Here is a 72,089-nt window from a genome sequence, read left to right on the forward strand (position 1 = left end):
AAAACTAAGTCCATTTATAAGTAAAATACGGAAAAAATGGAATTTTTTTTTACAAAATTTACTTCTGGATACTATCTTATGATCATAAACAAGCTTCTGTCCTAGTAAATATTTGTGGACGCCGCCGCCGCCGACGACGACGACGACGCCGACGCCGACGGAATGAAGGATCGCTATGTCTCGCTTTTTCGACAAAAGTCGAAGGCTCGACAAAAATGATACAAGACTAACAAAGGCCAGAGGCTGCTGACTTGGGACAGGCGCAAAAATGCGGCGGGGTTAAACATGTTTTTTGAGATCTCAACCCTCCCCCTATACCTATAGCCAATGTAGATCAATGTAGAAAAAACAAACGGACAACAGTACGCACAGTAAAACTCAGTTTAAGAGAAGTCCGAGTCCAATGTCAGAAAAAGAAAAAACAGAAAATAAACAAAATGACAATAATACATAAATAACAACAGACTACTAGCAGTTACTGACATGCCAGCTCCAGACCTCAATTAAACTGATTGAAAGATTATGTCTTCATCATATGAATATCAGGCATGTATTATCAAAAAACGGATGATTTTGTGCATTTTTCAAACGAAAAAGCTTGAGGAAACCCTTGCCGCAAATTAGGATCCAAAATGTTCTGTGGCTAAAAGTTGCCAATGATGAAATTGAATCCCTAGACACAAAAAATTTCTGGATCATGGATGGAGGCCAAAGTAAATTATGTTGGTAAACTGTTGACTTTATGTCTTGTTTTTTTATTTTTTTTTATAGTATTATGCAAATGTTGAAATCAAAATGGCAATATTTAAACATGTTAACTTTGCAAAATATTCAAGTCAATGAACCTTGACTGCTAAGGAGCAGGGCAAATTAAGCTCCATGGAAATAATATGTGACAATGCTCAAACAACTGCATACCAAATATCATCGACCTACCACTAGCTGTTCCCCATAAACTGACCTAATCGCAAACTAATACATGTTTACAAAGCAAAAATTTCAAAGTCAATAGACCATGACTGAGGGGGCGGGTCAAATAATCTCCATGGAAATAATATGTGACAATGCTTATACAACTGCATACCAAATATCATTGACCTAAACTGGACCTAATCACAAACTAGTATATTGTTGACACCACAACTTATACCACAGTCAGGAACAGTACACCCAAGTCTGTTTTTTTATACTTTGTCAAGGTGAGAAAAAAGCTTTCAAGAATTATTGAAAATTTGACCAAGACTGACATTACAACACAAATAATGCATATTTGAGGGGTCAATCCTTTCTTTTTTAATGTGATGTGCCAAAAAGAAGTTATTTTGTATTAATAGTTATATCCTAACTATTTCTATGTGAAATTTGTAGTATTTTGGCCTGATTAAAAAAAAACATAATTCTGGCCTTATAGTAGTTTCACCAGAGATTTTTTTAAAAAGTTTACAACAAGGGTAGCCACGTGACAATAAAAGCTAATTTTCAGCAGAAAATGCACTTCACAATCTATACCTCCAAATTAGCACATGTGAAACCACATAATTATACAAACTGACCACTAAAAACACAGCAAAAAATCTCATTTGTGTACAGAGCGCAGTGTAGCATGAAGGAACATTAACAGACCAAAAAAGAGTTAAAAAAAATATTTTAAACCAAATGTACTCATTGTGTGCTTTGAAAAAATTGTACAATGGTTCACAATTTTGTAAAACTTGTCTGATCCTATTTATATCCTGGACCTGAAATAAAATAATCATACACTTATCGTAACCAAGTGATTGAAATAAAATCCTGTGAAACACCCTTCAGAAACCTCTTTCCTGTGACCTGCATTTGCCATCCAGATTTGGCAAACTAGATCTAAGATATCTAGTGATCAGATACACCTAGCTGCTTGCAGAAAACCATCAAAATGAACCTTGAACTGTATTTGATGATCCATGATATTGTGTACAATTTCAAAGCATCAATTTGGCCAAATTATCCAGAAATTAAAGAAATACCATTTTTTAAGGTAATCTAAGGGCATTACTATTGAATGGGAAATGTGAAAAACATCAAAATCTAACTTGACCTGACTTCATGGTCTATATGGCATTGTTTTTTTTTCAAGTGTTTGTTCTCAAGCAGTATAGTCAGTACCAGAAAACCAAATTTTTAAGGTATCTTGGGGCACATTTCTCTTGAATGGTAAATTCCAAAACCATATTAAAAGCAAACTAGACCTGTGTTCATTTCAACAGATTTGGTAAAGCAGTATTGTCATCGAAACCCAGATTTTAGCGGTAAATAAGGCATTTCTTGTTCAATGTAAATGTCAAAACCATCAAAATCAAACTTTTCCTGCATTTTATGGTCCATGACATTGCCTTGATATATTTTAATATATATATATACATGTATATATATATAAAGTGCCTAGAAAATCAACCTAACAATGTTAGAGTAGATCTGATTCTTTACATCCTCCCGGACTGGGTCTGGAACCTGTACTTTTCAGTTCATACTTCTACGACAACACCCAACACCGACAACACCGCCTAGCATTGCGCAGACGCCTTATCTCCTCATCTAACTATAGCTGATTATATACTATATATAGTATCATAACTTCTTTCCCTCAAATAAATAGGCTCAACAAAACAAATGTTTGAATTGTTTTACAATTGTCATTTCGGGGGCTTTTATAGCTGACTATGCGGTATGGGTTTTGCTCATTGTTGAAGGCCGTACAGTGACCTATAGTTGTTAATTTCAATGTCATTTGGTCTCTTGTGGAGTGTTGTCTAATTGGCAATCACACCAGATCTTATTTTTATATATTCATACTGCCAATAACCAAGACAGCTTGAAGGACATTGGATTCTTTCCACTAAATACATTTAACCTAACTACTTAAAGAAAAACACAACACAAACTTATGTTTTTTGACTAGCTCGAGTACTGCATATTGTGAGCTGCCGATTTAATAAGACAAATTACACACTATACATTATACAATATGAATTCAATAACTTATACTAGAAAAATAATCTCATGTCAACCTTTTGCATTTGAAAAACTGAATAATCTCATGTCAACCTTTTGCATTTGAAAAACTGAATAATCTCATGTCAACCTTTTGCATTTGAAAAACTGAATAATCTCATGTCAACCTTTTGCATTTGAAAAACTGAATAACTACATTTCAATGTTCCGTGGCCAACCAGGAAAAACCCATTTTAGGAAACCTGTGTCCTTTTGTCAATGCCAGCGAAACTCTAAGTGTAGGACCTCACTCCAGGAAATGAGTAAAAGAAAACATAATTTTGTTTGAATATATGTAAGTAAAAAGAAATTTTGTTTGAATATATGTAAGTAAAAAGAAATCTTGTCATTAGGACTACGGCTATAAAAAATTTGGTACAAAAGTCGAAATACGATTACGTTTGTATAGCCATTCCACCTACATGAAAATTAATTTAAAAAATACAAAATTATGCAAATCTTTGTTCTCTTAAAGATCCTTAAAAAAAATACAATGTTCACAGTACAAATTTCAGTTCACTTTACAACCTAATTTTTGGTGCTAAAATTCCTACGCCTACATGTATTACATGTGTGCAAGAAGACAATCAATTCCTGTTATACTTATATGCCTTGGGAATTTTTTATTATTAAAAACAACATACATGAATATAACTCATAAAGCATAAAAATATATGATAGACAACCTAAATAAAATCATTATAACTGCAGGCGACTTAGCCTTAAAAAAGAAGAAAACTATGAAAAAATATCAAAAGAAAGTTAATAACAGAAAGCAAAAGTTATGGTATGATTACAGTCTTAAGAAAATAAAACAAGAACTAGATCATAAATGCAATCGATTGCAAAAGTATAGCAATGACCAATACATTAGAGGGTCATATTTTAAATGCCTAAAACATTACAGAAAAACCAGAAAAGATAAATGTAAGTTAAAGAGTTATTTCGTTAATAAGCTAGATAATCTTAAAAATGAAAATCCTAAAGCCTATTGGAAATTAGTTGAAAAATTAAAAGGAGATAATGATAAAAAGGAAACATATATCAGTTTGGAAGATTGGGAGAATCATTTTAAATCCCTAAATAAAAATACAATTGCTGAAAATGAATCAATTCTACAGGAGCTTAATAATTTAGAAAAAACTAATATTTTTAATGAATTAAGACTTTCAAGATTACAGAGTCTGAACTTAAATAAAAGCTATTAAATCTTTAAAGAATGGCAAATCCTGTGGATTAAATATGATACTAAATGAAATAATTAAGTACTGCCAATCAATTTTTAACCCACTATTTTTAAAAGCTTTTAATAGATTTTTTTCTGCAGGAATCTAACCTAAAATATGGCCAAAGAGAATATTTCAACTATACATAAAAAGGGGTCAATATATGATCCTTCAAACTATAGAGGTATAACAATAAGTGACACTATTGGTCAACTTTTTAACAGAATATTAAATAATAGACTGACAGCCTTTTTTGAGAAGAAAAAACTCATTTGTAAAGAGCAAATTGGATTTAAAAGAGGATGTAGTACATCTGATCATATGTTTGTAATAAATACTCTTATACAAAAAATACATCAGAAATAAATCCCAACAATTATATGCATGTTTTGTAGACATTAAACGTGCATTTGACTCTGTATGGCACCTAGGACTTTTCTATAAGCTTAAAAAAACTGGTGTCGGTTCAAAATTTTATAATATACTTAACAAAACAAAATACATTATCATATTCAAATATATAAATTTGAAACTCTGACTACATGTTTCGGTTCCTAGTGCACCTTCATCAGGATAAAAACCATAGGCTAGTAAAAAAATGGTGAAGTGATAATTTGCATGTCGCAATGTCAACAAGGTGAGTAATTATAAATAGAAAATAAAAGATGATATGAAAGTAAACTTTAAAAAGAATGTTAAATAAAATTTGTGTATTAATAATGTGTTAAATCAACTTTCCAGAGGTTACTGCTTCCAAGTTGGCTTCACCCAGAGTTACATGCTTCTAATTGGCTTTGGTCTGCCAGAGGTACTACTTCCAATCAGGTTCACCCGACAGAGATGCTCCCAAATGGCCTCGCAACGACAGACGGTACGTGCTTCCAATTAGCTTCACAAATTGTGAAATGCAAATTATCACTTGCGGATTTTGTACTCTTCTGTAGTTTTAGTTCTGATTTAGAATTTATCAAATACATTCTTTAACTGGTTTTAACAAGAGTTATATGAACCATTCCTATTGGAAACCTTTCCTTCAAGTTAGAAAGACCCCAAAGGGTGACTGGGGAATAGAAATATGGTCACGCTTGGTCTTCTTCAGACTGGCAGTGGGGCTTCTGTTTGGAAGTGCAGGATGTATGAATTCGCAGCCATGTCCGGTCAGAATGGGGACGTTAAATCCAATGCCTTGTGTAGAGTGCCAAGCTGTATACATGTTAATAACCTTTGCAACAACTCTGAGGGATACGGAGAATTAATCAAACAATTATATCCTTCAGCCACAGTAATAGTTATCTGAAAAAGAAATAGACACTTTTCAATTTTCTGTCATATTTTAAGAAACTGAAATAGGCAACAAATAGCAAACTGGGAATTACAATTAAAGGAGAGAAACTTTCCAAAATAATCATTTTTCCCTTCCTTAAACTTGACATGTCTTTCCAGAAAACATTAAATTGTAATAAGATTATAAAAACCATGGGAATTTACAAGATCTTAAATAAAAAAGTTTATAAATCTATATAATAGTTCTTTCTTACCTTTAAAATTCAACTCCAATGGCCATTTCCAACATCAATCTGTAAGGACAAGCTGTAATGCTAACCTGAAATATATAATGCTTAGTCATTCAAAATAGTTAGAAAAGAATCTTTGTTGCTATACTTATGTTCATTATATAGAAGTAGGTGATATATAACATATCAAGGTAAAAGAATATGCAGAGAACACATCAATGTGACGAAACCCAACAACACAAACAAATATGACTTCTATGTAATCAATTCAAATCTTTTAAACATTTATATGAGGACTTTGTCCCCAATAACAGAGGGAAAATCAATAAAACAAAAAATAAATATAAAAATAAATATACAAATGTAATCAAAATAATTAACTTTTTTAGTTTCCCGCATTTGTGCAGAAATCTTTTCTCTTCTTGTTAACAACTCACAATGGCAAACAGTCCTACCAAGTTTGAGAGCTTTCTGTCAAATGGTCTTAGGAGTTGCATTCATAAGGTGACACTTACAATACTCAAAATAAATAGTCAAAGTCCCATAGAAATGGCCAGGTCTAAATAATGGTATATGGCCTTTTTTAGGCGACCATACCGTATGGGATTTTTCTTATTGTTGAAGGCCGTACCGTTGCCTATAATTGCTTTCATCCACTTCATTTGAACTTTGGTGGACAGTTGTCTCATTGGCAATCATACCACATCTCCATATTTTTATAACTATACATGACGGGAAACAAGCCCATTACGTATGGGAGCTTTCTGTAAGAGTCTCAAGAGTTGTGGTGTTCAGAAGGTGTTTTATGGTCATAATACTTAAAATTGCAATCAACATCCCATCACTTCTTTAATAATAGTCGAATCAAAATAGTGGTATATTATGGTCAACTACACGATGGAAAACAATTTAACCAAGTATGAAGGCTTTCCGTCTAATCCCATATCCCGCTTATCATTGTAATAATAACCCTTGTAATTTCATGTCTACTCCCAAACTTTTTCCCGCACAATACTTTCCCTTTCCCATGTCACGGTTATAAAAAATCGGCCAATCCAACTTCACACTTGGACCCCCATGAGACCACATGCCAGGCTTCTGTCATAAAAACTCACAGGCGTAACAAAATTCAAGGGCATTTACATAATCTGTAATCAACAAGTTCATAAATCTATGCAATGGTTCTTTCTTACCTTAAAAGTCAGCTCCAATGATCATTCTAAACCTCAACCCATACTGAAAAGCAGTAATTATTGCTAGCCTGAAAAAGTAAAATGCTTAGTCAATAAAAATTCTTAAAAAATAAATAGAATCGGTGTTGGAATATTGCTTGCATATTATTGTGGATTTCTTTATTTTCTTGGGCACCAATTTATTTTATATTAAGGAACAATTGTATTTTTGTGGGTACTTCTTTTCGTGGTTTTGCCAAAGTCTGCATACAAAAATTAAGTCTTTACAATGACATCTATGTAACCAATTCAAATCTTTAGAACATTTAGTCAAGAAAAAAACAACATTTTACCTCTTACAACTTTAAGCCTTGAGCACATTTTATTTCCTTTAAACTTATTTTACAATAATAAAAGGAGTAGGCCTGGTAAGACCCCTTTTTGGCCCCAAAATATAGCATTTTTACAAATTTGTTAAAATGTAAACTTTTAGCTATTTATTGCAAAGAAGAATACTTCTGTTCCATTAATATGGGCTGATTTTGTCAATACAATGCACATGCATCAGGTAATAACATCAGAAATTCATGCAATATTACTGAAATCTTCACAATTTTAGCATTTGTGCTAATTTTACGGTGGTTTTTGTCTAAAATGGAAGTGGCCGCATTTGTGTTCCGTCTTAATATTTAAATATATGTTGTATTTGATGATAATACATAACATATATAAAGGTTGAGACTGAACACAAATGCGGCCACTTTCATTTTAGACAAAAACCATCTGAAAAGTGACATTTTATGGATTATTTGATAGATTTTTCGTATTTAAGCCTCTATTTGAGTGTCTTTAATGACCAAATCAGTCCAAATCTTTTACATACACTAATTGAATCGACTGAAGTAGACACTTGCGTGTTTAAAAAATGTCAAAAATCTTTCATTAGATGTACTTCGAATATTAGGCCAAAACGAGCCCTTACCAGACCCTCTCCTTTGTTTAAATAGAGGAATTATATACCTACTTGTATATTAGAAATATTATACCACCAAGTCTTACTCCCCATTCATGAAAACATTGGCACTAATATAACCTAAAAAGGAATTAGAATTGACACAAATTATATATTTTACAAATCTGTTAAATTGCCAACCTAAATTTTTTTTTAAATTCTGTATTCTAATTGCATAATAGTGAGTTATCTCCCACTGAAAGAAACATTCTTGCTGTTTATTGTACTAGTCTCCCCTTGAAGGATAAAATTCTATCTCAGGATTTACTTTTCACGTTATAAAATTTTATTTGTGTACCTGGAAAACATTTGTCAAACTGATAAATTATCTATTTCTGTGTTGTAAATGTGCAAAATAAGAAAAATGTGTGTTGCCTTATGTACTTTATCACATTTTTCTAGATAATGTGCAGAAATTGGTTGGCTTAAATATACTTACGTTATTTCTTTCATGTCATGGCCTCAGACTTGGGTGAAGATTAATGTAATAATTAATCTTCCTTGGAGCTTCAATATAGAAAGAAAAAACTGGCATTAATGGCAGCGAACATCATTGGTCAATTGCCCTTTTAGACTATATATCATTCATTATTTTCATTTTAAATAGTAATGAAGACAGTTAAATGATATAATAATTATTTCCAAAATTAATGTGTGCTTCGAATTATCAGAAAATGGTGGCTAAGTTAACCAAAACAATCTGATGTGTACATTTTGAACAGAAAACAATCTAAATCAAGCCATATTTTCCCAATTACTTAAAAAAAAAAATGCAGATAAATATGTATATATCCAAATTGTCAATGTTAAGCGACTATTTGTTGTAATAATTATTTCAGAAATTAATGTGATGCATGTTTTATGTCAAATCCTAAATTGGGGTATAAGTATATTTAATATTACAATACATTCTTATTAAAATATATTTCATAAGAGTATAAATTTGACAAAGAAATTTTGGACCCTTTTGTAATGAAATTTCAAGCAGTTTTTCCAGGAGAAAACTGATTTTAAATACCTAACAAATATTATCATAGTTTAAAGTACAATTGTAATAACCAAATACTTACATGTTATTTATCTCCAATTTTCAATGAAATAATCTTCATCTTCTGCGACTGAAACTTGGTAAGGCCTGCTACTTTAAGCATCTTGTCCTGGTCTTCGCCAATGGCTCTATTTTCAGGGTCTTTGCTGTAAACATCTTCTTCATAGTATCTGAAACAAAAACAAAATTATTTTAGACAGCTGCTGGTAAACTCAAATAAAATATACATATATTCAACAGTGAGCCAAAAAAAAAACCAAAACAGTTCAAAAATATCAAACCAAATATAAAACTTTTAATAAAGTTTGCTTATTTAAAAAATAAAACTTTTTTCAAAATATTTAGAAAGAAAAAACTGGCATTAATGGCAGCCAACATCATTGGTCAATTGCTCTTTTTGACTATATATCATTAACTATTTTCGTTTTAAATCTTTATTTTAATCAGTAATGAAGACGGTTTAATGATATAATCATTATTTTCGAAATTAATGTGTGCGTCAAATGATCACAAGTTGGTGGCTATTCAAAACAATCTGATGTTTACACTTGAACAGAAATGATTAAAATTCAACTGAATTTCAAACAATCTAAATCAGGTCATATTTTCCCCAATTACTAAATGAAAAATGCAGATGAATATGTAAATTTCCAGGGAAAAACTGATTTTAATGACCTAACAAATATGAACATAGTTTTAAGTACAGTATTATTGCTTGCATATTATTGTGGATTTATTTATTTTCTTGGGCACCAATTTATTTTATATTAAGGAACAATTGTATTTTTGTGGGTACTTCATTTCGTGGTTTTGCCAAAGTCTGCATACAAAAATTAAGTCTTTACAATGACATCCATGTAACCAATTCAAATCTTTAGAACATTTAGTCAAGAAAAAAACAACATTTTACCTCTTACAACTTTAAGCCTTGAGCACATTTTATTTCCTTTAAACTTATTTTTTAATAATAAAAGGAGTAGGCTTGGTAAGACCCCTTTTTGGCCCCAAAATATAGCATTTTTACAAATTTGTTAAAGTGTAAACTTTTAGCTATTTATTGCAAAGAAGAAAACTTCTGTTCCATTAATATGGGCCGATTTTGACAAAACAATGCACATGCATTGGGTAATAACATCAGAAATTCATGCAATATTACTGAAATCTTCACAATTTTAGCATTTGTGCTAATTTTATGGTGGTTTTTGTCTAAAATGGAAGTGGCCGCATTTGTGTTCCGTCTTAATATTTAAATATATGTTGTATTTGATGATAATACATAACATATATAAAGGTTGAGACTGAACACGAATGCGGCCACTTTCATTTTAGACAAAAACCTTCTGAAAAGTGACATTTTATGGATTATTTGATAGATTTTTCGTATTTAAGCCTCTATTTGAGCATCTTTAATGACCAAATCAGTCCAAATCTTTTACATACACTAATTGATTGACTGAAGTAGACACTTGCGTGTTTAAAAAATGTCAAAAATCTTTCATTAGATGTACTTCGAATATTAGGCCAAAACGAGCCCTTACCAGACCTTCTCCTTTGTTTAAATAGAGGAATTATATACCTACTTGTATATTAGAAATATTATACCACCAAGTCTTACTCCCCATTCATGAAAACATTGGCACTAATATAACCTAAAAAGGAATTAGAATTGACACAAATTATATATTTTACAAATCTGTTAAATTGCCAACCTAAATTTTTTTTTAAATTCTGTATTCTAATTGCATAATAGTGAGTTATCTCCCACTGAAAGAAACATTCTTGCTGTTTATTGTACTAGTCTCCCCTTGAAGGATAAAATTCTATCTCAGGATTTACTTTTCACGTTATAAAATTTTATTTGTGTACCTGGAAAACATTTGTCAAACTGATAAATTATCTATTTCTGTGTTGTAAATGTGCAAAATAAGAAAAATGTGTGTTGCCTTATGTACTTTATCACATTTTTCTAGATAATGTGCAGAAATTGGTTGGCTTAAATAAACTTACTTATTTCTTTCATGTCATGGCCTCAGACTTGGGTGAAGATTAATGTAATAATTAATCTTCCTTGGAGCTTCAATATAGAAAGAAAAAAATGGCATTAATGGCAGCAAACATCATTGGTCAATTGCCCTTTTAGACTATATATCATTCATTATTTTCATTTTAAATAGTAATGAAGACAGTTAAATGATATAATAATTATTCCCAAAATTAATGTGCTTCGAATTATCAGAAAATGGTAGATAAGTTAACCAAAACAATCTGATGTGTACATTTTGAACAGAAATGATTAAAAATTAACTGAATTTCAAACAATCTAAATCAGGTCATATTTTCCCCAAATACTTAAAAAAAAATGCAGATAAATATGTATATATCCAAATTGTCAATGTTAAGCGACTATTTTTTGTAATAATTATTTCAGAAATTAGTGTGATGCATGTTTTATGTCAAATCCTAAATTGGGGTATAAGTATATTTAATATTACAATACATTCTTATTAAAATATATTTCATAAGAGTATAAATTTGACAAAGAAATTTTGGACCATTTTGTAATGAAATTTCAAGCAGTTTTTCCAGGAGAAAACTGATTTTAAATACCTAACAAATATTATCATAGTTTAAAGTACAATTGTAATAACCAAATACTTACATGTTATTTATCTCCAATTTTCAATGAAATAATGAAATCTTCTGCAACTGAAACTTGGTAAGGCCTGCTACTTTAAGCATCTTGTCCTGGTCTTCGTCAATGGCTCCATTTTCGGGTCTTTGCTGTAAACATCTTCTTCATAGTATCTGAAACAAAAACAAAATTATTTATAGACAGATGCTAATAAACTCAAATAAAATTTACATATATTCAACAGTGAGCCAAAAAAAAGACCGTTCAAAAATTTCAAACCAAATATAAAACTTTTAATGATGTTTGCTTATTTAAAAAATAAAACTTTTTTCAAAATATTCAGAAAGAAAAATTTTGCATTAATGGCAGCCAACTCTTTTTGACTATATATCATTAACTATTTTCATTTTAAATCTTTATTTTAATCAGTAATGATGGTTTAACGATATAATCATTATTTTCGAAATTAATGTGTGCGTCAAATTATCACAAGTTGGTGGCTATTCAAAACAATTTGAAGTATACACTTGAACAGAAATGATTAAAATTCAACTGAATTTCAAACAATCTAAATCAGGTCATATTTTCCCAAAATCAGGTCATATTTTCCCAATCACTTGTAGAAAAATGCAGATGAATATGTAAATTTCCAGGGAAAAACTGATTTTAATGACCTAACAAATATGAACATAGTTTTAAGTACAATTGTATAGCCAAATACTTACATGCTACTCATTTCCTATCTTCAATGAAACAATCTTCATGTTCTGTGACTGACTGGAACTTGGTAAGGCCTACTACTGTAATAGAACTAAAATTATAATTAGACTAAAATTAAATATACTTTCCTTTAATTTTCTTTCCTGGTCTTCGTCAATGGCTCCATTTTCAGGGTCTTTGCTGTAAACATCTTCTTCATAGCATCTTAAACAAAAACAAAATTATTTATAGACAGATGCTGATAAACTCAAATAAAATTTACATAAATTCAACAGTGAGCAAAAAAAAAAAGACAGTTCAAAAATATCAAACCAAATATAAAACTTTTAATAAAGTTTGCTTATTTAAAAAATAAAACTTTTTTCAAAATATTTAGAAAGAAAAAACTGGCATTAATGGCAGCCAACATCATTGGTCAATTGCTCTTTTTGACTATATATCATTAACTATTTTCATTTTAAATCTTTATTTTAATCAGTAATGAAGACGGTTTAATGATATAATCATTATTTTCGAAATTAATGTGTGCGTCAAATTATCACAAGTTGGTGGCTATTCAAAACAATCTGATGTATACACTTGAACAGAAATGATTAAATTTCAACCGAATTTCAAACAATCTAAATCAGGTCATATTTTCCAAATTACTTGTAGAAAAATGCAGATGAATATGTAAATTTCCAGGGAAAAACTGATTTTAATGACCTAACAAATATGAACATAGTTTTAAGTACAATTGTATAGCCAAATACTTACATGCTACTCATTTCCTATCTTCAATGAAACAATCTTCATGTTCTGTGACTGACTGGAACTTGGTAAGGCCTGCTACTGTAATAGAACTAAAATTATAATTAGACTAAAATTAAATATACTTTCCTTTAATTTTCTTTTCCTGGTCTTCGTCAATGGCTCCATTTTCGGGGTCTTTGCTGTAAACATCTTCTTCATAGCATCTTAAACAAAAACAAAATTATTTATAGACAGATGCTGATAAACTCAAATAAAATTTACATATATTCAACAGTGAGCAAAAAAAAAAGACAGTTCAAAAATATCAAACCAAATATAAAACTTTTAATAAAGTTTGCTTATTTAAAAAATTAACTTTTTTCAAAATATTTAGAAAGAAAAAACTGGCATTAATGGCAGCCAACATCATTGGTCAATTGCTCTTTTTGACTATATATCATTAACTATTTTCATTTTAAATCTTTATTTTAATCAGTAATGAAGACGGTTTAATGATATAATCATTATTTTCGAAATTAATGTGTGCGTCAAATTATCACAAGTTGGTGGCTATTCAAAACAATCTGATGTATACACTTGAACAGAAATGATTAAATTTCAACCGAATTTCAAACAATCTAAATCAGGTCATATTTTCCAAATTACTTGTAGAAAAATGCAGATGAATATGTAAATTTCCAGGGAAAAACTGATTTTAATGACCTAACAAATATGAACATAGTTTTAAGTACAATTGTATAGCCAAATACTTACATGCTACTCATTTCCTATCTTCAATGAAACAATCTTCATGTTCTGTGACTGACTGGAACTTGGTAAGGCCTGCTACTGTAATAGAACTAAAATTATAATTAGACTAAAATTAAATATACTTTCCTTTAATTTTCTTTTCCTGGTCTTCGTCAATGGCTCCATTTTCGGGGTCTTTGCTGTAAACATCTTCTTCATAGCATCTTAAACAAAAACAAAATTATTTATAGACAGATGCTGATAAACTCAAATAAAATTTACATATATTCAACAGTGAGCAAAAAAAAAAGACAGTTCAAAAATATCAAACCAAATATAAAACTTTTAATAAAGTTTGCTTATTTAAAAAATTAACTTTTTTCAAAATATTTAGAAAGAAAAAACTGGCATTAATGGCAGCCAACATCATTGGTCAATTGCTCTTTTTGACTATATATCATTAACTATTTTCATTTTAAATCTTTATTTTAATCAGTAATGAAGACGGTTTAATGATATAATCATTATTTTCGAAATTAATGTGTGCGTCAAATTATCACAAGTTGGTGGCTATTCAAAACAATCTGATGTATACACTTGAACAGAAATGATTAAATTTCAACCGAATTTCAAACAATCTAAATCAGGTCATATTTTCCCAATTACTTGTAGAAAAATGCAGATGAATATGTAAATTTCCAGGGAAAAACTGATTTTAATGACCTAACAAATATGAACATAGTTTTAAGTACAATTGTATAGCCAAATACTTACATGCTACTCATTTCCTATCTTCAATGAAACAATCTTCATGTTCTGTGACTGACTGGAACTTGGTAAGGCCTGCTACTGTAATAGAACTAAAATTATAATTAGACTAAAATTAAATATGCTTTCCTTTAATTTTCTTTTCCTGGTCTTCATCAATGGCTCCATTTTCGGGGTCTTTGCTGTAAACATCTTCTTCATAGCATCTTAAACAAAAACAAAATTATTTATAGACAGATGCTGATAAACTCAAATAAAATTTACATATATTCAACAGTGAGCAAAAAAAAAAGACAGTTCAAAAATATCAAACCAAATATAAAACTTTTAATAAAGTTTGCTTATTTAAAAAATAAAACTTTTTTCAAAATATTTAGAAAGAAAAAACTGGCATTAATGGCAGCCAACATCATTGGTCAATTGCTCTTTTTGACTATATATCATTAACTATTTTCATTTTAAATCTTTATTTTAATCAGTAATGAAGACGGTTTAATGATATAATCATTATTTTCGAAATTAATGTGTGCGTCAAATTATCACAAGTTGGTGGCTATTCAAAACAATCTGATGTATACACTTGAACAGAAATGATTAAATTTCAACCGAATTTCAAACAATCTAAATCAGGTCATATTTTCCCAATTACTTGTAGAAAAATGCAGATGAATATGTAAATTTCCAGGGAAAAACTGATTTTAATGACCTAACAAATATGAACATAGTTTTAAGTACAATTGTATAGCCAAATACTTACATGCTACTCATTTCCTATCTTCAATGAAACAATCTTCATGTTCTGTGACTGACTGGAACTTGGTAAGGCCTGCTACTGTAATAGAACTAAAATTATAATTAGACTAAAATTAAATATACTTTCCTTTAATTTTCTTTTCCTGGTCTTCGTCAATGGCTCCATTTTCGGGGTCTTTGCTGTAAACATCTTCTTCATAGCATCTTAAACAAAAACAAAATTATTTATAGACAGATGCTGATAAACTCAAATAAAATTTACATATATTCAACAGTGAGCAAAAAAAAAAAGACAGTTCAAAAATATCAAACCAAATATAAAACTTTTAATAAAGTTTGCTTATTTAAAAAATTAACCTTTTTTCAAAATATTTAGAAAGAAAAAACTGGCATTAATGGCAGCCAACATCATTGGTCAATTGCTCTTTTTGACTATATATCATTAACTATTTTCATTTTAAATCTTTATTTTAATCAGTAATGAAGACGGTTTAATGATATAATCATTATTTTCGAAACTAATGTGTGCGTCAAATTATCACAAGTTGGTGGCTATTCAAAACAATCTGATGTATACACTTGAACAGAAATGATTAAATTTCAACCGAATTTCAAACAATCTATTTCAGGTCATATTTTCCCAATTACTTGTAGAAAAATGCAGATGAATATGTAAATTTCCAGGGAAAAACTGATTTTAATGACCTAACAAATATGAACATAGTTTTAAGTACAATTGTATAGCCAAATACTTACATGCTACTCATTTCCTATCTTCAATGAAACAATCTTCATGTTCTGTGACTGACTGGAACTTGGTAAGGCCTGCTACTGTAATAGAACTAAAATTATAATTAGACTAAAATTAAATATACTTTCCTTTAATTTTCTTTTCCTGGTCTTCGTCAATGGCTCCATTTTCGGGGTCTTTGCTGTAAACATCTTCTTCATAGCATCTTAAACAAAAACAAAATTATTTATAGACAGATGCTGATAAACTCAAATAAAATTTACATATATTCAACAGTGAGCAAAAAAAAAAAGACAGTTCAAAAATATCAAACCAAATATAAAACTTTTAATAAAGTTTGCTTATTTAAAAAATAAAACTTTTTTCAAAATATTTAGAAAGAAAAAACTGGCATTAATGGCAGCCAACATCATTGGTCAATTGCTCTTTTTGACTATATATCATTAACTATTTTCATTTTAAATCTTTATTTTAATCAGTAATGAAGACGGTTTAATGATATAATCATTATTTTCGAAATTAATGTGTGCGTCAAATTATCACAAGTTGGTGGCTATTCAAAACAATCTGATGTATACACTTGAACAGAAATGATTAAATTTCAACCGAATTTCAAACAATCTAAATCAGGTCATATTTTCCCAATTACTTGTAGAAAAATGCAGATGAATATGTAAATTTCCAGGGAAAAACTGATTTTAATGACCTAACAAATATGAACATAGTTTTAAGTACAATTGTATAGCCAAATACTTACATGCTACTCATTTCCTATCTTCAATGAAACAATCTTCATGTTCTGTGACTGACTGGAACTTGGTAAGGCCTGCTACTGTAATAGAACTAAAATTATAATTAGACTAAAATTAAATATACTTTCCTTTAATTTTCTTTTCCTGGTCTTCGTCAATGGCTCCATTTTCGGGGTCTTTGCTGTAAACATCTTCTTCATAGCATCTTAAACAAAAACAAAATTATTTATAGACAGATGCTGATAAACTCAAATAAAATTTACATATATTCAACAGTGAGCAAAAAAAAAAAGACAGTTCAAAAATATCAAACCAAATACAAAACTTTTAATAAAGTTTGCTTATTTAAAAAATTAACCTTTTTTCAAAATATTTAGAAAGAAAAAACTGGCATTAATGGCAGCCAACATCATTGGTCAATTGCTCTTTTTGACTATATATCATTAACTATTTTCATTTTAAATCTTTATTTTAATCAGTAATGAAGACGGTTTAATGATATAATCATTATTTTCGAAATTAATGTGTGCGTCAAATTATCACAAGTTGGTGGCTATTCAAAACAATCTGATGTATACACTTGAACAGAAATGATTAAATTTCAACCGAATTTCAAACAATCTAAATCAGGTCATATTTTCCCAATTACTTGTAGAAAAATGCAGATGAATATGTAAATTTCCAGGGAAAAACTGATTTTAATGACCTAACAAATATGAACATAGTTTTAAGTACAATTGTATAGCCAAATACTTACATGCTACTCATTTCCTATCTTCAATGAAACAATCTTCATGTTCTGTGACTGACTGGAACTTGGTAAGGCCTGCTACTGTAATAGAACTAAAATTATAATTAGACTAAAATTAAATATACTTTCCTTTAATTTTCTTTTCCTGGTCTTCGTCAATGGCTCCATTTTCGGGGTCTTTGCTGTAAACATCTTCTTCATAGCATCTTAAACAAAAACAAAATTATTTATAGACAGATGCTGATAAACTCAAATAAAATTTACATATATTCAACAGTGAGCAAAAAAAAAAGACAGTTCAAAAATATCAAACCAAATATAAAACTTTTAATAAAGTTTGCTTATTTAAAAAATAAAACTTTTTTCAAAATATTTAGAAAGAAAAAACTGGCATTAATGGCAGCCAACATCATTGGTCAATTGCTCTTTTTGACTATATATCATTAACTATTTTCATTTTAAATCTTTATTTTAATCAGTAATGAAGACGGTTTAATGATATAATCATTATTTTCGAAATTAATGTGTGCGTCAAATTATCACAAGTTGGTGGCTATTCAAAACAATATGATGTATACACTTGAACAGAAATGATTAAATTTCAACCGAATTTCAAACAATCTAAATCAGGTCATATTTTCCCAATTACTTGTAGAAAAATGCAGATGAATATGTAAATTTCCAGGGAAAAACTGATTTTAATGACCTAACAAATATGAACATAGTTTTAAGTACAATTGTATAGCCAAATACTTACATGCTACTCATTTCCTATCTTCAATGAAACAATCTTCATGTTCTGTGACTGACTGGAACTTGGTAAGGCCTGCTACTGTAATAGAACTAAAATTATAATTAGACTAAAATTAAATATACTTTCCTTTAATTTCCTTTCCCTGGTCTTCATCAATGGCTCCATTTTCGGGGTCTTTGCTGTAAACATCTTCTTCATAGCATCTTAAACAAAAACAAAATTATTTATAGACAGATGCTGATAAACTCAAATAAAATTTACATATATTCAACAGTGAGCAAAAAAAAAAGACAGTTCAAAAATATCAAACCAAATATAAAACTTTTAATAAAGTTTGCTTATTTAAAAAATAAAACTTTTTTCAAAATATTTAGAAAGAAAAAACTGGCATTAATGGCAGCCAACATCATTGGTCAATTGCTCTTTTTGACTATATATCATTAACTATTTTCATTTTAAATCTTTATTTTAATCAGTAATGAAGACGGTTTAATTGTATAATCATTATTTTCGAAATTAATGTGTGCGTCAAATTATCACAAGTTGGTGGCTATTCAAAACAATCTGATGTATACACTTGAACAGAAATGATTAAATTTCAACCGAATTTCAAACAATCTAAATCAGGTCATATTTTCCCAATTACTTGTAGAAAAATGCAGATGAATATGTAAATTTCCAGGGAAAAACTGATTTTAATGACCTAACAAATATGAACATAGTTTTAAGTACAATTGTATAGCCAAATACTTACATGCTACTCATTTCCTATCTTCAATGAAACAATCTTCATGTTCTGTGACTGACTGGAACTTGGTAAGGCCTGCTACTGTAATAGAACTAAAATTATAATTAGACTAAAATTAAATATACTTTCCTTTAATTTCCTTTCCCTGGTCTTCGTCAATGGCTCCATTTTCGGGGTCTTTGCTGTAAACATCTTCTTCATAGCATCTTAAACAAAAACAAAATTATTTATAGACAGATGCTGATAAACTCAAATAAAATTTACATATATTCAACAGTGAGCAAAAAAAAAAGACAGTTCAAAAATATCAAACCAAATATAAAACTTTTAATAAAGTTTGCTTATTTAAAAAATAAAACTTTTTTCAAAATATTTAGAAAGAAAAAACTGGCATTAATGGCAGCCAACATCATTGGTCAATTGCTCTTTTTGACTATATATCATTAACTATTTTCATTTTAAATCTTTATTTTAATCAGTAATGAAGACGGTTTAATGATATAATCATTATTTTCGAAATTAATGTGTGCGTCAAATTATCACAAGTTGGTGGCTATTCAAAACAATCTGATGTATACACTTGAACAGAAATGATTAAATTTCAACCGAATTTCAAACAATCTAAATCAGGTCATATTTTCCCAATTACTTGTAGAAAAATGCAGATGAATATGTAAATTTCCAGGGAAAAACTGATTTTAATGACCTAACAAATATGAACATAGTTTTAAGTACAATTGTATAGCCAAATACTTACATGCTACTCATTTCCTATCTTCAATGAAACAATCTTCATGTTCTGTGACTGACTGGAACTTGGTAAGGCCTGCTACTGTAATAGAACTAAAATTATAATTAGACTAAAATTAAATATACTTTCCTTTAATTTTCTTTTCCTGGTCTTCGTCAATGGCTCCATTTTCGGGGTCTTTGCTGTAAACATCTTCTTCATAGCATCTTAAACAAAAACAAAATTATTTATAGACAGATGCTGATAAACTCAAATAAAATTTACATATATTCAACAGTGAGCAAAAAAAAAAGACAGTTCAAAAATATCAAACCAAATATAAAACTTTTAATAAAGTTTGCTTATTTAAAAAATAAAACTTTTTTCAAAATATTTAGAAAGAAAAAACTGGCATTAATGGCAGCCAACATCATTGGTCAATTGCTCTTTTTGACTATATATCATTAACTATTTTCATTTTAAATCTTTATTTTAATCAGTAATGAAGACGGTTTAATGATATAATCATTATTTTCGAAATTAATGTGTGCGTCAAATTATCACAAGTTGGTGGCTATTCAAAACAATATGATGTATACACTTGAACAGAAATGATTAAATTTCAACCGAATTTCAAACAATCTAAATCAGGTCATATTTTCCCAATTACTTGTAGAAAAATGCAGATGAATATGTAAATTTCCAGGGAAAAACTGATTTTAATGACCTAACAAATATGAACATAGTTTTAAGTACAATTGTATAGCCAAATACTTACATGCTACTCATTTCCTATCTTCAATGAAACAATCTTCATGTTCTGTGACTGACTGGAACTTGGTAAGGCCTGCTACTGTAATAGAACTAAAATTATAATTAGACTAAAATTAAATATACTTTCCTTTAATTTCCTTTCCCTGGTCTTCATCAATGGCTCCATTTTCGGGGTCTTTGCTGTAAACATCTTCTTCATAGCATCTTAAACAAAAACAAAATTATTTATAGACAGATGCTGATAAACTCAAATAAAATTTACATATATTCAACAGTGAGCAAAAAAAAAAGACAGTTCAAAAATATCAAACCAAATATAAAACTTTTAATAAAGTTTGCTTATTTAAAAAATAAAACTTTTTTCAAAATATTTAGAAAGAAAAAACTGGCATTAATGGCAGCCAACATCATTGGTCAATTGCTCTTTTTGACTATATATCATTAACTATTTTCATTTTAAATCTTTATTTTAATCAGTAATGAAGACGGTTTAATTGTATAATCATTATTTTCGAAATTAATGTGTGCGTCAAATTATCACAAGTTGGTGGCTATTCAAAACAATCTGATGTATACACTTGAACAGAAATGATTAAATTTCAACCGAATTTCAAACAATCTAAATCAGGTCATATTTTCCCAATTACTTGTAGAAAAATGCAGATGAATATGTAAATTTCCAGGGAAAAACTGATTTTAATGACCTAACAAATATGAACATAGTTTTAAGTACAATTGTATAGCCAAATACTTACATGCTACTCATTTCCTATCTTCAATGAAACAATCTTCATGTTCTGTGACTGACTGGAACTTGGTAAGGCCTGCTACTGTAATAGAACTAAAATTATAATTAGACTAAAATTAAATATACTTTCCTTTAATTTCCTTTCCCTGGTCTTCGTCAATGGCTCCATTTTCGGGGTCTTTGCTGTAAACATCTTCTTCATAGCATCTTAAACAAAAACAAAATTATTTATAGACAGATGCTGATAAACTCAAATAAAATTTACATATATTCAACAGTGAGCAAAAAAAAAAGACAGTTCAAAAATATCAAACCAAATATAAAACTTTTAATAAAGTTTGCTTATTTAAAAAATAAAACTTTTTTCAAAATATTTAGAAAGAAAAAACTGGCATTAATGGCAGCCAACATCATTGGTCAATTGCTCTTTTTGACTATATATCATTAACTATTTTCATTTTAAATCTTTATTTTAATCAGTAATGAAGACGGTTTAATGATATAATCATTATTTTCGAAATTAATGTGTGCGTCAAATTATCACAAGTTGGTGGCTATTCAAAACAATCTGATGTATACACTTGAACAGAAATGATTAAATTTCAACCGAATTTCAAACAATCTAAATCAGGTCATATTTTCCCAATTACTTGTAGAAAAATGCAGATGAATATGTAAATTTCCAGGGAAAAACTGATTTTAATGACCTAACAAATATGAACATAGTTTTAAGTACAATTGTATAGCCAAATACTTACATGCTACTCATTTCCTATCTTCAATGAAACAATCTTCATGTTCTGTGACTGACTGGAACTTGGTAAGGCCTGCTACTGTAATAGAACTAAAATTATAATTAGACTAAAATTAAATATACTTTCCTTTAATTTTCTTTTCCTGGTCTTCGTCAATGGCTCCATTTTCGGGGTCTTTGCTGTAAACATCTTCTTCATAGCATCTTAAACAAAAACAAAATTATTTATAGACAGATGCTGATAAACTCAAATAAAATTTACATATATTCAACAGTGAGCAAAAAAAAAAGACAGTTCAAAAATATCAAACCAAATATAAAACTTTTAATAAAGTTTGCTTATTTAAAAAATAAAACTTTTTTCAAAATATTTAGAAAGAAAAAACTGGCATTAATGGCAGCCAACATCATTGGTCAATTGCTCTTTTTGACTATATATCATTAACTATTTTCATTTTAAATCTTTATTTTAATCAGTAATGAAGACGGTTTAATGATATAATCATTATTTTCGAAATTAATGTGTGCGTCAAATTATCACAAGTTGGTGGCTATTCAAAACAATCTGATGTATACACTTGAACAGAAATGATTAAATTTCAACCGAATTTCAAACAATCTAAATCAAGTCATATTTTCCCAATTACTTGTAGAAAAATGCAGATGAATATGTAAATTTCCAGGGAAAAACTGATTTTAATGACCTAACAAATATGAACATAGTTTTAAGTACAATTGTATAGCCAAATACTTACATGCTACTCATTTCCTATCTTCAATGAAACAATCTTCATGTTCTGTGACTGACTGGAACTTGGTAAGGCCTGCTACTGTAATAGAACTAAAATTATAATTAGACTAAAATTAAATATACTTTCCTTTAATTTTCTTTTCCTGGTCTTCGTCAATGGCTCCATTTTCGGGGTCTTTGCTGTAAACATCTTCTTCATAGCATCTTAAACAAAAACAAAATTATTTATAGACAGATGCTGATAAACTCAAATAAAATTTACATATATTCAACAGTGAGCAAAAAAAAAAGACAGTTCAAAAATATCAAACCAAATATAAAACTTTTAATAAAGTTTGCTTATTTAAAAAATAAAACTTTTTTCAAAATATTTAGAAAGAAAAAACTGGCATTAATGGCAGCCAACATCATTGGTCAATTGCTCTTTTTGACTATATATCATTAACTATTTTCATTTTAAATCTTTATTTTAATCAGTAATGAAGACGGTTTAATGATATAATCATTATTTTCGAAATTAATGTGTGCGTCAAATTATCACAAGTTGGTGGCTATTCAAAACAATCTGATGTATACACTTGAACAGAAATGATTAAATTTCAACCGAATTTCAAACAATCTAAATCAGGTCATATTTTCCAAATTACTTGTAGAAAAATGCAGATGAATATGTAAATTTCCAGGGAAAAACTGATTTTAATGACCTAACAAATATGAACATAGTTTTAAGTACAATTGTATAGCCAAATACTTACATGCTACTCATTTCCTATCTTCAATGAAACAATCTTCATGTTCTGTGACTGACTGGAACTTGGTAAGGCCTGCTACTGTAATAGAACTAAAATTATAATTAGACTAAAATTAAATATACTTTCCTTTAATTTTCTTTTCCTGGTCTTCGTCAATGGCTCCATTTTCGGGGTCTTTGCTGTAAACATCTTCTTCATAGCATCTTAAACAAAAACAAAATTATTTATAGACAGATGCTGATAAACTCAAATAAAATTTACATATATTCAACAGTGAGCAAAAAAAAAAGACAGTTCAAAAATATCAAACCAAATATAAAACTTTTAATAAAGTTTGCTTATTTAAAAAATAAAACTTTTTTCAAAATATTTAGAAAGAAAAAACTGGCATTAATGGCAGCCAACATCATTGGTCAATTGCTCTTTTTGACTATATATCATTAACTATTTTCATTTTAAATCTTTATTTTAATCAGTAATGAAGACGGTTTAATGATATAATCATTATTTTCGAAATTAATGTGTGCGTCAAATTATCACAAGTTGGTGGCTATTCAAAACAATCTGATGTATACACTTGAACAGAAATGATTAAATTTCAACCGAATTTCAAACAATCTAAATCAGGTCATATTTTCCCAATTACTTGTAGAAAAATGCAGATGAATATGTAAATTTCCAGGGAAAAACTGATTTTAATGACCTAACAAATATGAACATAGTTTTAAGTACAATTGTATAGCCAAATACTTACATGCTACTCATTTCCTATCTTCAATGAAACAATCTTCATGTTCTGTGACTGACTGGAACTTGGTAAGGCCTGCTACTGTAATAGAACTAAAATTATAATTAGACTAAAATTAAATATACTTTCCTTTAATTTTCTTTTCCTGGTCTTCGTCAATGGCTCCATTTTCGGGGTCTTTGCTGTAAACATCTTCTTCATAGCATCTTAAACAAAAACAAAATTATTTATAGACAGATGCTGATAAACTCAAATAAAATTTACATATATTCAACAGTGAGCAAAAAAAAAAGACAGTTCAAAAATATCAAACCAAATATAAAACTTTTAATAAAGTTTGCTTATTTAAAAAATAAAACTTTTTTCAAAATATTTAGAAAGAAAAAACTGGCATTAATGGCAGCCAACATCATTGGTCAATTGCTCTTTTTGACTATATATCATTAACTATTTTCATTTTAAATCTTTATTTTAATCAGTAATGAAGACGGTTTAATGATATAATCATTATTTTCGAAATTAATGTGTGCGTCAAATTATCACAAGTTGGTGGCTATTCAAAACAATCTGATGTATACACTTGAACAGAAATGATTAAATTTCAACCGAATTTCAAACAATCTAAATCAGGTCATATTTTCCCAATTACTTGTAGAAAAATGCAGATGAATATGTAAATTTCCAGGGAAAAACTGATTTTAATGACCTAACAAATATGAACATAGTTTTAAGTACAATTGTATAGCCAAATACTTACATGCTACTCATTTCCTATCTTCAATGAAACAATCTTCATGTTCTGTGACTGACTGGAACTTGGTAAGGCCTGCTACTGTAATAGAACTAAAATTATAATTAGACTAAAATTAAATATACTTTCCTTTAATTTTCTTTTCCTGGTCTTCGTCAATGGCTCCATTTTCGGGGTCTTTGCTGTAAACATCTTCTTCATAGCATCTTAAACAAAAACAAAATTATTTATAGACAGATGCTGATAAACTCAAATAAAATTTACATATATTCAACAGTGAGCAAAAAAAAAAAGACAGTTCAAAAATATCAAACCAAATATAAAACTTTTAATAAAGTTTGCTTATTTAAAAAATAAAAATATTTTTCAAAATATTTAGAAAGAAAAAACTGGCATTAATGGCAGCCAACATCATTGGTCAATTGCTCTTTTTGACTATATATCATTAACTATTTTCATTTTAAATCTTTATTTTAATCAGTAATGAAGACGGTTTAATGATATAATCATTATTTTCGAAATTAATGTGTGCGTCAAATTATCACAAGTTGGTGGCTATTCAAAACAATCTGATGTATACACTTGAACAGAAATGATTAAATTTCAACCGAATTTCAAACAATCTAAATCAGGTCATATTTTCCCAATTACTTGTAGAAAAATGCAGATGAATATGTAAATTTCCAGGGAAAAACTGATTTTAATGACCTAACAAATATGAACATAGTTTTAAGTACAATTGTATAGCCAAATACTTACATGCTACTCATTTCCTATCTTCAATGAAACAATCTTCATGTTCTGTGACTGACTGGAACTTGGTAAGGTCTGCTACTGTAATAGAACTAAAATTATAATTAGACTAAAATTAAATATACTTTCCTTTAATTTCCTTTCCCTGGTCTTCATCAATGGCTCCATTTTCGGGGTCTTTGCTGTAAACATCTTCTTCATAGCATCTTAAACAAAAACAAAATTATTTATAGACAGATGCTGATAAACTCAAATAAAATTTACATATATTCAACAGTGAGCAAAAAAAAAAGACAGTTCAAAAATATCAAACCAAATATAAAACTTTTAATAAAGTTTGCTTATTTAAAAAATAAAACTTTTTTCAAAATATTTAGAAAGAAAAAACTGGCATTAATGGCAGCCAACATCATTGGTCAATTGCTCTTTTTGACTATATATCATTAACTATTTTCATTTTAAATCTTTATTTTAATCAGTAATGAAGACGGTTTAATGATATAATCATTATTTTCGAAATTAATGTGTGCGTCAAATTATCACAAGTTGGTGGCTATTCAAAACAATCTGATGTATACACTTGAACAGAAATGATTAAATTTCAACCGAATTTCAAACAATCTAAATCAGGTCATATTTTCCCAATTACTTGTAGAAAAATGCAGATGAATATGTAAATTTCCAGGGAAAAACTGATTTTAATGACCTAACAAATATGAACATAGTTTTAAGTACAATTGTATAGCCAAATACTTACATGCTACTCATTTCCTATCTTCAATGAAACAATCTTCATGTTCTGTGACTGACTGGAACTTGGTAAGGCCTGCTACTGTAATAGAACTAAAATTATAATTAGACTAAAATTAAATATACTTTCCTTTAATTTTCTTTTCCTGGTCTTCGTCAATGGCTCCATTTTCGGGGTCTTTGCTGTAAACATCTTCTTCATAGCATCTTAAACAAAAACAAAATTATTTATAGACAGATGCTGATAAACTCAAATAAAATTTACATATATTCAACAGTGAGCAAAAAAAAAAGACAGTTCAAAAATATCAAACCAAATATAAAACTTTTAATAAAGTTTGCTTATTTAAAAAATAAAATTTTTTTTCAAAATATTTAGAAAGAAAAAACTGGCATTAATGGCAGCCAACATCATTGGTCAATTGCTCTTTTTGACTATATATCATTAACTATTTTCATTTTAAATCTTTATTTTAATCAGTAATGAAGACGGTTTAATGATATAATCATTATTTTCGAAATTAATGTGTGCGTCAAATTATCACAAGTTGGTGGCTATTCAAAACAATCTGATGTATACACTTGAACAGAAATGATTAAATTTCAACCGAATTTCAAACAATCTAAATCAGGTCATATTTTCCCAATTACTTGTAGAAAAATGCAGATGAATATGTAAATTTCCAGGGAAAAACTGATTTTAATGACCTAACAAATATGAACATAGTTTTAAGTACAATTGTATAGCCAAATACTTACATGCTACTCATTTCCTATCTTCAATGAAACAATCTTCATGTTCTGTGACTGACTGGAACTTGGTAAGGTCTGCTACTGTAATAGAACTAAAATTATAATTAGACTAAAATTAAATATACTTTCCTTTAATTTTCTTTTCCTGGTCTTCGTCAATGGCTCCATTTTCGGGGTCTTTGCTGTAAACATCTTCTTCATAGCATCTTAAACAAAAACAAAATTATTTATAGACAGATGCTGATAAACTCAAATAAAATTTACATATATTCAACAGTGAGCAAAATAAAAAGACAGTTCAAAAATATCAAACCAAATATAAAACTTTTAATAAAGTTTGCTTATTTAAAAAATAAAACTTTTTTCAAAATATTTAGAAAGAAAAAACTGGCATTAATGGCAGCCAACATCATTGGTCAATTGCTCTTTTTGACTATATATCATTAACTATTTTCATTTTAAATCTTTATTTTAATCAGTAATGAAGACGGTTTAATGATATAATCATTATTTTCGAAATTAATGTGTGCGTCAAATTATCACAAGTTGGTGGCTATTCAAAACAATCTGATGTATACACTTGAACAGAAATGATTAAATTTCAACCGAATTTCAAATAATCTAAATCAGGTCATATTTTCCCAATTACTTGTAGAAAAATGCAGATGAATATGTAAATTTCCAGGGAAAAACTGATTTTAATGACCTAACAAATATGAACATAGTTTTAAGTACAATTGTATAGCCAAATACTTACATGCTACTCATTTCCTATCTTCAATGAAACAATCTTCATGTTCTGTGACTGACTGGAACTTGGTAAGGCCTGCTACTGTAATAGAACTAAAATTATAATTAGACTAAAATTAAATATACTTTCCTTTAATTTTCTTTTCCTGGTCTTCATCAATGGCTCCATTTTCGGGGTCTTTGCTGTAAGCATCTTCTTCATAGCATCTTAAACAAAAACAAAATTATTTATAGACAGATGCTGATAAACTCAAATAAAATTTACATATATTCAACAGTGAGCAAAAAAAAAGACAGTTCAAAAATATCAAACCAAATATAAAACTTTTAATAAAGTTTGCTTATTTAAAAAATTAACTTTTTTCAAAATATTTAGAAAGAAAAAACTGGCATTAATGGCAGCCAACATCATTGGTCAATTGCTCTTTTTGACTATATATCATTAACTATTTTCATTTTAAATCTTTATTTTAATCAGTAATGAAGACGGTTTAATGATATAATCATTATTTTCGAAATTAATGTGTGCGTCAAATTACCACAAGTTGGTGGCTATTCAAAACAATCTGATGTATACACTTGAACAGAAATGATTAAATTTCAACCGAATTTCAAATAATCTAAATCAGGTCATATTTTCCCAATTACTTGTAGAAAAATGCAGATGAATATGTAAATTTCCAGGGAAAAACTGATTTTAATGACCTAACAAATATGAACATAGTTTTAAGTACAATTGTATAGCCAAATACTTACATGCTACTCATTTCCTATCTTCAATGAAACAATCTTCATGTTCTGTGACTGACTGGAACTTGGTAAGGCCTGCTACTGTAATAGAACTAAAATTATGATTAGACTAAAATTAAATATACTTTCCTTTAATTTTCTTTTCCTGGTCTTCGTCAATGGCTCCATTTTCGGGGTCTTTGCTGTAAACATCTTCTTCATAGCATCTTAAACAAAAACAAAATTATTTATAGACAGATGCTGATAAACTCAAATAAAATTTACATATATTCAACAGTGAGCAAAAAAAAAAGACAGTTCAAAAATATCAAACCAAATATAAAACTTTTAATAAAGTTTGCTTATTTAAAAAATTAACTTTTTTCAAAATATTTAGAAAGAAAAAACTGGCATTAATGGCAGCCAACATCATTGGTCAATTGCTCTTTTTGACTATATATCATTAACTATTTTCATTTTAAATCTTTATTTTAATCAGTAATGAAGACGGTTTAATGATATAATCATTATTTTCGAAATTAATGTGTGCGTCAAATTATCACAAGTTGGTGGCTATTCAAAACAATCTGATGTATACACTTGAACAGAAATGATTAAATTTCAACCGAATTTCAAACAATCTAAATCAGGTCATATTTTCCCAATTACTTGTAGAAAAATGCAGATGAATATGTAAATTTCCAGGGAAAAACGGATTTTAATGACCTAACAAATATGAACATAGTTTTAAGTACAATTGTATAGCCAAATACTTACATGCTACTCATTTCCTATCTTCAATGAAACAATCTTCATGGTCTGTGACTGACTGGAACTTGGTAAGGCCTGCTACTGTAATAGAACTAAAATTATAATTAGACTAAAATTAAATATACTTTCCTTTAATTTCCTTTCCCTGGTCTTCGTCAATGGCTCCATTTTCGGGGTCTTTGCTGTAAACATCTTCTTCATAGCATCTTAAACAAAAACAAAATTATTTATAGACAGATGCTGATAAACTCAAATAAAATTTACATATATTCAACAGTGAGCAAAAAAAAAAAGACAGTTCAAAAATATCAAACCAAATATAAAACTTTTAATAAAGTTTGCTTATTTAAAAAATAAAACTTTTTTCAAAATATTTAGCAAGAAAAAACTGGCATTAATGGCAGCCAACATCATTGGTCAATTGCTCTTTTTGACTATATATCATTAACTATTTTCATTTTAAATCTTTATTTTAATCAGTAATGAAGACGGTTTAATGATATAATCATTATTTTCGAAATTAATGTGTGCGTCAAATTATCACAAGTTGATGGCTATTCAAAACAATCTGATGTATACACTTGAACAGAAATGATTAAATTTCAACCGAATTTCAAACAATCTAAATCAGGTCATATTTTCCCCAATTACTTGTAGAAAAATGCAGATGAATATGTAAATTTCCAGGGAAAAACTGATTTTAATGACCTAACAAATATGAACATAGTTTTAAGTACAATTGTATAGCCAAATACTTACATGCTACTCATTTCCTATCTTCAATGAAACAATCTTCATGTTCTGTGACTGACTGGAACTTGGTAAGGCCTGCTACTGTAATAGAACTAAAATTATAATTAGACTAAAATTAAATATACTTTCCTTTAATTTTCTTATCCTGGTCTTCGTCAATGGCTCCATTTTCGGGGTCTTTGCTGTAAACATCTTCTTCATAGCATCTTAAACAAAAACAAAATTATTTATAGACAGATGCTGATAAACTCAAATAAAATTTACATATATTCAACAGTGAGCAAAAAAAAAAGACAGTTCAAAAATATCAAACCAAATATAAAACTTTTAATAAAGTTTGCTTATTTAAAAAATAAAACTTTTTTCAAAATATTTAGAAAGAAAAAACTGGCATTAATGGCAGCCAACATCATTGGTCAATTGCTCTTTTTGACTATATATCATTAACTATTTTCATTTTAAATCTTTATTTTAATCAGTAATGAAGACGGTTTAATGATATAATCATTATTTTCGAAATTAATGTGTGCGTCAAATTATCACAAGTTGGTGGCTATTCAAAACAATCTGATGTATACACTTGAACAGAAATGATTAAATTTCAACCGAATTTCAAACAATCTAAATCAGGTCATATTTTCCCAATTACTTGTAGAAAAATGCAGATGAATATGTAAATTTCCAGGGAAAAACTGATTTTAATGACCTAACAAATATGAACATAGTTTTAAGTACAATTGTATAGCCAAATACTTACATGCTACTCATTTCCTATCTTCAATGAAACAATCTTCATGTTCTGTGACTGACTGGAACTTGGTAAGGCCTGCTACTGTAATAGAACTAAAATTATAATTAGACTAAAATTAAATATACTTTCCTTTAATTTTCTTTTCCTGGTCTTCGTCAATGGCTCCATTTTCGGGGTCTTTGCTGTAAACATCTTCTTCATAGCATCTTAAACAAAAACAAAATTATTTATAGACAGATGCTGATAAACTCAAATAAAATTTACATATATTCAACAGTGAGCAAAAAAAAAAGACAGTTCAAAAATATCAAACCAAATATAAAACTTTTAATAAAGTTTGCTTATTTAAAAAATAAAACTTTTTTCAAAATATTTAGAAAGAAAAAACTGGCATTAATGGCAGCCAACATCATTGGTCAATTGCTCTTTTTGACTATATATCATTAACTATTTTCATTTTAAATCTTTATTTTAATCAGTAATGAAGACGGTTTAATGATATAATCATTATTTTCGAAATTAATGTGTGCGTCAAATTATCACAAGTTGGTGGCTATTCAAAACAATCTGATGTATACACTTGAACAGAAATGATTAAATTTCAACCGAATTTCAAATAATCTAAATCAGGTCATATTTTCCCAATTACTTGTAGAAAAATGCAGATGAATATGTAAATTTCCAGGGAAAAACTGATTTTAATGACCTAACAAATATGAACATAGTTTTAAGTACAATTGTATAGCCAAATACTTACATGCTACTCATTTCCTATCTTCAATGAAACAATCTTCATGTTCTGTGACTGACTGGAACTTGGTAAGGCCTGCTACTGTAATAGAACTAAAATTATAATTAGACTAAAATTAAATATACTTTCCTTTAATTTTCTTTTCCTGGTCTTCGTCAATGGCTCCATTTTCGGGGTCTTTGCTGTAAACATCTTCTTCATAGCATCTTAAACAAAAACAAAATTATTTATAGACAGATGCTGATAAACTCAAATAAAATTTACATATATTCAACAGTGAGCAAAAAAAAAAGACAGTTCAAAAATATCAAACCAAATATAAAACTTTTAATAAAGTTTGCTTATTTAAAAAATAAAACTTTTTTCAAAATATTTAGAAAGAAAAAACTGGCATTAATGGCAGCCAACATCATTGGTCAATTGCTCTTTTTGACTATATATCATTAACTATTTTCATTTTAAATCTTTATTTTAATCAGTAATGAAGACGGTTTAATGATATAATCATTATTTTCGAAATTAATGTGTGCGTCAAATTATCACAAGTTGGTGGCTATTCAAAACAATCTGATGTATACACTTGAACAGAAATGATTAAATTTCAACCGAATTTCAAACAATCTAAATCAGGTCATATTTTCCCAATTACTTGTAGAAAAATGCAGATGAATATGTAAATTTCCAGGGAAAAACTGATTTTAATGACCTAACAAATATGAACATAGTTTTAAGTACAATTGTATAGCCAAATACTTACATGCTACTCATTTCCTATCTTCAATGAAACAATCTTCATGTTCTGTGACTGACTGGAACTTGGTAAGGTCTGCTACTGTAATAGAACTAAAATTATAATTAGACTAAAATTAAATATACTTTCCTTTAATTTTCTTTTCCTGGTCTTCGTCAATGGCTCCATTTTCGGGGTCTTTGCTGTAAACATCTTCTTCATAGCATCTTAAACAAAAACAAAATTATTTATAGACAGATGCTGATAAACTCAAATAAAATTTACATATATTCAACAGTGAGCAAAAAAAAAAGACAGTTCAAAAATATCAAACCAAATATAAAACTTTTAATAAAGTTTGCTTATTTAAAAAATAAAACTTTTTTCAAAATATTTAGAAAGAAAAAACTGGCATTAATGGCAGCCAACATCATTGGTCAATTGCTCTTTTTGACTATATATCATTAACTATTTTCATTTTAAATCTTTATTTTAATCAGTAATGAAGACGGTTTAATGATATAATCATTATTTTCGAAATTAATGTGTGCGTCAAATTATCACAAGTTGGTGGCTATTCAAAACAATCTGATGTATACACTTGAACAGAAATGATTAAATTTCAACCGAATTTCAAATAATCTAAATCAGGTCATATTTTCCCAATTACTTGTAGAAAAATGCAGATGAATATGTAAATTTCCAGGGAAAAACTGATTTTAATGACCTAACAAATATGAACATAGTTTTAAGTACAATTGTATAGCCAAATACTTACATGCTACTCATTTCCTATCTTCAATGAAACAATCTTCATGTTCTGTGACTGACTGGAACTTGGTAAGGCCTGCTACTGTAATAGAACTAAAATTATAATTAGACTAAAATTAAATATACTTTCCTTTAATTTTCTTTTCCTGGTCTTCGTCAATGGCTCCATTTTCGGGGTCTTTGCTTTAAACATCTTCTTCATAGCATCTTAAACAAAAACAAAATTATTTATAGACAGATGCTGATAAACTCAAATAAAATTTACATATATTCAACAGTGAGCAAAAAAAAAAGACAGTTCAAAAATATCAAACCAAATATAAAACTTTTAATAAAGTTTGCTTATTTAAAAAATAAAACTTTTTTCAAAATATTTAGAAAGAAAAAACTGGCATTAATGGCAGCCAACATCATTGGTCAATTGCTCTTTTTGACTATATATCATTAACTATTTTCATTTTAAATCTTTATTTTAATCAGTAATGAAGACGGTTTAATGATATAATCATTATTTTCGAAATTAATGTGTGCGTCAAATTATCACAAGTTGGTGGCTATTCAAAACAATCTGATGTATACACTTGAACAGAAATGATTAAATTTCAACCGAATTTCAAACAATCTAAATCAGGTCATATTTTCCCAATTACTTGTAGAAAAATGCAGATGAATATGTAAATTTCCAGGGAAAAACTGATTTTAATGACCTAACAAATATGAACATAGTTTTAAGTACAATTGTATAGCCAAATACTTACATGCTACTCATTTCCTATCTTCAATGAAACAATCTTCATGTTCTGTGACTGACTGGAACTTGGTAAGGCCTGCTACTGTAATAGAACTAAAATTATAATTAGACTAAAATTAAATATACTTTCCTTTAATTTTCTTTTCCTGGTCTTCGTCAATGGCTCCATTTTCGGGGTCTTTGCTGTAAACATCTTCTTCATAGCATCTTAAACAAAAACAAAATTATTTATAGACAGATGCTGATAAACTCAAATAAAATTTACATATATTCAACAGTGAGCAAAAAAAAAAGACAGTTCAAAAATATCAAACCAAATATAAAACTTTTAATAAAAAATAAAACTTTTTTCAAAATATTTAGAAAGAAAAAACTGGCATTAATGGCAGCCAACATCATTGGTCAATTGCTCTTTTTGACTATATATCATTAACTATTTTCATTTTAAATCTTTATTTTAATCAGTAATGAAGACGGTTTAATGATATAATCATTATTTTCGAAATTAATGTGTGCGTCAAATTATCACAAGTTGGTGGCTATTCAAAACAATCTGATGTATACACTTGAACAGAAATGATTAAATTTCAACCGAATTTCAAACAATCTAAATCAGGTCATATTTTCCCAATTACTTGTAGAAAAATGCAGATGAATATGTAAATTTCCAGGGAAAAACTGATTTTAATGACCTAACAAATATGAACATAGTTTTAAGTACAATTGTATAGCCAAATACTTACATGCTACTCATTTCCTATCTTCAATGAAACAATCTTCATGTTCTGTGACTGACTGGAACTTGGTAAGGCCTGCTACTGTAATAGAACTAAAATTATAATTAGACTAAAATTAAATATACTTTCCTTTAATTTTCTTTTCCTGGTCTTCGTCAATGGCTCCATTTTCGGGGTCTTTGCTGTAAACATCTTCTTCATAGCATCTTAAACAAAAACAAAATTATTTATAGACAGATGCTGATAAACTCAAATAAAATTTACATATATTCAACAGTGAGCAAAAAAAAAACACAGTTCAAAAATATCAAACCAAATATAAAACTTTTAATAAAGTTTGCTTATTTAAAAAATAAAACTTTTTTCAAAATATTTAGAAAGAAAAAACTGGCATTAATGGCAGCCAACATCATTGGTCAATTGCTCTTTTTGACTATATATCATTAACTATTTTCATTTTAAATCTTTATTTTAATCAGTAATGAAGACGGTTTAATGATATAATCATTATTTTCGAAATTAATGTGTGCGTCAAATTATCACAAGTTGGTGGCTATTCAAAACAATATGATGTATACACTTGAACAGAAATGATTAAATTTCAACCGAATTTCAAACAATCTAAATCAGGTCATATTTTCCCAATTACTTGTAGAAAAATGCAGATGAATATGTAAATTTCCAGGGAAAAACTGATTTTAATGACCTAACAAATATGAACATAGTTTTAAGTACAATTGTATAGCCAAATACTTACATGCTACTCATTTCCTATCTTCAATGAAACAATCTTCATGTTCTGTGACTGACTGGAACTTGGTAAGGCCTGCTACTGTAATAGAACTAAAATTATAATTAGACTAAAATTAAATATACTTTCCTTTAATTTTCTTTTCCTGGTCTTCGTCAATGGCTCCATTTTCGGGGTCTTTGCTGTAAACATCTTCTTCATAGCATCTTAAACAAAAACAAAATTATTTATAGACAGATGCTGATAAACTCAAATAAAATTTACATATATTCAACAGTGAGCAAAAAAAAAAGACAGTTCAAAAATATCAAACCAAATATAAAACTTTTAATAAAAAATAAAACTTTTTTCAAAATATTTAGAAAGAAAAAACTGGCATTAATGGCAGCCAACATCATTGGTCAATTGCTCTTTTTGACTATATATCATTAACTATTTTCATTTTAAATCTTTATTTTAATCAGTAATGAAGACGGTTTAATGATATAATCATTATTTTCGAAATTAATGTGTGCGTCAAATTATCACAAGTTGGTGGCTATTCAAAACAATCTGATGTATACACTTGAACAGAAATGATTAAATTTCAACCGAATTTCAAACAATCTAAATCAGGTCATATTTTCCCAATTACTTGTAGAAAAATGCAGATGAATATGTAAATTTCCAGGGAAAAACTGATTTTAATGACCTAACAAATATGAACATAGTTTTAAGTACAATTGTATAGCCAAATACTTACATGCTACTCATTTCCTATCTTCAATGAAACAATCTTCATGTTCTGTGACTGACTGGAACTTGGTAAGGCCTGCTACTGTAATAGAACTAAAATTATAATTAGACTAAAATTAAATATACTTTCCTTTAATTTTCTTTTCCTGGTCTTCGTCAATGGCTCCATTTTCGGGGTCTTTGCTGTAAACATCTTCTTCATAGCATCTTAAACAAAAACAAAATTATTTATAGACAGATGCTGATAAACTCAAATAAAATTTACATATATTCAACAGTGAGCAAAAAAAAAACACAGTTCAAAAATATCAAACCAAATATAAAACTTTTAATAAAGTTTGCATATTTAAAAAATAAAACTTTTTTCAAAATATTTAGAAAGAAAAAACTGGCATTAATGGCAGCCAACATCATTGGTCAATTGCTCTTTTTGACTATATATCATTAACTATTTTCATTTTAAATCTTTATTTTAATCAATAATGAAGACGGTTTAATGATATAATCATTATTTTCGAAATTAATGTGTGCGTCAAATTATCACAAGTTGGTGGCTATTCAAAACAATCTGATGTATACACTTGAACAGAAATGATTAAATTTCAACCGAATTTCAAACAATCTAAATCAGGTCATATTTTCCCAATTACTTGTAGAAAAATGCAGATGAATATGTAAATTTCCAGGGAAAAACTGATTTTAATGACCTAACAAATATGAACATAGTTTTAAGTACAATTGTATAGCCAAATACTTACATGCTACTCATTTCCTATCTTCAATGAAACAATCTTCATGTTCTGTGACTGACTGGAACTTGGTAAGGCCTGCTACTGTAATAGAACTAAAATTATAATTAGACTAAAATTAAATATACTTTCCTTTAATTTTCTTTTCCTGGTCTTCGTCAATGGCTCCATTTTCGGGGTCTTTGCTGTAAACATCTTCTTCATAGCATCTTAAACAAAAACAAAATTATTTATAGACAGATGCTGATAAACTCAAATAAAATTTACATATATTCAACAGTGAGCAAAAAAAAAACACAGTTCAAAAATATCAAACCAAATATAAAACTTTTAATAAAGTTTGCATATTTAAAAAATAAAACTTTTTTCAAAATATTTAGAAAGAAAAAACTGGCATTAATGGCAGCCAACATCATTGGTCAATTGCTCTTTTTGACTATATATCATTAACTATTTTCATTTTAAATCTTTATTTTAATCAGTAATGAAGACGGTTTAATGATATAATCATTATTTTCGAAATTAATGTGTGCGTCAAATTATCACAAGTTGGTGGCTATTCAAAACAATCTGATGTATACACTTGAACAGAAATGATTAAATTTCAACCGAATTTCAAACAATCTAAATCAGGTCATATTTTCCCAATTACTTGTAGAAAAATGCAGATGAATATGTAAATTTCCAGGGAAAAACTGATTTTAATGACCTAACAAATATGAACATAGTTTTAAGTACAATTGTATAGCCAAATACTTACATGCTACTCATTTCCTATCTTCAATGAAACAATCTTCATGTTCTGTGACTGACTGGAACTTGGTAAGGCCTGCTACTGTAATAGAACTAAAATTATAATTAGACTAAAATTAAATATACTTTCCTTTAATTTTCTTTTCCTGGTCTTCGTCAATGGCTCCATTTTCGGGGTCTTTGCTGTAAACATCTTCTTCATAGCATCTTAAACAAAAACAAAATTATTTATAGACAGATGCTGATAAACTCAAATAAAATTTACATATATTCAACAGTGAGCAAAAAAAAAAGACAGTTCAAAAATATCAAACCAAATATAAAACTTTTAATAAAGTTTGCTTATTTAAAAAATAAAACTTTTTTCAAAATATTTAGAAAGAAAAAACTGGCATTAATGGCAGCCAACATCATTGGTCAATTGCTCTTTTTGACTATATATCATTAACTATTTTCATTTTAAATCTTTATTTTAATCAGTAATGAAGACGGTTTAATGATATAATCATTATTTTCGAAATTAATGTGTGCGTCAAATTATCACAAGTTGGTGGCTATTCAAAACAATCTGATGTATACACTTGAACAGAAATGATTAAATTTCAACCGAATTTCAAACAATCTAAATCAGGTCATATTTTCCCAATTACTTGTAGAAAAATGCAGATGAATATGTAAATTTCCAGGGAAAAACTGATTTTAATGACCTAACAAATATGAACATAGTTTTAAGTACAATTGTATAGCCAAATACTTACATGCTACTCATTTCCTATCTTCAATGAAACAATCTTCATGTTCTGTGACTGACTGGAACTTGGTAAGGCCTGCTACTGTAATAGAACTAAAATTATAATTAGACTAAAATTAAATATACTTTCCTTTAATTTTCTTTTCCTGGTCTTCGTCAATGGCTCCATTTTCGGGGTCTTTGCTGTAAACATCTTCTTCATAGCATCTTAAACAAAAACAAAATTATTTATAGACAGATGCTGATAAACTCAAATAAAATTTACATATATTCAACAGTGAGCAAAAAAAAAACACAGTTCAAAAATATCAAACCAAATATAAAACTTTTAATAAAGTTTGCATATTTAAAAAATAAAACTTTTTTCAAAATATTTAGAAAGAAAAAACTGGCATTAATGGCAGCCAACATCATTGGTCAATTGCTCTTTTTGACTATATATCATTAACTATTTTCATTTTAAATCTTTATTTTAATCAATAATGAAGACGGTTTAATGATATAATCATTATTTTCGAAATTAATGTGTGCGTCAAATTATCACAAGTTGGTGGCTATTCAAAACAATCTGATGTATACACTTGAACAGAAATGATTAAATTTCAACCGAATTTCAAACAATCTAAATCAGGTCATATTTTCCCAATTACTTGTAGAAAAATGCAGATGAATATGTAAATTTCCAGGGAAAAACTGATTTTAATGACCTAACAAATATGAACATAGTTTTAAGTACAATTGTATAGCCAAATACTTACATGCTACTCATTTCCTATCTTCAATGAAACAATCTTCATGTTCTGTGACTGACTGGAACTTGGTAAGGCCTGCTACTGTAATAGAACTAAAATTATAATTAGACTAAAATTAAATATACTTTCCTTTAATTTTCTTTTCCTGGTCTTCGTCAATGGCTCCATTTTCGGGGTCTTTGCTGTAAACATCTTCTTCATAGCATCTTAAACAAAAACAAAATTATTTATAGACAGATGCTGATAAACTCAAATAAAATTTACATATATTCAACAGTGAGCAAAAAAAAAACACAGTTCAAAAATATCAAACCAAATATAAAACTTTTAATAAAGTTTGCATATTTAAAAAATAAAACTTTTTTCAAAATATTTAGAAAGAAAAAACTGGCATTAATGGCAGCCAACATCATTGGTCAATTGCTCTTTTTGACTATATATCATTAACTATTTTCATTTTAAATCTTTATTTTAATCAGTAATGAAGACGGTTTAATGATATAATCATTATTTTCGAAATTAATGTGTGCGTCAAATTATCACAAGTTGGTGGCTATTCAAAACAATCTGATGTATACACTTGAACAGAAATGATTAAATTTCAACCGAATTTCAAACAATCTAAATCAGGTCATATTTTCCCAATTACTTGTAGAAAAATGCAGATGAATATGTAAATTTCCAGGGAAAAACTGATTTTAATGACCTAACAAATATGAACATAGTTTTAAGTACAATTGTATAGCCAAATACTTACATGCTACTCATTTCCTATCTTCAATGAAACAATCTTCATGTTCTGTGACTGACTGGAACTTGGTAAGGCCTGCTACTGTAATAGAACTAAAATTATAATTAGACTAAAATTAAATATACTTTCCTTTAATTTTCTTTTCCTGGTCTTCGTCAATGGCTCCATTTTCGGGGTCTTTGCTGTAAACATCTTCTTCATAGCATCTTAAACAAAAACAAAATTATTTATAGACAGATGCTGATAAACTCAAATAAAATTTACATATATTCAACAGTGAGCAAAAAAAAAAGACAGTTCAAAAATATCAAACCAAATATAAAACTTTTAATAAAGTTTGCTTATTTAAAAAATAAAACTTTTTTCAAAATATTTAGAAAGAAAAAACTGGCATTAATGGCAGCCAACATCGTTGGTCAATTGCTCTTTTTGACTATATATCATTAACTATTTTCATTTTAAATCTTTATTTTAATCAGTAATGAAGACGGTTTAATGATATAATCATTATTTTCGAAATTAATGTGTGCGTCAAATTATCACAAGTTGGTGGCTATTCAAAACAATCTGATGTATACACTTGAACAGAAATGATTAAATTTCAACCGAATTTCAAACAATCTAAATCAGGTCATATTTTCCCAATTACTTGTAGAAAAATGCAGATGAATATGTAAATTTCCAGGGAAAAACTGATTTTAATGACCTAACAAATATGAACATAGTTTTAAGTACAATTGTATAGCCAAATACTTACATGCTACTCATTTCCTATCTTCAATGAAACAATCTTCATGTTCTGTGACTGACTGGAACTTGGTAAGGCCTGCTACTGTAATAGAACTAAAATTATAATTAGACTAAAATTAAATATACTTTCCTTTAATTTTCTTTTCCTGGTCTTCGTCAATGGCTCCATTTTCGGGGTCTTTGCTGTAAACATCTTCTTCATAGCATCTTAAACAAAAACAAAATTATTTATAGACAGATGCTGATAAACTCAAATAAAATTTACATATATTCAACAGTGAGCAAAAAAAAAAGACAGTTCAAAAATATCAAACCAAATATAAAACTTTTAATAAAGTTTGCTTATTTAAAAAATAAAACTTTTTTCAAAATATTTAGAAAGAAAAAACTGGCATTAATGGCAGCCAACATCATTGGTCAATTGCTCTTTTTGACTATATATCATTAACTATTTTCATTTTAAATCTTTATTTTAATCAGTAATGAAGACGGTTTAATGATATAATCATTATTTTCGAAATTAATGTGTGCGTCAAATTATCACAAGTTGGTGGCTATTCAAAACAATCTGATGTATACACTTGAACAGAAATGATTAAATTTCAACCGAATTTCAAATAATCTAAATCAGGTCATATTTTCCCAATTACTTGTAGAAAAATGCAGATGAATATGTAAATTTCCAGGGAAAAACTGATTTTAATGACCTAACAAATATGAACATAGTTTTAAGTACAATTGTATAGCCAAATACTTACATGCTACTCATTTCCTATCTTCAATGAAACAATCTTCATGTTCTGTGACTGACTGGAACTTGGTAAGGCCTGCTACTGTAATAGAACTAAAATTATAATTAGACTAAAATTAAATATACTTTCCTTTAATTTTCTTTTCCTGGTCTTCGTCAATGGCTCCATTTTCGGGGTCTTTGCTGTAAACATCTTCTTCATAGCATCTTAAACAAAAACAAAATTATTTATAGACAGATGCTGATAAACTCAAATAAAATTTACATATATTCAACAGTGAGCAAAAAAAAAAGACAGTTCAAAAATATCAAACCAAATATAAAACTTTTAATAAAGTTTGCTTATTTAAAAAATAAAACTTTTTTCAAAATATTTAGAAAGAAAAAACTGGCATTAATGGCAGCCAACATCATTGGTCAATTGCTCTTTTTGACTATATATCATTAACTATTTTCATTTTAAATCTTTATTTTAATCAGTAATGAAGACGGTTTAATGATATAATCATTATTTTCGAAATTAATGTGTGCGTCAAATTATCACAAGTTGGTGGCTATTCAAAACAATCTGATGTATACACTTGAACAGAAATGATTAAATTTCAACCGAATTTCAAATAATCTAAATCAGGTCATATTTTCCCAATTACTTGTAGAAAAATGCAGATGAATATGTAAATTTCCAGGGAAAAACTGATTTTAATGACCTAACAAATATGAACATAGTTTTAAGTACAATTGTATAGCCAAATACTTACATGCTACTCATTTCCTATCTTCAATGAAACAATCTTCATGTTCTGTGACTGACTGGAACTTGGTAAGGCCTGCTACTGTAATAGAACTAAAATTATAATTAGACTAAAATTAAATATACTTTCCTTTAATTTTCTTTTCCTGGTCTTCGTCAATGGCTCCATTTTCGGGGTCTTTGCTGTAAACATCTTCTTCATAGCATCTTAAACAAAAACAAAATTATTTATAGACAGATGCTGATAAACTCAAATAAAATTTACATATATTCAACAGTGAGCAAAAAAAAAAGACAGTTCAAAAATATCAAACCAAATATAAAACTTTTAATAAAGTTTGCTTATTTAAAAAATAAAACTTTTTTCAAAATATTTAGAAAGAAAAAACTGGCATTAATGGCAGCCAACATCGTTGGTCAATTGCTCTTTTTGACTATATATCATTAACTATTTTCATTTTAAATCTTTATTTTAATCAGTAATGAAGACGGTTTAATGATATAATCATTATTTTCGAAATTAATGTGTGCGTCAAATTATCACAAGTTGGTGGCTATTCAAAACAATCTGATGTATACACTTGAACAGAAATGATTAAATTTCAACCGAATTTCAAACAATCTAAATCAGGTCATATTTTCCCAATTACTTGTAGAAAAATGCAGATGAATATGTAAATTTCCAGGGAAAAACTGATTTTAATGACCTAACAAATATGAACATAGTTTTAAGTACAATTGTATAGCCAAATACTTACATGCTACTCATTTCCTATCTTCAATGAAACAATCTTCATGTTCTGTGACTGACTGGAACTTGGTAAGGCCTGCTACTGTAATAGAACTAAAATTATAATTAGACTAAAATTAAATATACTTTCCTTTAATTTTCTTTTCCTGGTCTTCATCAATGGCTCCATTTTCGGGGTCTTTGCTGTAAACATCTTCTTCATAGCATCTTAAACAAAAACAAAATTATTTATAGACAGATGCTGATAAACTCAAATAAAATTTACATATATTCAACAGTGAGCCAAAAAAAAAGACAGTTCAAAAATATCAAACCAAATATAAAACTTTTAATAAAAAATAAAACTTTTTTCAAAATATTTAGAAAGAAAAAACTGGCATTAATGGCAGCCAACATCATTGGTCAATTGCTCTTTTTGACTATATATCATTAACTATTTTCATTTTAAATCTTTATTTTAATCAGTAATGAAGACGGTTTAATGATATAATCATTATTTTCGAAATTAATGTGTGCGTCAAATTATCACAAGTTGGTGGCTATTCAAAACAATCTGATGTATACACTTGAACAGAAATGATTAAATTTCAACCGAATTTCAAACAATCTAAATCAGGTCATATTTTCCCAATTACTTGTAGAAAAATGCAGATGAATATGTAAATTTCCAGGGAAAAACTGATTTTAATGACCTAACAAATATGAACATAGTTTTAAGTACAATTGTATAGCCAAATACTTACATGCTACTCATTTCCTATCTTCAATGAAACAATCTTCATGTTCTGTGACTGACTGGAACTTGGTAAGGCCTGCTACTGTAATAGAACTAAAATTATAATTAGACTAAAATTAAATATACTTTCCTTTAATTTTCTTTTCCTGGTCTTCGTCAATGGCTCCATTTTCGGGGTCTTTGCTGTAAACATCTTCTTCATAGCATCTTAAACAAAAACAAAATTATTTATAGACAGATGCTGATAAACTCAAATAAAATTTACATATATTCAACAGTGAGCAAAAAAAAAAGACAGTTCAAAAATATCAAACCAAATATAAAACTTTTAATAAAGTTTGCTTATTTAAAAAATAAAACTTTTTTCAAAATATTTAGAAAGAAAAAACTGGCATTAATGGCAGTCAACATCATTGGTCAATTGCTCTTTTTGACTATATATCATTAACTATTTTCATTTTAAATCTTTATTTTAATCAGTAATGAAGACGGTTTAATGATATAATCATTATTTTCGAAATTAATGTGTGCGTCAAATTATCACAAGTTGGTGGCTATTCAAAACAATCTGATGTATACACTTGAACAGAAATGATTAAATTTCAACCGAATTTCAAACAATCTAAATCAGGTCATATTTTCCCAATTACTTGTAGAAAAATGCAGATGAATATGTAAATTTCCAGGGAAAAACTGATTTTAATGACCTAACAAATATGAACATAGTTTTAAGTACAATTGTATAGCCAAATACTTACATGCTACTCATTTCCTATCTTCAATGAAACAATCTTCATGTTCTGTGACTGACTGGAACTTGGTAAGGCCTGCTACTGTAATAGAACTAAAATTATAATTAGACTAAAATTAAATATACTTTCCTTTAATTTTCTTTTCCTGGTCTTCGTCAATGGCTCCATTTTCGGGGTCTTTGCTGTAAACATCTTCTTCATAGCATCTTAAACAAAAACAAAATTATTTATAGACAGATGCTGATAAACTCAAATAAAATTTACATATATTCAACAGTGAGCAAAAAAAAAAGACAGTTCAAAAATATCAAACCAAATATAAAACTTTTAATAAAGTTTGCTTATTTAAAAAATAAAACTTTTTTCAAAATATTTAGAAAGAAAAAACTGGCATTAATGGCAGCCAACATCATTGGTCAATTGCTCTTTTTGACTATATATCATTAACTATTTTCATTTTAAATCTTTATTTTAATCAGTAATGAAGACGGTTTAATGATATAATCATTATTTTCGAAATTAATGTGTGCGTCAAATTATCACAAGTTGGTGGCTATTCAAAACAATCTGATGTATACACTTGAACAGAAATGATTAAATTTCAACCGAATTTCAAATAATCTAAATCAGGTCATATTTTCCCAATTACTTGTAGAAAAATGCAGATGAATATGTAAATTTCCAGGGAAAAACTGATTTTAATGACCTAACAAATATGAACATAGTTTTAAGTACAATTGTATAGCCAAATACTTACATGCTACTCATTTCCTATCTTCAATGAAACAATCTTCATGTTCTGTGACTGACTGGAACTTGGTAAGGCCTGCTACTGTAATAGAACTAAAATTATAATTAGACTAAAATTAAATAGACTTTCCTTTAATTTTCTTTTCCTGGTCTTCGTCAATGGCTCCATTTTCGGGGTCTTTGCTGTAAACATCTTCTTCATAGCATCTTAAACAAAAACAAAATTATTTATAGACAGATGCTGATAAACTCAAATAAAATTTACATATATTCAACAGTGAGCAAAAAAAAAAGACAGTTCAAAAATATCAAACCAAATATAAAACTTTTAATAAAGTTTGCTTATTTAAAAAATAAAACTTTTTTCAAAATATTTAGAAAGAAAAAACTGGCATTAATGGCAGCCAACATCATTGGTCAATTGCTCTTTTTGACTATATATCATTAACTATTTTCATTTTAAATCTTTATTTTAATCAGTAATGAAGACGGTTTAATGATATAATCATTATTTTCGAAATTAATGTGTGCGTCAAATTATCACAAGTTGGTGGCTATTCAAAACAATCTGATGTATACACTTGAACAGAAATGATTAAATTTCAACCGAATTTCAAATAATCTAAATCAGGTCATATTTTCCCAATTACTTGTAGAAAAATGCAGATGAATATGTAAATTTCCAGGGAAAAACTGATTTTAATGACCTAACAAATATGAACATAGTTTTAAGTACAATTGTATAGCCAAATACTTACATGCTACTCATTTCCTATCTTCAATGAAACAATCTTCATGTTCTGTGACTGACTGGAACTTGGTAAGGCCTGCTACTGTAATAGAACTAAAATTATAATTAGACTAAAATTAAATATACTTTCCTTTAATTTTCTTTTCCTGGTCTTCGTCAATGGCTCCATTTTCGGGGTCTTTGCTGTAAACATCTTCTTCATAGCATCTTAAACAAAAACAAAATTATTTATAGACAGATGCTGATAAACTCAAATAAAATTTACATATATTCAACAGTGAGCAAAAAAAAAAGACAGTTCAAAAATATCAAACCAAATATAAAACTTTTAATAAAGTTTGCTTATTTAAAAAATTAACTTTTTTCAAAATATTTAGAAAGAAAAAACTGGCATTAATGGCAGCCAACATCATTGGTCAATTGCTCTTTTTGACTATATATCATTAACTATTTTCATTTTAAATCTTTATTTTAATCAGTAATGAAGACGGTTTAATGATATAATCATTATTTTCGAAATTAATGTGTGCGTCAAATTATCACAAGTTGGTGGCTATTCAAAACAATCTGATGTATACACTTGAACAGAAATGATTAAATTTCAACCGAATTTCAAACAATCTAAATCAGGTCATATTTTCCCAATTACTTGTAGAAAAATGCAGATGAATATGTAAATTTCCAGGGAAAAACTGATTTTAATGACCTAACAAATAGGAACATAGTTTTAAGTACAATTGTATAGCCAAATACTTACATGCTACTCATTTCCTATCTTCAATGAAACAATCTTCATGTTCTGTGACTGACTGGAACTTGGTAAGGCCTGCTACTGTAATAGAACTAAAATTATAATTAGACTAAAATTAAATATACTTTCCTTTAATTTTCTTTTCCTGGTCTTCGTCAATGGCTCCATTTTCGGGGTCTTTGCTGTAAACATCTTCTTCATAGCATCTTAAACAAAAACAAAATTATTTATAGACAGATGCTGATAAACTCTAATAAAATTTACATATATTCAACAGTGAGCAAAAAAAAAAGACAGTTCAAAAATATCAAACCAAATATAAAACTTTTAATAAAGTTTGGTTATTTAAAAAATTAACTTTTTTCAAAATATTTAGAAAGAAAAAACTGGCATTAATGGCAGCCAACATCATTGGTCAATTGCTCTTTTTGACTATATATCATTAACTATTTTCATTTTAAATCTTTATTTTAATCAGTAATGAAGACGGTTTAATGATATAATCATTATTTTCGAAATTAATGTGTGCGTCAAATTATCACAAGTTGGTGGCTATTCAAAACAATCTGATGTATACACTTGAACAGAAATGATTAAATTTCAACCGAATTTCAAACAATCTAAATCAGGTCATATTTTCCCAATTACTTGTAGAAAAATGCAGATGAATATGTAAATTTCCAGGGAAAAACTGATTTTAATGACCTAACAAATATGAACATAGTTTTAAGTACAATTGTATAGCCAAATACTTACATGCTACTCATTTCCTATCTTCAATGAAACAATCTTCATGTTCTGTGACTGACTGGAACTTGGTAAGGCCTGCTACTGTAATAGAACTAAAATTATAATTAGACTAAAATTAAATATACTTTCCTTTAATTTTCTTTTCCTGGTCTTCGTCAATGGCTCCATTTTCGGGGTCTTTGCTGTAAACATCTTCTTCATAGCATCTTAAACAAAAACAAAATTATTTATAGACAGATGCTGATAAACTCAAATAAAATTTACATATATTCAACAGTGAGCAAAAAAAAAACACAGTTCAAAAATATCAAACCAAATATAAAACTTTTAATAAAGTTTGCTTATTTAAAAAATAAAACTTTTTTCAAAATATTTAGAAAGAAAAAACTGGCATTAATGGCAGCCAACATCATTGGTCAATTGCTCTTTTTGACTATATATCATTAACTATTTTCATTTTAAATCTTTATTTTAATCAGTAATGAAGACGGTTTAATGATATAATCATTATTTTCGAAATTAATGTGTGCGTCAAATTATCACAAGTTGGTGGCTATTCAAAACAATCTGATGTATACACTTGAACAGAAATGATTAAATTTCAACCGAATTTCAAACAATCTAAATCAGGTCATATTTTCCCAATTACTTGTAGAAAAATGCAGATGAATATGTAAATTTCCAGGGAAAAACTGATTTTAATGACCTAACAAATATGAACATAGTTTTAAGTACAATTGTATAGCCAAATACTTACATGCTACTCATTTCCTATCTTCAATGAAACAATCTTCATGTTCTGTGACTGACTGGAACTTGGTAAGGCCTGCTACTGTAATAGAACTAAAATTATAATTAGACTAAAATTAAATATACTTTCCTTTAATTTTCTTTTCCTGGTCTTCGTCAATGGCTCCATTTTCGGGGTCTTTGCTGTAAACATCTTCTTCATAGCATCTTAAACAAAAAAAAAATTATTTATAGACAGATGCTGATAAACTCAAATAAAATTTACATATATTCAACAGTGAGCACAAAAAAAAAGACAGTTCAAAAATATCAAACCAAATATAAAACTTTTAATAAAGTTTGCTTATTTAAAAAATTAACTTTTTTCAAAATATTTAGAAAGAAAAAACTGGCATTAATGGCAGCCAACATCATTGGTCAATTGCTCTTTTTGACTATATATCATTAACTATTTTCATTTTAAATCTTTATTTTAATCAGTAATGAAGACGGTTTAATGATATAATCATTATTTTCGAAATTAATGTGTGCGTCAAATTATCACAAGTTGGTGGCTATTCAAAACAATCTGATGTATACACTTGAACAGAAATGATTAAATTTCAACCGAATTTCAAACAATCTAAATCAGGTCATATTTTCCCAATTACTTGTAGAAAAATGCAGATGAATATGTAAATTTCCAGGGAAAAACTGATTTTAATGACCTAACAAATAGGAACATAGTTTTAAGTACAATTGTATAGCCAAATACTTACATGCTACTCATTTCCTATCTTCAATGAAACAATCTTCATGTTCTGTGACTGACTGGAACTTGGTAAGGCCTGCTACTGTAATAGAACTAAAATTATAATTAGACTAAAATTAAATATACTTTCCTTTAATTTTCTTTTCCTGGTCTTCGTCAATGGCTCCATTTTCGGGGTCTTTGCTGTAAACATCTTCTTCATAGCATCTTAAACAAAAACAAAATTATTTATAGACAGATGCTGATAAACTCTAATAAAATTTACATATATTCAACAGTGAGCAAAAAAAAAAGACAGTTCAAAAATATCAAACCAAATATAAAACTTTTAATAAAGTTTGGTTATTTAAAAAATTAACTTTTTTCAAAATATTTAGAAAGAAAAAACTGGCATTAATGGCAGCCAACATCATTTTAAAAAGACCATATCATATAAAACCTCACTGTGGTGGTTACTTCTATTTATCTTACATATAAAACCTCATTGTGGTGGTTACTTCAATCTATTTTACTAGGTACAACCAATAAAAGGCTCCTATCATATAAAACCTCATCCTGGTGGTTACCGCAACCTATTTTACTAGGTACAACTAATAAAAAGACCATATCATATAAAACCTCACTGTGGTGGTTACTTCTATTTATCTTACATATAAAACCTCATTGTGGTGGTTACTTCAATCTATTTTACTAGGTACAACCAATAAAAGGCTCCTATCATATAAAACCTCATCCTGGTGGTTACCGCAACCTATTTTACTAGGTACAACCAATAAAAAGACCATATCATATAAAACCTCACTGTGGTGGTTACTTCTATTTATCTTACATATAAAACCTCATTGTGGTGGTTACTTCAATCTATTTTACTAGGTACAACCAATAAAAGGCTCCTATCATATAAAACCTCATCCTGGTGGTTACCGCAACCTATTTTACTAGGTACAACCAATAAAAAGACCATATCATATAAAACCTCACTGTGGTGGTTACTTCTATTTATCTTACATATAAAACCTCATTGTGGTGGTTACTTCAATCTATTTTACTAGGTACAACCAATAAAAGGCTCCTATCATATAAAACCTCATCCTGGTGGTTACCGCAACCTATTTTACTAGGTACAACCAATAAAAAGACCATATCATATAAAACCTCACTGTGGTGGTTACTTCTATTTATCTTACATATAAAACCTCATTGTGGTGGTTACTTCAATCTATTTTACTAGGTACAACCAATAAAAGGCTCCTATCATATAAAACCTCATCCTGGTGGTTACCGCAACCTATTTTACTAGGTACAACCAATAAAAAGACCATATCATATAAAACCTCACTGTGGTGGTTACTTCTATTTATCTTACATATAAAACCTCATTGTGGTGGTTACTTCAATCTATTTTAATAGGTACAACCAATAAAAGGCTCCTATCATATAAAACCTCATCCTGGTGGTTACCGCAACCTATTTTACTAGGTACAACCAATAAAAAGACCATATCATATAAAACCTCACTGTGGTGGTTACTTCTATTTATCTTACATATAAAACCTCATTGTGGTGGTTACTTCAATCTATTTTACTAGGTACAACCAATAAAAGGCTCCTATCATATAAAACCTCATCCTGGTGGTTACCGCAACCTATTTTACTAGGTACAACCAATAAAAAGACCATATCATATAAAACCTCACTGTGGTGGTTACTTCTATTTATCTTACATATAAAACCTCATTGTGGTGGTTACTTCAATCTATTTTACTAGGTACAACCAATAAAAGGCTCCTATCATATAAAACCTCATCCTGGTGGTTACCGCAACCTATTTTACTAGGTACAACTAATAAAAAGACCATATCATATAAAACCTCACTGTGGTGGTTACTTCTATTTATCTTACATATAAAACCTCATTGTGGTGGTTACTTCAATCTATTTTACTAGGTACAACCAATAAAAGGCTCCTATCATATAAAACCTCATCCTGGTGGTTACCGCAACCTATTTTACTAGGTACAACCAATAAAAAGACCATATCATATAAAACCTCACTGTGGTGGTTACTTCTATTTATCTTACATATAAAACCTCATTGTGGTGGTTACTTCAATCTATTTTACTAGGTACAACCAATAAAAGGCTCCTATCATATAAAACCTCATCCTGGTGGTTACCGCAACCTATTTTACTAGGTACAACCAATAAAAAGACCATATCATATAAAACCTCACTGTGGTGGTTACTTCTATTTATCTTACATATAAAACCTCATTGTGGTGGTTACTTCAATCTATTTTAATAGGTACAACCAATAAAAGGCTCCTATCATATAAAACCTCATCCTAGACCAATGAACCATGAAAATGAGGTCAAGGTCAGATAATACATGTCAGACAGAAATGTGCACCTAACAATTGTCCCATACACCAAACATAGCTGACATATTGCTATAGTATTTGGAAAACCAAACAAAAACACAAAAATCTAACATTGACCAATAACCCATGAAAATGAAGTCAAGGTCAGATGATACCAGCTAGACTGACATGTACACCTTACATACATTCCATACACCAAATATAGTTGACCTATTGCTTATAGTATTTGAAAAACAGACCGAAATACAAAAACTTAACATTGACCAATGAACCATGAAAATGAGGTCAAGGTCAAATAATACCTGCCAGACTGACATGTACCCCTTACAATCATTCCATACACCACATATAGTTGACCGACTGCTTATAGTATCTGAGAAACTGACCTAATCACGTAACTTTAACCTTGATCACTGATCCATGAAATGAGGTCTAGGTCAGGTGGTCAGGTGAACCGTGTCTGACAGACATGTAGGCATTGCAAGACACCCATATACCAAGTATAGTTATCCTACTTCATGTACTCATAATAAGTGAGAAGTTCACATGACAAAAAAACTTTTTTTTTCAAGCAGTCGCTGAACCCTAAAAATGAGGTCAAGGACAATGGACATTTGACAGACCGAAGCGTTGTAACATAAGGTATCTACATACAAGGTATGAAGCATCCAGGTCTTCTACCTTCTGAAATATATAAAGCTTAACACAAATGGTTTACGCTGTTGGATAGTTATACCTATGTCTTGCATACTGTGACGAAATAATGCGACTTTTTTCGCAGGTGAGACAAAAAGCACAAATTTACCAAACAATGCTACTCGTGCTACTAGCAATATGATGCTAGGTTTAAAAAAAAAAATGTATACATCTGTACTATCTACTGACGACGCACGAGTGTTAATGTTTGTTCACTTATACATTGTTTATTTATGAATGTAAAAGAAAGGACAAAATTCATAATGTCTATCTGGCTTAATCAATTTCTAAAATTATCTTTCATTCTTCAACATTTATCATTTTTTCGTTAATTTCTTAATTTGTGTAAATGTTAATTACAGCACTGTTCACTTTTATACCACAACAAATCTGCATCTTACTGTACTGGTATCACTTATATTTTTTTCTGTATAACAAAAATCTTGAAACAAGAATAATTTTGCAATACCTTTTTCATTTCAAATATTAAAAAATCGTAGTTCATATTTCTTCAAGTCTACACTATTTGTCATAATTTATTTCTAAAAATTTAGAATCATAAACAAATTCATTGGATTTACCAAGTTATTATACCCCACACAACAAAGTAAACAAGTATAATGTTTTTGACCCGTCAGTTTGTTTGTCCATCAGTCCTGTTCTTTTCATCGCAACTCCTCTGAAACCATACAACAAAATTTCGGGAAACTTTGTACATGTAGATAATTAGAACATGTTATGTAGATGTTCATATCCACAAGAATGTTAACTTAGTGATTCAACCCCAAGCAGAGAGTGCATATATATACCAAATAGTTAATAATCAAGTTGTTCAATGTATGTATATCTGAATACTACAACGCAAAAATAAGCATGCTATAGATGTCTTTCTATGGCATTATGATACCTTCCTGGCATAGATCATAATATGGATTTTTTTTTAATTTGGAAAGACGTTATTCTACAATAAGCTATAGCGCTGTTACAAAAAATAAAGGAACAGTTTTAAGGAATGTTATGGCGTGTGTTTTTACGGTATGATCACGGAAGCCTTGTCTGTCACAAGTTTACTTTTTTACCTGCATGCAGCCTTGATACAAATATTGTAGTTTCAGATATCACTGGGTATTGTACATTTTTGTATGATTAAACCATTTTTTAGAAAGAAGTTACCAAACAATGCTACTCGTGCTACTAGCAATATGATGCTAGGTGGTTTTCTTACACTTTTTTTTTAGCATGCACTAGATAAATAAAATTCAAATGCATTGTATGTTTAAGAAAATTTAAAACTTAACTGGATTTTGCAGTGCACTTTTTTTCATCCCTGCAGAAGAGGACAAAATTAACAAACACTTGAGTTTCACTTGATATGGTCCACTCAGGTACACAGTTTAAATCACTAATTATTGTCAGGTAGCTATTGTCCATCTGGTCCGGGTACACAGTTATCGTCCTTTGATTTACGTTGTCCACGAATATAGTCCCTAGTGTGGACAGTGTGTTACTTGTCGATTTTTTTTATACCCCTTCCAAATTTATTTCACCATGTTTTATGACTCAAATAGTAAGTAGGGGGGTGAAATGACACTGTAAAAAAAATTGGGTCATGAATTTTAAAGTAAAGTAGTGATTTGGTCCAGCTGAAAAATGTTAAAAATTAGCACTTTGGAAGCTGTCAAAAGATTTGAAGACCCCCTTAACATGAAATTGTCCATATTTTGAGTTAGAGCCGATGAAGTTTTCTATAATTTTGATATAATTTGTCCCAAAAGTAGTACAACACACTGTAAAAATATTATTGAGAAAGCGCAGGTGGGATTTTTTAAATTTTCATTTATTGTCTAAAAGAAATGCACTACGAAACAAGAAATGATTGTAACAGGATGCTGTTACGAAGTCTCCCAAACGAAGCTCCCATAATTCGTAATTCCCAGGGTCGCCTGACATTGGGCAACATCCAGTGAAAATTGGTTTGGTCCAGTAAAGTTATATGCATTAGTGATGCCTGGGGACTAACCTTGTATATCATTCAAATCATCTTGGCATGACAAACCAGAATATATATGGTTTAGGGGTGGGGATCTCGACCATTTACAAGATACTAGAACATTGGGGGTGGGGAGGAACCCCTGGGGACTGACCCTATACGTCATTCAAATGTTCATTACATGACGAACAGGAATATATATAATTTAGGGATGGGGATCTCAACCATTTACAAGATATTAGAACATTGGGGGTGGGGGGAACCCCTGGGGACTGACCGTATACGTCATTCAAATGTTCAAGACATGACAAATAGGAATATATATGGTTTAGGGGTGGGGATCTCGACCATTTACAAGATATTAGAACTTTCTCAAATGGCAGGGGGTGGGGATGACCCCTGGGGACTAACCCTGTATATCATTCAAACCATCTTAGCATGACAAACCTGAATATATATGGTTTAGGGGTGGGGATCTTGACCACTTACAAGATATTAGAACTTTCTTAAATGGCAGGGGGTGGGGATGACCCCTGGGGACTAACCCTGTATTACATTTGATGTGCTTTATCATGACAAACCAGAATATATATGGTTTAGGGGTGGGGATCTTGACCATTTACAAGATATTAGAACTTTCTCAAATGGCAGGGGGTCAGGATGACCCCTGGGGACTAACCCTGTATATCATTCAAACCATCTTAGCATGACAAACCAAAATATATATGGTTTAGGGGTGGGGATCTTGACCACTTACAAGATATTAGAACTTTCTTAAATGGCAGGGGGTGGGGTGACCCCTGGGGACTAACCCTGTATTTCATTTGATGTGCTTTATCATGAAAAACCAGAATATATATGGTTTAGGTGTGGGGAACTTGACCATTTACAAGATATTAGAACTTTATCAAATGGCAGGGGGTCAGGATGACCCCTTGGGACTAACCCTGTATATCATTCAAACCATCTTAGCATGACAAACCAGAATATATATGGTTTAGGGGTGGGGATCTTGACCACTTACAAGATATTAGAACTTTCTTAAATGACAGGGGGTGGGGGTGACCCCTGGGGACTAACCCTGTATTTCAATTGATGTGCTTTATCATGACAAACCAGAATATATATGGTTTAGGGGTGGGGATCTTGACCACTTACAAGATATTAGAACTTTCTTAAATGGCAGGGGGTGGGGGTGACCCCTGGGGACTAACCCTGTATTACATTTGATGTGCTTTATCATGACAAACCAGAATATATATGGTTTAGGGGTGGGGATCTCGACCATTTACAAGATATTAGAACTTTCTCAAATGGCAGGGGGTCGGGATGACCCCTGGGGACTAACCCTGTATATCATTCAAACCATCTTAGCATAACAAACCAAAATATATATGGTTTAGGGGTGGGGATCTTGACCACTTACAAGGTATTAGAACTTTCTTAAATGGCTGGGGGTGGGGGTGACCCCTGGGGACTAACCCTGTATTTCATTTAATGGGCTTTATCATTTAGAACATTTTTAATTAAAAAGATTGTATCTATCACAAACAGTTTTCAATTTATAATCATTTGAAAATTTTAAAAAATAAAATCCCATAGGGTTCTATAGTAAAACCCTCTTTTCTTTTTGCCCCTCAAAGTATCCCTTTATAAACCCCATTGCACAAACAAAACCCTGATTGCACAACTAGACATGTTAGTCTAACATAACATATTGTGAAACCCTAAGTTAATCTGACAAGCGGTTTTGGAGAACGGGTGCGGACAAGTTCAAATTTAAAAGCGGCGGAAGAAGAAGAAGAAGAAGAATAATAATAATAATAACTGAGCAAAAACAATAAGTCTTCCCAAACTTCATTTGGGAGACTTAATAACTGTGTACTCGGACCTAAGAGGTGAAATCAGGAAATATAGAATCTGTACTTTGGCAACTTCCCTGAATGATTTGATGGTGTCAATTTATCAAATAGCATAAAACTAAAGGATTTAAACTTTTATTTGATAGAATTTCTGCAAAAATGACCAATTTTGGCATTTTATGGTCAAAATAAGCATTTCATAGCTTTTTCAATTTTGATGCATAAGTGGCATTCTGACTTTCTATCTGACAGGTTTTTATGTGTCAATATTTGTGTTTCTATGCTTCAATCCAGTTGTATTACTCATTTGTGAACTCTGAATCTACAGAAAAGAAGATTATCTCAGACAATATGTGCAAAATGTGTTGTATATATGATCCTCGTCTAACGCCCTGTTTGGATCAAGTTAAATGTGAGGAGCTTGGAACAAAAAAGTTGAAGTCCATTACAAAGACCTCACTAAATTTGTATAAAAAGCACTTAACAATGTCTTTTGTACCTGTTTTATGTCACATAATATCTTTCTTTTCTTCTGTAGGATAGCAAGTGGTTCAAATATAAGCCTGTTGAGACTAAAATTGCATGCATGTTTTTCACTAAAAAGTGAAAAATCTTTGTATCAGACCATACTGTCTGCAAAAAAAGTTGAATGCAAGTGTCTTTTTGTGCTCAGATTTATTGTATCATGTCACCTGAGTATAGAAATGATAGAAAGGACACAAAATTTTATTTCCTATAGCTTCAATATGCATTTTTAAATGTAAATATGTGATACGGCCTAAATTGACCCTAAATTATTTTCAGTCTTACTTGGCCTAAGACCCTTTTAAACTAATGTGATATGTTATTTGTAAGTTTTCTTTCCATTTAACGTACATTAAATACATATGTAAGGATTATTTATAACCAAAAAGCTTTACAAATTTAAAATTGCTGGAAAATATTACATCTTCATGTAAGGCCCCCCTTCATTGGAAAACCTCCATTTTTAGCCACAGGCTCATATAAATTTGACTTTTCAATAATTATGATAAGTCTGATAAATCAAATGAGTACTCTATTACTTTTAATACATAATATATTATATATTAAGGCATTTCAAAAGTATTTTTTTGCAATATTTTAATTTTTTAAGCCCCAAATGTTGATAGTTGAAAATTTTCAATTTTAACGTCTAAATTTAACACGCAAAGTTGAATATAGAATTAGTCATATTGTCTATAATATATATCCTATTGCCATGAAACTTTGTAAGCAGTCTTATAATTTAATAAGCTTTGGTCATACCAAGTTTCATTAAGATTGGTCAACTTTTTCCACCCTATTAGGTCCGGGTACACAGTTATCGTCCTTTGATTTTCGTTGTCCACGAATATAGTCCCTAGTGTGGACAGTGTGTTACTTGTCGATTTTTTTTATACCCCTTCCAAATTTATTTCTCCATGTTTTATGACTCAAATAGTAAGTAGGGGGGTGAAATGACACTGTAAAAAAAATTGGGTCATGAATTTTAAAGTAAAGTAGTGATTTGGTCCAGCTGAAAAATGTTAAAAATTAGCACTTCGGAAGCTGTCAAAAGATTTGAAGACCCCCTTAACATGAAATTGTCCATATTTTGAGTTAGAGCCGATGAAGTTTTCTATAATTTTGATATAATTTGTCCCAAAAGTAGTACAACACACTGTAAAAATATTATTGAGAAAGCGCAGGTGGGATTTTTTTAATTTTCATTTATTGTCTAAAAGAAATGCACTACGAAATAACTGTGTACTCGAACCATCTATTGTCCATGTCAATCAATACAGTTCACTTCAATTATTACCTGTGCAGAAGTTCTCAAACCAGTTTATTTTGCCACCTTCTGGAGGAATGAAAAAAAGTGCACTGCAAAATCTATTAAGTTTTTAATTTTCAAAAACATAAAATATATTTGATTTTATTTATCTAAGGCATGCTATGCCTTAAAACTTTTCCAGATACACAGGTTTGTCTGTACTCGAGTAAATTTTGAGGTGAAAATGCAGCCATTTTAGTCAAAGGGTCCACATGAACCTTAAGTGGTTTTTTTAATACTTTTGTTGCATCTTTCATGTCTTTGGTAAGAATTCTTCTATATACCTATGCAACAAAAACGATTGACTACATCTATAATTTTCTGTAAAGCATAGTTTATGATTTATACTATGAAATACTCTAATGAACTTTATTTTTTATTTCTCTTTATTTCTATGACATGTTATTTCAAATCGATTTACACAAAGTAGCATTCATGCCGGTCTACTCGATTGGTTATAAATAAAACGGAGGCTAAATATAGTAGTATAAAAAATTCAAATAGATTACTGAATTATGAAATTTGATGTAAAATCTTCTTTCCTGATTGTCTTTTTATAAGCTCGTTTTCGACAGTCACCAAAATAAACTTGACATCCATTTTATGTAACACAACTATTACTAGACCATTAATTTGTTATCAATAAAGAAAGAATAAAACCTACCTTATGTAAGAGACTTTCCAACCAAAGTGATATTTAACCATTGTGAACAGCCAGTTCAGTGTTACGTGTAATTCAAAATGAACTCCCTCGTGATAAGTGTTGAAAAATTAGAACAAAAGAAATATCCCGCCAAAACATGCTAATAAAAAAATAGCCGTGAGGTATTGTGGTCTAATGGACCGTGAAATCTACTACAGTAAAATCAAATCTATTCAAAACACACGTTTAACTTTTCTAAAGCCATATCAAAAATTAACATCAACCTTTGTTTTTGTGTGTTTTTTTTTAGTGCAAACCCATTAGAAAATAATGATTTTTTTTTTTATTTCGTCAGTATTAATTAGTTTTCTGGTCATTTTTTGGTGGGTTTTAGTTACCGATGTAATCATGACCGTGATTACTCAGAGGCGAAGGGGGTCATGCCTTTACCCCCTCCTGTGAATATTCAGCTAAAATACTTTGTCCCAGCCTACTCCAACTTCTTCCACAAACATATTTTTTTTTTAAGGCCAGAAGAAATAATATATATGCGTTTGACTGAACTTTACATATTTCATAATAGGGCTGTCAAATGAAAGAAACAAAAACTTATTGATCAGGTAGCCGATATAATGCTTAACTTAAAGTCTTTGGACAATAATATTCACACGGGTATCTTGAACCGTCTATTATTATAACTGCACAACCCAGAGTTGAGACGAAATATAAAAGAGGATGGGAACTATTCAATTGCCGGTAATGAATTGATATCGGCAACTCTTCGAAAACGTCATTTCTAATAGCTGTCTTCGAAATTAAAAAAAAACAACGAAAAATACGTTTTACGACATCATAGCATTATTAATTCGACGCTTTGAGTATATTTTTTTTAGGCTAAAGAACTTCCGAATTTGAGGGAATTTATACATATACAGTGGCGGATCAAGAGGAGGGGTTCAGGGGGTTGGAACCCCCCTTTTTTTGACGATCAATGCATTTGAATGGGGACATAATATAGTTGGACACCCCTTTTATCCTGGATTGGGAACCCCCCTTTTAAAAATGGCTGGATCCGTCCCTGGTATATATAAACACACACACACAAACAACAAAGTCGGTAATTATATTTTTTCTTTGTAAATTGATAATTTGGCACTGACTGTCTAATTTTGTTAACAAAATGTGTAGACTCAGGACTTAAGCGTTTGTCATTTTCTGCGGGCTATATTTCATACGACCACAAAAGTCTACTTATGTTTCAGTAAGCTATATGATGTCTCAGTTGGTCCAACCGCTGATTAGTTTAACTTTACACTGCGTATAGCCATCCAAGCCATTTGAATTATCTACAGCTTATAGTCAGCAGTTGTCCAGCAGAGCAGTTCACGTCAATGATAACACTACCAAGAATTAAGTCGCACAATGAGTGTCGGTTGGGAACTTGACTTTACGAAAAAGATATGATTTTAATTTTGCAATTGTAAACTTTCCGTTTCTGTGTATCAAACATTTTAGTAGCAACGGCATATATAGTATAAATCTCATAGAGGGTCAATGCTTACAATGTTTGATGTGGGCGTAGCTCAATCTTTATTCTCCTTGTAACAGTGTTTTATCATTATTGTTTGTCATTTCGTTGTTTTTCTCTAGTTTGGCCATGGTGTAGCCTGTTTTTATATAAGACTTATGATTTTTTATATCTTCTTTGGTATCTTCTCTCTTTCTCTACATATTTTTAAGATTTCCACCAGCATCCGCATATTTTGATTATCTGATATACCATACGATGAAATATTTTAGGATTAAACGCCTTTTTAAAGGAATTTATAATAAATATCGCAAAGAAGGTCAAAGGAAAAATACAAAAAATAGCGATAACTATATGTAACATATTAAAGGTTTTTATGTTATGTCTTAAAATATGGATGGAAAATTCTATTCAAAATTTTGAAAATTAGTTACTTACTTTTATCTTTTTTAAAGATATGTGTACATTTAAAGAAAAAAAAGAATCACACACAGAATTATTACAATTTGATATCAATAGATATAAGAAGATGTGGTATGAGTGCCAATGAGACAACTCTCCATCCAAGTCAAAATTTATAAAAGTAAACCATTATAGGTCACAGTACACTCTTTGCATTTATAGTTGCCAACCCTTGTTTGGAAAAATGAAAATATATAATGAAACAACTTCGAAAATTTCTGCAAAATGAATACTTATTTGAAGAATGTAAATTCTACGGTGAAATATTTCCTTGCCCTATGTGCCATCAGGCATAGCAAGAACTAAGTAAGTAAGTAAATTCAACGGTCACTTTAAGCGACATTTTCAAGTAAAAAGCTTGTACGCTTGAAACGTTCTTTGGAACAACGTCAAAATCCTCGTTTTATTGGGAACGTCGTGTAACACTCAGTGGTACCAATACCGTGCGCATACTTTTCATTATGTTTGTGAAATTATAGTATTTTGGCAAAGTATGGAAAAAAAACTACCCCTTTTTATATAGACCCAAAACTACCTTAACCACTCACTATTTGATCAATAGCAGACCGAAATCCGATTTTAAAAATATTTTCATTTTGTTTTGACAAGCTATATATTTTTTAAGTAACTGCTCTCGTCAATATAAAAATAAGAAGATGTGGTATGATTGCAAATAAGACAACTCTCCACAAGAGACTAAATGACACAGAAATTAACAAATATAGGTCACCGTACGGCCTTCAACAATGAGCAAGGCCCACACCGCATAGTCTGCCATAAAAGCCCCCGAAATGACAAATGTAAGACAATTCAAACGAGAAAACTAACGGCTTAATTTATGTACAAAATAATGAACAAACAACGAAGGTGTGACCCATCAACATACGACAACCACTGAATTACAGGCTCCTGACTTGGGACAGGCACATACAGAATGTGGCAGGGTTAAACTAGTTAGATGGCGCTAAATGTACATATATATAATAGAGAATGGAAACGGGGAATGTGTCAAAGAGACAACAACCCTGCCAAAGAGCAGAAAAAAAACCAAAATCAATGTTTTCTGAAAGGAAGTACTATTGACCAGGAATGCATTTAATGTACTTTTTATACAATGAATTGTTTATTTTCAAGCGCTTGCAATTTCAACATATAACTGGGTATCGTTTTACACTAAAGTTTCTCTGACATTTTAAACCGTTTTCAAACGGGTTATTTTTGGATTTTCAATTTCAGTGTTTTTGATTTTGTTTTAACAAGTATAAAAAAAAAATCCAGCCATCTTTTGTGACGTTCTGCGAAGATAAACATAATAGATCTGAAATACAAAAGAAAAATGTATATTTCCCCACATCAGATTGGCTCTTTCGTGGTAATCCGTTTTTATTGGTGGAGGAAGACGGGATACTTAGAGAAAACAACCGATTCACACAGCAGACATTTTGTGGTTGATTTAGTGGTAAAAAAGAGGAAAATATGATGTCAATGTATTATACATATATACAGTGTGTTCAATGCAGTATATTTATCAGTATTTGATATTATTCCGAACTTTTTCTATAAATTGGCCATACATGCAAAGAATTTTGAACTTCTCGCAAAATATAAGCTTTAAAAAAATATGAAAAGAAAGAAATTTTGGTATGTGGGATAGAGAGCATGGTTACTTTTTTTGATAGGTATCTGGCGACAGTTACATGATTGTGTGCAATCCATCATATTTGTCGGACAACTGTTACTCTAACACTGAACGCATATTTTATTTTCTCTCTCTCTCTCAAATGAATGTATATAAAAGACAAGTTTCAATTAAAATATTAATACTCGTCGCATCGCATGCCTATGAAGCAGGCAATTCTGTTTAAGATTCGAGACAACAAACTCTTTGCTGTAAAACATTAATTCTAGATTCAATTACCTTATTTTTCATACACATGATGCTAGTTAGATGCATGACTAAAGAGATTGTTATTCTCGCAGTAAACATCAGCGACTGATTTTACAAAAAGCCTTACGAGAAAAAATACTCGTTAGTCATTAACATTTCGGTATAACTTACGATTAATTTTTTTCGTATTTTTGTGGAAAGAGCCAAGGCATTTTGTACCATTACATTGAGCTTAGAATACAAGTATGGAAACAACATGCCGACTCTGTAAATTGGTTGAATACATTTGATTCGTATATATAGTTTCGATTCTGTTCATAGCAACGCTAGGAATAAAGGCCAGGGTGTATAGGCTTGATTTTGAACCGTTTATAATCTGGCTAAAGGGGGGGGGGATAAATAAGATGAGCCCACTTTTGATCGCATTTACAATTTCACTGTATGTTCCTTTTTCTAAATTTTTTATACAATGCAGATTTCTTAGATGCATATTAAACAAGAATTTTATTTTATATAGGTCAGATTATTTCATGAAATCGATTTGATCTGAAATATATGCAAGAAAAGTCGTATACAGTTTAGCGTTATCATGACGCGAACGTCAAATTACAGTTATTGTGGGACATGTCATTGGACATCTTAGATCGTTTCTTTTTTTCTACCTGCAGCTCAAACAAAAATATATATCATATCCTTTCACAGGAAAATAAATGTATTTTCCATTCATATCAGTTAAAAGGTGTTGAAAATTGGCGATCAAGTACAATTTCGTTTAAAAACAGCCTCCGAATTATTCTATGTGTCATTTTGTCCATCGGGATATTTTATTGAACACGGGAAAACTGATGATGTTTTGAAAGCAAGACCGCAGTTATATAGTTTTGACTTCAGATAGCTTCTTAAGGACATGTAGAAATTTTCTGATACTATTAAAAGTCACTAACATTTGTTATATCTTATGATAGTGAAGGCAGAAAGTTTTTATATGAGCTGAGCAGTAAAATGGGACATTTTTTCTCTTCCTTATCTCAACGCTTCTGGCAATCTTCTTTCACTCACAGTTAAAAAACATTGATGACGCCATTTTTCGTCAATGGTATACAATACTTGGATAGGAAAAAGCTTGAAATGGAATAACCTGCTATCTACCGCATTATTTAAACGTATCAAGTACTATTATACGAAATTAGTTTTCCCCTATATATAAAGGAAGAGGAAAGTAAATCACATAACTTAATTTCCTACTATTAATCTCATAAGCTCATATGAAAATGAATACAAGTTACACGTACGTGTGAAAATAATAGTCTGTAAGTATGCGAAGTTACCATCTAATCTTAAAGGGACATTAGCTGTCAAATTCATTTTCACCGATTTGACTCAAATTCTCATATTCGACTTATAACATACCAAAACGTATATCCAAATAATAAAAAGTCTAAAACAAACAATTTACGATGCATGAATTCGATAATGTGTATCAGCATTTCGTGTGAATTTAGTCTAGACGACATCTAATTAACCATCGAGGTGACCTCCGAAGACTGCCGATGGTGATAACGTAATGTAAACATAAATAAAGATATAAATATAGATAGCGAACTAGCCTGGCATCCTGACCCAATCTAATATCAGTCTACTGTCGAGCAGTGCTCCAGGATCCCAGGCTAATAGCAAACGCGTGCAATTGGATTTTTCTAGGTCTGTTTGATTTCATATTATAGGTTAAAAAATATGTTAATAATTGTTTTTATCTGTATATGAATGAGTTTTTTGTAGATCGAATCAGCCAACCAATTGGGTAACAATCTGTTCTATCACCCTCTCAGCTATGTGTTATTCATATATTAACAGTGGCAATTTTTCCCCTCCCCTCCCCTTCAGCAGGATTGACATCGTCACTGCACAACATATCCTGTGTCCAGCATTTCAACCAACTTTGTCAGCACAACAGGCTATATCGAAATATATATATATAGCTTTTGTTGGTTGAGTGATACAAATTTCAGACGTAGTATAGGATATTTGTTGGATAATATCTACCATAGAATTGCTGCATATTGATAGACTCATTAAATAATTAAAACGCAGTGGCTATTTTGCCGGCACCGGCAAAATAGAAAATATGCTAAAATATGGTTAAAATATCTTAATTCAAGCCGGCAAAATAGCATATTTCATATGGCTATGTATAGAAATGGCTACTTTACTGGCACCGGCAATATAGTGAATTTGTTATTTTGCCGGTCCGTATTAAGAGTGATATTTAATTATTTTTACTTTTGAAAAGTACTACGAAAATTTGCACTGCCAACATAAAAGAATCAAATAATTACTGATGCATGTACCGGTAGTTAAATAAAAAAAAAAACAGGTAACAATATTTGAGAAACATATAATCGTTTAAAAACATTTATCAGTCAAAGTGAAAATAAGAATTTATAAAAAGAAATAAAAATAAAAATATTGAGCATACATTTGTTGCAATGAAATCATATCAAAACATGTAGTTGAAATTATTTCTTAAATCAGTCACGGTCTAATGCTACATGTATGTATAAGAATAAAATCTTAGAATTTTTAACTAGATATAAGAAGATGTGGTATGAGTGCCAATGAGACAACTCTCCATCCAAGTCACAATTTGTAAAAGTAAACCATTATAGGTCAAAGTACGGCCTTCAACACGGAGCCTTGGCTCACATCGAATAGCAAGCTATATAAAGGGCCCCAAAAATGTCTAGTGTAAAACCATTCAAACAGGAAAACAGACGGTCTAATGTATATAAAAACGAGAAACGAGAAACACTTATGAACCACATCAACAAACGACAACCACTGAACACCTGACTTAGGACAGGTGCAAACAAATGCAGCGGGTGTAAACGTTTTAATAGGCGCCAACCTTCACCCTAACCTGAAACAATAGTGTAACATCACAACATAAAAAGACACTGTATGTTATAAAGAAATAAAAGCTGAAAATCTCATTGCATCATAAATTTGATAAAACATTATACAATCTAACAAAATCAATCACATAGCTTAAAAAATCAAAAATGTTTAAATTAAATTTGCTTTTGAAATAATAGTCAGTTCTTTAAATTGTATATATGTAAACAAAATAGTTTTTAACTTGGCGTCCGCTTACCTTAAGCCAGCAAAATAGCACGATGTATCTTCTATTTTTTCCAGCGCCGGCAACAAATTCACTATAATTATATTGCCGGTGCCGGTAAAATAGCCATTTCTTTAGAAACATGCTATGTTTCCGGCTTGAATTAAGATATTTTATTGCTGGGGCGTATGACATTTGCGCCGATTTTATAAGTTTTCAATCTTTCATTTGCGCCGATTTGGTTGTTTCATTTGCGCCGATTCAATAATTTCAAGTTCCATTTGCTCCTTTTTGCGTTTTAGTGCTGTGCTTTTTTAAACAGAGCCGGCAAAATAGCATATTTTCTATTTTGCCGGTGCCGGCAAAATAGCCGCTGCCTAATAAAAAAAAATATATCGATGTGACTGCATGGTATAAGTATTACCATCCTTGACGACTGATGAAAACCGCTAGCATGGAATTCTATATCATACCACCATACATCGTGCACTGTGTTCATACTCTAGATGTAGCTAACGAGGTAGAATATGCATGACTTGACTAATTCAAGCTATATTTGTATAAAGCATAGGTAGTCAAGTAGTATTGGTCGTTGCAAAAGGGGAAGGGGTGCCACTATGTCACAGACGCATGGATTCAAGCCTTGTCTAGAAAAGGAACAAAATTGCGTTAATCTAAAAATATTGCTGGGCTGGATATCATACGAATTTTCTGTTAATTATGGTGTTAGCTCTGTATAACCCTAGAATATCCGATCTATACGATAGATTATGTCTATATAATAGTCAACGATTGCTTCTAAGTCATCTGTTGGTATAAGAATGAGTACAGTACTTAAAAAAAGTATACACTTGTGCAAAAGTGCACAACACCAAAAATAATTTAATAAAAGAACGTCAAAAATACAAAATGCAATTAAAAAAAAAATGCACGTCATCCAAAGCGAACTCCCGATATAAAATAGCAAATGATATTTTACATTACACAACTAATCGGCACTGACCCTGATAGATATTTGTGTCATGATTTATTTTTTCATGACGCAATTGATAGCGTCTATTTACCACCACAATTACCGTCCACACACAGTTCATTGTTGTTACCACCTTCAATACAATAATTCCTTTCCCATGCGCTCTTCTTTGCATAGACTGTCTGAGGCTTAGGCTATATTACAGAGGATTTTTGAGAGGAATAAAAAGAAATAGATACGCATAAAACACTGTCAGAAGTAAAGTTTTGAATGGTTGTCTCTTTGGGATATGTCTTAACAGCATGTGTGTTCCCTTTTTTTTTACAGAATGTCAATGTTCCTTTGGAAACAACTATTCTTACAAACTTTTCTTTTATTCCTTTATGAGACAGACTACATGCAGCGAATTCTGTTAATTTACATTAGGATAATCGTCAAATGACGCATGCAGAGATTAGCTCGTGGCTCCCCTTTTATGTATTCGTTATTATTAGACCTTGTAAAATATTGTTTTATAATTTAGAAATGTGAATAAAAAAAAGCTATTCTTTTAGAGGTATTTATTTGATAAAAACTATATGGCATTGTTGAAAAAAAACACTCATATGGTGTGGCTGTATTCTAGAATTTTTGTTTAAATAATTGAAATTATAATCATTTCTTAAAAACTAAAAAGGTTGATAGCCAACTATTTTATTTAAGTTAGCCGGGTTATTAAAACAGAAAATTGTCTCAAAATTTATGTATATGTACGTCTAAACAAGTGACAACTCTACGACAGATCCATCCATTGGATCATCAGTGAAGGTGATATACGGCTGAAAACACATATTATATTCATAATTACCGTCTAAATATCAGCACAACAATGTTAAATCTGCAAATTTGCGGAAGCAAATTTTTGTTCTTCCCTCGCCGGGATTCGAGCTCATGCATGCTATTGTGATATCGTGACAACACCGCCTGCACTGTGTCTAGCGCTCAAGACCACTCGGCCACCTAGACTGAACTAAAACTTCAGCTTTCGGTTGTCTAGTGTTACCTTTCCTCGTCAGTAGAATCTATCTAGTTGTACATGTAACACAGTACATGATATATTAGGCATGAAGATGGAATTGATTGCAGACTAGCTAAATTATCTGTCGTAAAGGATCGTAAGATGCAGTCACAGAAATAATTATTTGATAAGTACGTCTAAACAAGTGACAACTCTACGACAGATCAATGCATTGGATCACCAGTGAAGGTGATACACGACTGAAAACACATATTATATATATTCATAATTACTCTAAATATCAGCACAACAATGTTAAATCTGCGGAAGCAAATTATTTTTCTTCCCTGGCCGGGATTCGAGCTCATGCTATTGGGATATCGTGACAACACCGCCTGCACTGTGTCCAGCGCTCTAGACCACTAGGCCACCTAGATGAACTAAAAATGCAGCTATATGTATATAAAAAAATAATCTGAAGAGACATTAATTGTCGAAATCCGGATATGGTGTACAAAAACCTTCGCACCTTTTGTTTGCGGTATACCATCTTTTCCGCAAGTTTATATTTTTCTGTTTAGTATTAAATTTATATTTAAGATCCATTTATTACATCGGTGATCCGTTTATTTGGCAATCGCCAATGACAGTCAGCAGGGTTTAAGAACATTTGTTGTTCGACCTGTTAGTCAAATGCGTTTTGTTAAACAGAAAACAATAAACTTGCGGAAAAGATGGTATACCGCAAACATGAGGTGCAAAAATTTGTACACCATATCCGGATTTCGATAATTAATGTCTCTTCAGTGATGTTAGGAATCGAAACGGTATTTGGAAGGCCATATAATTTACCTCAATTTAAGATAGACTCTTGAATTTTGAAAGAGTCAAAATAGGATGAACGGATCATATAAACCCGAAGGCAAATATAATACAAGCCCAAACGAACAAATTTATATAAGTCTAAATTGAAAATAACGTTCAAACCTATAATTGCGTTGGATTGAAAACCGCAATTTTTATACGTGTGCATGCAAAACAAATTTCTTGTTAGAGGGGTCTAAATACAGCACAAACAACATTTTCCAAAAGACCAAAAAAGTGAAAAAGTATATATATGGAAATTTAACGTATTTAATGTTCAAAGAAAAGTCCAAACCGTAACTAGCAACACACTGAAAGCCTATAGCACATTTAAATCTAGTTTAATAGGGTCCTTATTTAATTATTGGGAATAGGGAACAAAATTGGTTATTATTTAAATTTCAAATTAGTGCACACAGGAACAGCCAAACAAACCATGGAATGTAAGTAATTAGAAGATGGAGCCTCGATTCCTTTTGAAATGTCGGACCAGTATTGAGATCTACAGCAGCTTCTCACACTGAGAACTATTTAAACAAGATCACTGCCGGTATATAATCTGACTGATCTGACTTGAGAATGTTTTTTTTTAATTATTTTATGTAACTGCACTTTAAAACATTTTAATTGCTAATTGTACTTATATATTCTGATCAGTAATGGATGTCATGATTGGCATAATAATTAGTCTAGTCAAAATAGATTTACAAACATTTGGGTAAAACTTTCCACAAATGCATAGATTCCCATCGCCAACATACATACTTAAACCTCAAGACTTGACACCGTTTTTACAGAGTCGTAATGACTAATTGCCTTTTTACTAGAAATATATATATAATTAATTAACGGTGTTTCGGGATTTTTTAGCTAAGTTCTATTTTAGCAAGGGTCCCTTCTCAAAAGTCTCCCTATTTAAAGTCTTGTTTTTGCTAGGTGCTCTTTTAAATTTTTACTGCGTTTATACGCAATGATAGGCATCTGTTTAAATATTGTTTTACAATATTCATCTCTTTGCAAAATTTGCCAATGTTTCTTAATAGCTCTGTTAAGATTTATAACTGTGGGGTTATATTTAGTTACTAGTGTAAGTGGAATTTCCCTTTTTCTAAAATTATCTGACAGAGTACTGCATCGTTTAATCTTGTATTTCACATCTTTTATGTTTTTTGCAGTTTCCAACTTATCATAGCCTCTATCTATAAGTTTATTCTCCAAGGTCAGAAGATGTTTGTTAAGATCAGTTTCGTTGCTATTGTTTCTTATGTGACGAATTGTTTCACCTGTTATAATACTTTTAAAAGTATGTTTAGGATGTGCACTTGTAATTGGGAGATACTGATAAGTTTCAGTTGGTTTGACATGTAACCTGATGTCAAGGACACCACTCGATTTAAAACGCTCCCCTTTGTACACCTCAGTATCTAAGTACGTCACTTCTGTATTGGAGAAATTATACGTAAACTTAAGTAGAGGGTCAATGTTGTTTGCAATTGCAAAGAACTCATCAATTTGTGATTTGTTGCACTCTGTAATCATGAAACCATCGTCACGATATTGACAAATCATACTAATGCTATTTTTAAATTGAAATCTGTCTAAGATTTGTGTAAGTATTGTTGACAGATGCAGATCGGTGGCAGTGGGTGATAATATTCCACCTTGTGGCGCCCCTATAACTTGTTTATATAAAGTCCCATTAAATTGGAACTCATTGTTTTCCAATATAATTTTTGCAAAAGATATTAGATCTAATTTGTTTGGTACTTTAAACTTGTACTTTGTTCGATCAATTTGATCTAAGAAATTCTTGGTTGTATCTAGTAAATTGTCAATGTTCATGTTTGTATACATTGAAGTTACATCATAGGCAATTAGTGTACAGTTATGTACACAGGTCTTTGACTCTATCCTATTGATAAAATCTTTTGTGTCTTGAATGTAAAACTCTAGTTTCCTCAATAAAGGTTTTAATATTAAATCTAAAAACTTTTCAATTCTTCTAGTTGGAGAATTGCATTTATTGATTATAGGCCTGAAAGGCACAGCTAATTCTCCTCTTTTATACCCATCTATTTTGATAGCTTCTAATGAGTCTTGCCGAATTTTATGTATTTTAGGAAGAAGGTACATGTATCCATGTTTAGGATTCTTGCAGTCACTTAAGAAGTTATAAGTGTGCTCATCAATTTCTTTGTTTGCAAATAGTTTATTTACAATCTTCGAAATAGATCTAGTGATAATCTCTGTGTTTGTGTGATTTATTTTCTTGTAATGCTCACTGTTTAAGTGATTAGTTCCTGCATTAATATAATCTAATGTGTTTACGACCACAGTTGTGTTGTTTTTATCTGCCTTAGATATATAGATGCTGTCATCTTTTATAAGATAATTGAAAGCTTTACGCTCTGCTAGTGTTAGGACTTTATATAAACAAGTTATAGGGGCGCCACAAGGTGGAATATTATCACCCACTGCCACCGATCTGCATCTGTCAACAATACTTACACAAATCTTAGACAGATTTCAATTTAAAAATAGCATTAGTATGATTTGTCAATATCGTGACGATGGTTTCATGATTACAGAGTGCAACAAATCACAAATTGATGAGTTCTTTGCAATTGCAAACAACATTGACCCTCTACTTAAGTTTACGTATAATTTCTCCAATACAGAAGTGACGTACTTAGATACTGAGGTGTACAAAGGGGAGCGTTTTAAATCGAGTGGTGTCCTTGACATCAGGTTACATGTCAAACCAACTGAAACTTATCAGTATCTCCCAATTACAAGTGCACATCCTAAACATACTTTTAAAAGTATTATAACAGGTGAAACAATTCGTCACATAAGAAACAATAGCAACGAAACTGATCTTAACAAACATCTTCTGACCTTGGAGAATAAACTTATAGATAGAGGCTATGATAAGTTGGAAACTGCAAAAAACATAAAAGATGTGAAATACAAGATTAAACGATGCAGTACTCTGTCAGATAATTTTAGAAAAAGGGAAATTCCACTTACACTAGTAACTAAATATAACCCCACAGTTATAAATCTTAACAGAGCTATTAAGAAACATTGGCAAATTTTGCAAAGAGATGAATATTGTAAAACAATATTTAAACAGATGCCTATCATTGCGTATAAACGCAGTAAAAATTTAAAAGAGCACCTAGCAAAAACAAGACTTTAAATAGGGAGACTTTTGAGAAGGGACCCTTGCTAAAATAGAACTTAGCTAAAAAATCCCGAAACACCGTTAATTAATTATATATATATTTCTAGTAAAAAGGCAATTAGTCATTACGACTCTGTAAAAACGGTGTCAAGTCTTGAGGTTTAAGTATGTATGTTGGCGATGGGAATCTATGCATTTGTGGAAAGTTTTACCCAAATGTTTGTAAATTTGATTTATGCGGCGGAGCACGCACTGGATTCCTTCCCGAGTGCATCAGAGTGAGATTTCTCACAATGATCCATACATGCCCAAGACATTTATCACCGTTGACATAGCAAGTTATTAACCTCAACGAAGAATTATCTAAAGTTACCAAAAACAAAACTATAAATCTGTCTACATGAAAATGAAAGAGTAAAAACAGAAACCCCACATAGTGACAGTTAATTTAAGGTCACATTCTTTGGAGGTCCGAGCCATCATTGTTTCAGATGAAATCAAGTAGATCTAAGCTAAAATTTAAAACTAAAAAAATGGAAGATAGTAATTCTGAAATACCCTG

The 72,089-nt window shown here is 29.9% G+C and overlaps 2 long non-coding RNA genes across 2 annotated transcripts; both read right to left on the reverse strand.

Moving 5' to 3' along the window:
• Positions 1-2,918: 2,918 nt before the first annotated feature.
• LOC127735179 (uncharacterized) lies at positions 2,919-3,679 on the reverse strand. Its single transcript, XR_007998178.1, has 2 exons — positions 3,156-3,679; positions 2,919-3,044 (listed from the first exon to the last, which is right to left on the reverse strand). It is a non-coding gene; the product is annotated as an uncharacterized LOC127735179 (long non-coding RNA).
• A 97-nt stretch (positions 3,680-3,776) lies between these two features.
• On the reverse strand, positions 3,777-29,745 carry LOC127735178 (uncharacterized). The gene is made up of 11 exons (XR_007998177.1): positions 29,631-29,745; positions 22,121-22,320; positions 11,659-11,804; positions 11,007-11,073; positions 10,580-10,648; positions 9,022-9,169; positions 8,391-8,458; positions 7,964-8,032; positions 6,961-7,028; positions 5,792-5,856; positions 3,777-5,546 (listed from the first exon to the last, which is right to left on the reverse strand). It is a non-coding gene; the product is annotated as an uncharacterized LOC127735178 (long non-coding RNA).
• Positions 29,746-72,089: the final 42,344 nt, after the last annotated feature.

This window comes from Mytilus californianus, unplaced genomic scaffold, assembly GCF_021869535.1.
Source record: "Mytilus californianus isolate M0D057914Y unplaced genomic scaffold, xbMytCali1.0.p SCAF_3, whole genome shotgun sequence".
NCBI classification, from domain to species: Eukaryota; Metazoa; Mollusca; class Bivalvia; order Mytilida; family Mytilidae; genus Mytilus; species Mytilus californianus.